This window comes from Hevea brasiliensis, chromosome 2 (assembly GCF_030052815.1).
Source record: "Hevea brasiliensis isolate MT/VB/25A 57/8 chromosome 2, ASM3005281v1, whole genome shotgun sequence".
NCBI classification, from domain to species: Eukaryota; Viridiplantae; Streptophyta; class Magnoliopsida; order Malpighiales; family Euphorbiaceae; genus Hevea; species Hevea brasiliensis.
Window position 1 is genome coordinate 125,124,241 of NC_079494.1, and position 72,089 is coordinate 125,196,329.

General features: G+C 33.6%; 3 protein-coding genes, 3 non-coding genes and 1 pseudogene across 6 annotated transcripts; 6 read left to right on the forward strand and 1 right to left on the reverse strand.

Annotated features, from left to right (window-relative positions):
• Positions 1-1,762: 1,762 nt before the first annotated feature.
• Positions 1,763-3,051, forward strand: LOC131177862 (cyclin-U2-2-like). The gene is made up of 2 exons (XM_058143005.1): positions 1,763-2,511; positions 2,609-3,051. The coding sequence occupies exons 1-2, from the start codon at positions 2,105-2,107 to the stop codon at positions 2,874-2,876; spliced, it is 675 nt and encodes a 224-aa protein (XP_057998988.1). The 5' UTR covers positions 1,763-2,104; the 3' UTR covers positions 2,877-3,051.
• Positions 3,052-9,001: 5,950 nt separating this feature from the next.
• On the forward strand, positions 9,002-10,432 carry LOC131171005 (putative expansin-B2; annotated as a pseudogene).
• Positions 10,433-16,738: 6,306 nt separating this feature from the next.
• Positions 16,739-16,845, reverse strand: LOC131178129 (small nucleolar RNA R71). Its single transcript, XR_009147262.1, has one exon. It is a non-coding gene; the product is annotated as a small nucleolar RNA R71 (small nucleolar RNA).
• Positions 16,846-40,434: 23,589 nt separating this feature from the next.
• LOC131178114 (small nucleolar RNA R71) lies at positions 40,435-40,541 on the forward strand. The gene has a single exon (XR_009147247.1). It is a non-coding gene; the product is annotated as a small nucleolar RNA R71 (small nucleolar RNA).
• Positions 40,542-50,575: 10,034 nt separating this feature from the next.
• On the forward strand, positions 50,576-50,682 carry LOC131178226 (small nucleolar RNA R71). The gene has a single exon (XR_009147359.1). It is a non-coding gene; the product is annotated as a small nucleolar RNA R71 (small nucleolar RNA).
• An 11,489-nt stretch (positions 50,683-62,171) lies between these two features.
• On the forward strand, positions 62,172-63,792 carry LOC131177863 (zinc finger protein ZAT1-like). Its single transcript, XM_058143006.1, has one exon. It carries the CDS (start codon positions 62,189-62,191, stop codon positions 63,650-63,652), a length of 1,464 nt encoding a protein of 487 aa, XP_057998989.1. The 5' UTR covers positions 62,172-62,188; the 3' UTR covers positions 63,653-63,792.
• Positions 63,793-68,949: 5,157 nt separating this feature from the next.
• On the forward strand, positions 68,950-70,388 carry LOC110663033 (zinc finger protein ZAT9-like). The gene has a single exon (XM_021822235.2). The coding sequence runs from the start codon at positions 69,146-69,148 to the stop codon at positions 70,199-70,201; it is 1,056 nt and encodes a 351-aa protein (XP_021677927.2). The 5' UTR covers positions 68,950-69,145; the 3' UTR covers positions 70,202-70,388.
• Positions 70,389-72,089: the final 1,701 nt, after the last annotated feature.

Consider the following 72,089-nt stretch of genomic DNA (forward strand, 5'->3'; position numbering starts at 1 on the left):
ATTTTCATTATCTCAAAATATCTTTAATTTCATATGTTATTAAATTAATAATCAGTGACTGACTGAGTGTATATCTAATGCAAAATGTCATGTAATTTCAACAGGGAAGTGGCGTAATAACCCAAGCAACTACTGTGGTTTTTCCACTGGTTAAATTGCTAGATATCATACATATGGTCATAAACCCAACATTTGGAAAAGTTAGGGACCAGGTCAATAGATAAATTTTGACCCAGAATTATGATGCGATTCACAGTCAAATGATCTCCACATTTCAAGATTTTCTTGCGTGTGGGGTTTTGGAGTTTTGGGTTTTGTTTGGGTTGAGCTTGGGTAGGTGGATCATTTTCTCTTGGTCTTGGAGCAAGTCTGAGTCCTGAAGAGCCCCCAGGCTTCCAATGGAGATATTAATTGGGCTTGGTAGACCGTCATATTTGGGCCAAGTTTATTAATCCAGTAATTATGTTTGATTAACTTATTTTATAAAGTAATCTATTTTTTTAGTTCTTAAAGCATGCAGATAGAGAGTATTGCGCTTCCCCATGCTTTGAATAAATAATGTAAAATATCATTACTTCCAACCTTTTACGAGCATTGATGATATTTTGAACACATGTAAAAAAGAATAAAAAATAAAAACAACAAAAGAGATGAAGTAGAGATTTAAACTTAAACAGTCTGAAGTGGAACATGAAAATATCTAATGGGTTGGGAAGTGAAATTGGATTCCTACGAACTACGGATGATATTAAACTGGGCCACCCAACACTCCCTGTGGGTGTCTCAATTTAGATATTGGATCTCTGATATCAAACAGTTTTTTAATTTGGATCCACCAAATTTTGTTGCGGGCCAGGCAGGTTGTGCTCCACTTCTACTTGTCTGGGATTACAGCTCCGTTTAGTGAAAACTATAATTAAAAAACAATTTAAATTATTTTTAATATTTTAATTAACATTTTATTAAATTAACATCAGTTCTAATAATAATAATAATACTTGACATACTTTGTATTTTTGGGTGGACCTTTTAGTTCACTGATTTTTCATTAATATGAATGTTTTGCTTTTAAACTGAACCAGTATGCTCCCCATTGTCTAAAAAGATTCAAGTGAGCGCTTTGCCTTTTGCCCCTTCATAGATCTTCGTTTTACTATTGAAACCTGCCCGGATTTACCCTCAAAAATAAATTAAAAAAGGGCAAAAACTACAGTAATTCACATTTGAGCGATAAAGAAGGCTCCCTGGGGATGTGAGGGGGGAGGGGGGGCATGAGGAGATTTCTTGTAACTTAGAGAAGCAAACATGAGAAGATTTCTTTTAACTTAGAGAAGCAAGGGTATGGTACTTGCAGTTCTTACCCTCGGCCCTTGGTCCTGGATGACAAAATGAAAGATACGGCAGGTGCCTCAAATTGCAAGTCCAGATTTGATGATATAGATAGGTCAAGCAGGCAATGCACGTGTGATTAGTATTGGACCCACTTTGGACTTCTCATGCACAAATCTCTATGCAAACTCATCTTTAAATGCCGTCTTGTTTTGTGGGTCCGTAGCCTCAATCCGAAGACTTACCCGCTGTCAAAGTCTCACCTCTTTCATGCCCATTTCTTACCCTTCAAACCGCACTGTCGGCGAGCTCGAGAAAGAGTGATGAGTCTAGAGATTTTCCATTTTATATAATATACAATGCAACGGAACGGAGTAAAGCTTAGCTGTTTTGTCTGTACTTTGGCTTTACACCCACAGGCACTCGAATCTTAATAATTTGATATTATCTTTGCTTCCAACCACCTTCCAAATGGCCCAAGCCAATGTCTACTACTTTTATTTATTCACTTTCACAGCTAAACTATCCCTAGTCTCCTTCTCTATTTGCTATTAGCTACCTTCCAAACTCCCCAAGTATAAATCCTCCTAAAACCTCAGCATTCGTGGCAAATACCCTACAACTCTCTCTCTCTCTCTCTCTCTCGCTTTCTGGAGCCTAGCGTATCAAATTCAACCTTTGATATCTTTCTGGTATAAATCATTTTCAAGACATCCATTTTCCACAACAAAACCCGATCTCCCTCCCTTCCTTTCTCTCAATACTAGGTTCTCAAATGGCTACAGCTTCGCTTACAATTTCTCCAAGAAAGCTCCGATCAGATCTATATTCCTATTCATACAAAAATGACTCCAATACCCCACTAGTAATATCTGTTCTTGCTTCATTGATCGAGAGAACCATGGCAAGAAATGAGAGAATCGCCAAGAACTGTATATGGGCATTATCAAAAGACATTAGAACTAGGGTCTTTAATTGCTACGAGACGCCGGACATGACAATCCAATCCTATCTTGAGAGAATTTTCCGATACACTCGAGCAGGGCCCTCCGTTTATGTTGTTGCTTATGTTTACATTGATAGGTTTTGCCAGGCCAATCCTGGATTTAGGATCAATGCAAGAAATGTGCATAGGCTTCTCATCACAACTATCATGGTGGCTTCCAAATATGTAGAGGACATGTAAGTTTCGTTCATTCTCCAATCTCTTTTACTTTCATGGTTTTCTTTTCAAAGGGAAAAAAAAAATTCTCAAGATTCTTGCCATTTTCTTGAACAGGAATTACAGGAATTCTTATTTTGCAAGAGTTGGGGGATTAACTACGGATGAGCTGAATAAGTTGGAACTTGAATTTCTGTTCTTGATGGGCTTCAAAATGCATGTGAACTTGAGTGTTTTTGAGAGCTATTGTTGCCATTTAGAAAGGGAAGTGAGCATTGGAGGAGGATATCACATAGAGAAGACTTTGAGATGTGCTGAGGAAATCAGATCAGGGCAAAACGAGGAGAAGAGATATATCAATCAAATTACTCGAATTATGCTGTAGATTAGATTTTTTATTAGGAAATTTTCTTCAGGCATCTTGTGTACATATTGAAATGTATAAATATGTAATGCTTTATTGGGATTTTGGGCTTCGCTAAAAACCAGTGAAGCCCATACAGAGTGATGTGTAACAGTGTAAGGAATGGGTTTTTACGCGAGGAAATGCTTGCTTATAATCCATATCTCGCTTCTTGTACTATTTCGCATATAAAATTGAATCTATGTTAAATATATATAAGAATATATTATAATTAATAATAATAATTTATTAATCAAATTAATTTCATAAATTTGATGATATTTTTTTTTATTTAATTAAAAATTATTGTCTCACATTAATTTAAAATGAAATATCTATATTTTATGTAAAATTTTGATAAATCTCTTCTTTTTTAGTTAATATTTAGAGTGGAGTTAAGTTCATATTATTTTATTTATATAATATTAAAATCTATTCTATTTCAATATTGAATCACTTACCCTATTTTAATATTGAACTACTTACATATGTGTTTGTTTATAAATTTCTTATTATGCTAATGCCTACACGTGAGGTAAGAGATGTGTTTATAAATTTCATAATTAGCAATTTTGATTAAAATTCATGAGAAAGTTATTGGCCACTTCTATAATTGAGGAAAATAATTAAGAAGAATATTTGAGAACCTAATGAATAGATTGGGGACCGAATCACTGAAGATTTGTTTTGTAACCTTTGCTGGAAAACCTTTTAAAGCTGATCTCTGTGCTAAACAAATTGTTAATGACGCCATAACCAACTTTGAGAAAGACTCTTCTGTAAAATAAATAATTAATTGTTGTAGTCTACTTAAAGATTAATAAGTAAAATGAATTTTTGATGGACAAACTTACTTAAAAGTGTATTAAAAAACTAAGATATTATTTTATAGGTTATTAAAGTTAAAACATTTACATTTAATTTAAAATTAATATTTAATACCCTCTATCTAATATAATTTAAAAATATATTTTTAATAATATCTTCATTAATAATATCAAATAAACTCTAAAAAATTTATTTACGATGGTCATTAACGCTACTTTTTAGAAAAATAATAGTTTAGAAGTTAAAAAATAATTTACTTATTTTAAAATTTTATAATTAAAATATATTGAATTTAATTTAATAATATGAAATTAAATTTTAATTAATATATTTTTAAAAATATTTTTTAATAATAATAACAATTCCACTAAATACTAAAATTAGCCAAAAAAGAGACCTCCTTTGGATTCTAACTTTTGTTTGATATGACAGATGCAGCAATATATAATATGAACCCATTACTAGGTTACGTTAAATTAGAATATAATGTATCACCAACAGAAGACAGCTCAAGCCGGGGAAGGAGGAAAGAAACAGGACGTTGAAAACGACAAGAGACAAGTTGTTGACTAAAGAACCACCCTTGGGCTTACTAGATTGGAATAGATAATTAGAAGCAATCCATCGTCATCAACATTATTCTTTTGAAAGAGGGTTTAGCGTTTTAACATGTTCTCCTTCTGGTCATTTCAATATGTATTAGCTCTAGGACAAACACCTAATGCCAAGCTTAATTATGCCTCTGGCATTTAATTAAAAGAAGTGGCTCCATTACCTACCGACGAACTTGATTCTGTAGATATGGTACATTGGACAAAGAACTATATATATATATATGGTTTATATTGGTCCTCAATTATCATATGCTTCCAAGTGCGTAAAATCTAAACCAAGTGATCTAAATACGTTTAAGAAGATTATCATTTTAAACCTATATCAATTATGTTTTTATTTAAAAAAAAAAGAGCTATTTAGATATGATGGTCATTATATATAGGTTTCAAAGTATCGAAAATGGATATAATTAGAGTCGATTAATATTCTCATGTAAATTGAAAAAATTTTTAATTATCATGTTGATATGAGAAATCAAACTTAAATTAAAACCCTTTGACATCAAATGCTTATTATTAGGCTACTGATATCAATTATGTACTTGGCTATATACATATTTATCCTTTGCATGGGAGGTTAAAAACAAGGGAAAGGAGGGAATTAATCAAATTGCACAAGTTTGGCAAGCGGTCCCCATGAGCGATCTAATCAATTCTTATGAGAGAAGCACTTTACTCCTTTATGCATTATTTAGAGCTAAATCCAACCGCTTTCAAATTAGAATAAGTTGCTGTGATTAAGGAAAGGGAGCAGCTCTCTCCAACTTTAGTTGATGATTTGATGTACGGATTACCCAAAGATAAGGAAATGGAAAATGATTGATGTTGGAGGGAGCCCTTAATATTATTTTTTAACTTCAACAAAGCACAGTTTCAAATTCAACCTCTAAGCCTTTTGCTCCTTTCTTTATTCATAATACAATAAAGCCTGCCCTCTAGCAACCTGTCTTTATTACTTATTAACATAAGAAAAGTGAAAAATGAAATTTTATTTTACATATTATAGAAGAAACTAAAGATCATGCAACTAGCGCAATATGTTGGCCCTATTAATTTTCCCCTGGTGAGTGGATCTGGGCTTGGGATATTGAGCCTGAGCTATCTCACAGGTTTGAATCCTGCATATGAAACGACTTGAGTCGAGTCCAATGTTCCCATAAAGCATTGACAAGAAAACTAGAAAAATATTCGATATAAACTTGGGAATCGGAAACAAGTAGTGAGCATAATCAATGCCAATAATCATGATTCCGGTGCTCTTTGTTTTTTTTTGTATGGAAGAGGTAAAAAGCTTACGTACCCCACTGCCAAGAAACAATTAATTTTCAGCTTCTTTCATTCTTGTTATTTTTAAGATTTATTTGAAATTGTTGTTGGGAAAAAAAGAAAAGTAAATTTTTAAAATATATTAATTAAAAAATATTAAAATAAATTTAATATATTATAATTATAAAAAATTTAAATAACTAATATTTTTTGAACTAAAATTTATTTGTAAATATCAATCTCAATTGTCTTCATCCATCCAAGTTGTTGAATAAGAAAAAGGAAGTAGCATGAACATTTTGATGCTTGTGTGCTTATTATTTTATCTCAATTACGAATGTATAGTCTATAAAAAGTTAAAAAATTAAGAGTTAAATATTACTCTTATAAATTTTAATTTTTTAAAAAATAATTATTAATTTAGTTTTTAAAAATTAATATTTAACTTAATATAAAGCAATAAATATTAATGAATAAAAAATTAACTTAATTTTTTAAATATTTAAATAATATTAATAAAAAATTTAAAACTACTTGATAATAATTACTCCTTGTTTATTTCATACTAAATAAAATTTTAAAATATTTTTGATACACATAAAAATAATAAATTTTCTCTCATTAAAAAATAAAATCAATATAATTATGAGATGTAATACCTAACTGTATGTCCCTAATAAAACTATATCCTACCAAACCCCTTTAGAGTTGGCAGGAAGTTGCATTCTGGGAAGTTCTGTACAGGTCAGAGCTCTCGTTTTTTCTCAGATAAATTGGCATTAAACCACTTCCGAAGATGGGCTAGGTGTCTGAATAGCTGGGCTGAAACGTGTTTATCGACCCAATAATATGTGGATGGAAGGCTTGAAGCTAGGGCGGCCATGGTCCGATTTAAAATCTAAATTAGAATTAATTTGACATTAAAATTAAATCAAAATTAATTTAAAATCAATCTGAAATCAATTGAATTTTATTTATTTAAAAATGTCGTTAGATTATAATTCTATTAATTTGAATCGAAAAAGAAAAACTGTCTTTTCATTGTTTTCATTAACTGCATATTACTAATGTGAGAAACTTTCTTCCTTACTGGTTAGATGAATTTTTTGATATTCTATTGTTTGAGGCCTCATTTTCAACATCAATTCGCTAAACATGTCACGTTACTCCAATCCTAACCTATTGCATCATTATGACAAGAACAAGAAAATCAATAACCATTTTGAAATGTTTTGGCTTCCAAGTTGAAATAATATAAACATATTGCGGGAGATGAAGTCTTGAATTTGGTATTTACGTGAAAGGAAGCATATTTCCCTGTAACGTTTAATAAAATATTCAGAAAGTTCTTCCGCAGAATCATTGAAGAATCATCGTGTCCTTCATTCTTCTTAATGCAAGAGATTCAACTACTTACATGTGAATGAGTTCATCCAATTATTTCACATTATCTTTGCCAATTTCAATGCTTACCCATTGCTCCAAGCGTTCCTATATTTGTAAAAAATACAAACCTTTGTATCTTTTCCCCGTCCAAAGTAGTTTTTCTTTCATTAAATTTTTATAAGCAAAATATATTAAATTTTATTATAATTAACTTCATTAATTTATTTTTTTTATGAGTAGTTTGAAAAGGGTTTTACTTTTTCTAATTATTTAAATGATATATTACATATCTTTCTCTTATGCTTTTCTTTTCAATGTATAGTATTTATTTTTGGTCCATTTTCATTTCTTCAACTAGGAATTTGTCTGTTAGGGAAATTTTCTTGCCACTTTGAATACTTCATTTTCCCTTTTCTTTTTTGTGACTCCATCTTATTTCGCCTGTGAAAATGATAGCCATGTGGCTTATGCTCTCTTTGATGAGAAAAAATATACTCAATTCCTAATTAATTCTCCCTTTGATTGTGATAACCATGTGGACATCTTCCTTAATTTCTCTCTTTTTATTTGTTTTTTACTGAAAACACCCATAATTCTTTCTCTATATTATTTCACATTTTTTTATAAAGATTCAAAAATAGGTATTATTTTTACATTTATTTTAGAATTAATTTTTATATATTAAAATTAATAAAAAAAATGATTTATATCTTTATTCACTAAAATAATAATGTCGAAAATTTAAAATAAGAAATATATAAATTATTCCACACATTTAATAATAAATACCACATTACACATTGATTATTAATATAAACATTATATTAGACATAATAAATAAACAAGAGATATAAAAAGTCAAATATAATAGATAAATCATTGCTCACTGCCATATATTTGAAAAGAAAATCATTAACGCATTGCCTCATCTTCGCGAAAATGATAATTACAAGTAAGAAAAAAAATATATTATATAAATAAATTACCCCAATCCCCGCCAAATATTACGTGCCGTAGATATTGAATGATGTGGACTCGCACGTGGAAAATGGAATTATTATGGACCGTCAGATCAAGTAGCAAGGCAAGTATTTCAACGGCCAAAAACCGCCATTAACGGCAACATTAACGAACAGTTTCGCTTTCAATTACGAAACGCGAATCTTCTACGTGTCAATACCGTATCCCCCTGAAAACGGAATGCGGTCTGAGTTTGGATGGGAAAAAGGCAAGACGATACGAACGTTTGGTAGGTCCCGGTATTAACACCCTGATCGAGTGGGCCCTACCATGGTAAAGACATAACCGTCTGACTAGCTAAGGCACCCCTTCACGGTTGAATATGCAACCTTCATGCAGAAACACACAAACTAGAGGCCAGCTAAATTATTAATATTAATAATTTTAGAGCGATTTTAATAATTTAAAGAAATTGATCAAGAAACTAAACTTGTTGGGTTTTTTAGAAGGATCTACGACGTTAGGCCAGTATGTAGTATCAGAATCAATAGTTTCAAGAGGGAATATGAGTAAGATTTAATTCAAAAATGAGTAGAGAGAAAATCCATGTTATAACAATAATAGTTATATTTAATTAAGAACCAGTTATTATTTCCTGAAAGAAAAAAAAAAAAGAAAAAGAAAACTAAAAGTGAATGGAAGGAATTGAAACAAATTGCCATGGGTGGGTGAAGTTTCCTTGTACTAATCTGCGTAATTAGTTGATTGTTGCATCCTAAAAAATTATGGAGGTAAATGCATTGACCAGGAAGGGCATAGCTACGTTAAAACAATTTACAGTGAAATTTAAAATTAAAACCTTGCAATTTTAAAAATAATTGTGAAAACGACTCAATCTATCACTAAAAATTCACACAAATTCCGTATATCTCAAAAATCTTACTATTTGGCTTGTTCCTGAAGAAAAGCTTACTCGAATGCTGACACATAGCATTATCCATAAGCGTACCCCATCTCCATGCACTCTCCCCCCTTCCTTCTATATATAGATATCCTCTTAAACCCATTACATACCATCCAACCCAAAACAACACATAGCAGTTTTTTGATAATTCATTACTCATTATGGCTATTGTATGTTTCCTTCAAAAGCCATTCCTTCTTTCCATTCTTTTACTTGTCTTTCTGTTCAACTTCTGCCACTGCTTCCACCCCAAGTCCCTCAATTTTTCAAAGACACAATCTGATTCTGATTGGGCACCCGCTGGGGCAACATGGTATGGTAGTCCCACCGGTGCTGGAAGTGACGGTATGCAATTCCAAAGGCAATAAACATACATATATGTTTTTGAAAATTAATTAAGCTAATAAAAAAAATTCCATTCTTTCTTTCCTTGCAGGTGGAGCTTGTGGGTATCAAAATGCTGTAGACCAACCACCATTCTCTTCAATGATAGCAGCTGGAGGGCCTTCTCTATACAAATCTGGAAAAGGATGTGGAGCCTGTTATCAGGTGAAATGCACCTCTAATTCAGCTTGCTCGGGAATCCAGTAACAGTAGTTATCACAGATGAGTGTCCTGGAGGCCCTTGTACCTCAGAGTCCGTTCATTTCGATTTGAGCGGCACTGCTTTTGGAGCCATGGCGATTTCTGGCCAGGCTGATCAACTGCGTAATGCCGGAGTTTTGCAGATTCAATATAAAAGGTAACTCAACTATTCATGGAGAATAAAGATTGACTAAATTGTTGTCGTCTTCAAGCACAAGTATTTTTGTCAAATATAATTAATTTATATGATTAATTTCACTTTTTCTACTATGCACGTGACGATATTGCTTCATGTCAAGAACTTCTACCTGGCTACAATTTCGTAATTGTCGAATTCTTTATTTATACTATCAACTAATCAAGTACTTTAATCTGTGTTTAATGATGCTGTGGCAAGCAGGGTTCAGTGCAACTATCCTGGCAGGAATTTGGCCTTTCACGTTGATTCTGGATCAAACCCCTATTATTTTGCAACCTTAGTGGAGTACGAAGACGGAGACGGTGACCTTGCTTCAGTTGAATTAAAACAGGCGTTAGACACAGACTCATGGATTGAGATGCAACAATCCTGGGGTGCAGTTTGGAAACTCAACTACGGCTCTGTTCTTCGTGCCCCATTGTCTCTCCGGCTAACCTCGCTCAAGTCCGGGCAGGCCATTGTAGCAAGCGACGCAATTCCTGCAGGTTGGCAGCCGGGAAAAACCTATCGATCAGTCGTCAATTTCTAGTATTATCACATGATATGATATGATATAATTATTAGCATATGTATTTCCATGGAGCAGACTTGTTCAAATAAGAGTCCACATGGAAACTCTTGTTAAGGCTTTTTAATCCTTATGTCAGTTGTGGAATTGTTTTGCCTACTAGAAGGTTACTTGCAAATTGTCATTCCTTGAATGGAAGTACTAACTAGGTTTTTCCAATATTATTAATTGGGTCCAGATCTGACTTACTGTTGAATAAAGCATTAATGGGATTTGACAATCCCAAATGAAATGGTAATTAAATATGAATAAAATAACAAGTAATGAGATTTAATTAATAATAATAAAGTTATTTTAAAATTATAAAATTTTAAAATTAAGTATTAATTAGAATTAATTAATTTTGATTAATTTCCCTTGATTTAATAGGTGAACGTGTATTATTTATCTGATAAATTTAAATTTGAGTATTCAATCTCTCAATTTATTTATTAAATAAATAAATAAATTTAAAATATGAATAAATTAAAGTATTAAATTATAGATAATGATGACGAACCAGAATTTTTAATGAGTGGGCTAAAGTTTTTATATTTTTATATTTATAAAATATTTGTAAAAAATATTTTCTTTTATTTATAAAATATTAATTAGTTAGTAAATAAATAAATATACATTTTAATAAAATATAATTATATTAAAAATTCAATTTATTAAAATTTATCTTCATTTATTAAAATTTATCTTCAGATGAAATTTACAATATGATCAATTATATTATTTTATTATAGCCTCGTGAAAATTTGATAAAATATAGTTATATATTTACCTTATATTTGATCATTAATTATATATATTAAACACAAATATTAGTAATTACTGATATTCATATTAAATATGAATTTTTTTTTTTACATTAGCTCATATACTATAAATATTACAATTACTTATTAGATGATTTTACATTATTTCTTTAATAAATAATTAAATAATTATGAGACTTTTGATGTATTTTAAATCAAATTTTTAATAGTATCATGTTACAAAATTTATATAGACTAAGAAAAAATTTCAATGGAAACATTAAATAAAATTCAGTGAGATATCAAGAAAAAATATATATTTATAAAAAATTTTAATAAAAATTAAAAAACATTCAGTCAGATCAATTGACCCACTGATGATGCCTTAGTTCCGCCCGTTACTACAAGAAAATATCAGTACAGAAACCGAATTTAGAAACGGATTTAAGTCCGTTTGTAATTTGAAACAGCATTTAAAACAGAAACTAAGTCGAACGGGTTAAATGTATAAGAAACCGATTAGCAACAATTTTGAAACCGTTTTGCGGTAAATTTACCATTGGTTTCTAAATTGCGCGGTATATTTTTGCGGTAAATTTAGTATCGATTTAGAAACCATTTAAAAACTGACTTCTGAAACCGAATAACGTTCGGTTTCTAATTCAAAGGATCAAGATTAGTTCCATTATAATTGAGTCATATTAGAAACTGAATACCGTCGGTTCCAAATTTACTCAGGTTTAATTTAGAAACCGATTATATTCGATTGCAAAATTGATTTACTACGTATTTATATTTAGAAACCGAGTTATATCGGTTTTAAAATTAATATAATTTCTATTTTATTTACTAAATATTATGGTCAAACTAAATGTATGATCGATTTTATCAAGTCACATTAGGAACCGATTTATATCGGTTTCTAATTCCATTAGTTATTTAGAAACCGATTAATTTCAGTTTCAAAAATTAAAGTGAAATCTAATTATATTTAGAAACAGATTTATATCGGTTTCAAAATTTATATAATTTCTATTTTATTTACTAAAGCTTAAAGTTAAAATAGAAACCGATTATTTCGGTTTCAAAATTTATCTAATTATATATTTGATTTAATAAATTTTAAGTTTATGTTAGAAACCGATTTCTATCGGTTTCTATTTTTATGATTTTAGAAACTGATTTTTGTCGATTTCAAAAAAAATTTACAGATTAAATTTTAAAGTCAAATTAGGAACCGATTTATATCGGTTTCTAATTTTTTATGTATTTAAAAATCGATTACTTTTCGGTTTCAAAAATTAAAGTATTATCTAATTATTTTTATCTAATTTAATTTTAAATATATAAAATTATATTAATTTTATTTTCATAAAACTATAGGGGACAATTTAATTTCAAACATATATATTATATTAAATTTTTTGTCAACTATATTAATTTTTTTAAACTATTATAGAGAAATGTCTTGCATAAACCTACCCTATTAAAATAATTTAAATTAATAATTAATTGTATTATATAAAAAATTATAAAATATTTACAAATGAATATTAAATTCATACTAGCTCCATTCTATTTCAATAAATTTTTAAAATTTTTTATAAGAATTAAGAAAATTATTAGATAATATATTTTTATAAAAATAATATTCAAAATTAATTAAAATTTCTTTACAATATCATTGAAATGTAAAAATATGTGAAAAAAAATAAATATATTGAAAATAATAATAATAATAATAATTAATGTAAAGTTAAAAAATAATTAATATTTTTTTATTTTTTGAAATAACAAATAAAATAGGGAAAAAATTTTCTAAATCATCTGGGGAGAGTGCTAATGACATATCTTATTCAAAACTATGTCGTTTTAAGATTGGGTGAACTTAACAAACCTAGCTCCTTCAAGTTTCGATCCCTTTCCCATTTTACCTTTCTTCCCTTTGTTTCAGTTGGTCACCATTTCTCTCTCTCTCTCTAACTCTCTTATTCCCTTCTTTCAAATTCAATTTAGGGCAAACTCAAACTCGCTTGTTTTGACTCACAACCCAAAAAGATCTCTATATACACCATTGATCTGCCTCTCAGGTATTGTTTTCATATCTCTTCTCATGTCAGAATCGCTTCGGCTTTGATCCCCAATGATCTCCGACTTCATTAGTTTCTATTATGATGCCTTCCTGTTTCTGTTTGTTGGCTTTAGCTCACTATTTATTGTAAATCTGGGTTATTTATCTAGGGGATTTGGAAGGCAATTCTTTTTTTTTTTTGTTGGAGTTGGATTTTATGTTTTATGGATTTTAGTGTGAATAATGGAGGATATATTTTGCAATTTAGTTTTGGCATTTGTTTGGTTACTAAGAAACCGTTGGCATATAGAAGGAAACCGTTCGCATTTGTTTTGGCATAATTACAGCACTATCACACATCTCTCTCTCTTTCTCTCTCTCTCTCTCTCTCTCTCTCTCCCTACCTTTCTTTGTTTCTGCATTTATTTTCTATTCCTCATTTTATCTACACTCCCCTTACAACCTTGAATATCATGTCAGATTAGAGCCCTCCTATCTGTAATCTCCCTGCTTAAATTCAGCCATGGAATGTTTCTCTCTTTACTCCTTTGCAGGTCCCTTCTCCTCTCTCTCTTTCTGTGCTTTTAAATAATGATGTCATGTTATTCATAATACCTTTTCGTTTTCGCTTCCTAAGTATGAGTTTGATAGTTGGTTTGTCTTTTCCGTTCCTTGCAATTTCTTTTTTCTAATCATATAGTATATTTCCTTTATTTTGATGTGTTGGTTTTGTGTTTTGCTAATTTTTTCCTGTTTTTGCAGGTATTTTTTGAGCAGGGTGCCTGCCGATTCTAAATCAGAAAGCGGAAAAGGGAACTAAATTCCTCTCTGATTAAAAAGGTATGCCACTGTTAATATTTTATTTGCTTTCATAATTCTTTCTTTTTTGTTCGATGTTGAGGGTTGTCATGTTGGATCTGCTTTTGGATTTCTGATATTCCCTAATTTTGTTTTCTATTGATTTTTCTCTCCATATCGAGTTTAACTTTAAAACCTATCTGGGGTTTCTAGTGACGAGTTAGATCTGAACAAAAGCTACCAAACATAAATAAGTTGGTGCTGTCACAGATTGAGGGTCATATAGTTTCATTTATTTATGTTTAAAAATACAATTAAGTATATTTTTTTTGAAAGTTTAAGCAAGCTTTCGTAAAAGTTAGCACTTTTCTCTTGTCCTTTTGCATATATAGAGGACAGATTTAAGATTCCACATGGTTAGCTGAAAGTTTCTAGCTCTGAAGTCATTTTTTTGTAGCCATTATTTTTGAAATTTGTATTTCTTTCTTTTTAATTTTTTGGTGGTTAACTGTTTAAGCACTTTATATTCCAACATAAAAATGGTTTTGGGAGGGAATATGCTTATCCATATGTTGGGAGGACATGGTTTGTCCCGCTTGCATAATCTCCAACACTTTTTGGCATCCACTGGCCCAAGAAAACAGAACCTGCATTGCATTTTAGATCATCATTTAGGTGTAATTTTTGCACATAATTTACCCTTGTTCATAGCTATTATTATAGATATTAGCATGTATTTAGTCAATTTTATAATTTTCACACTTCTTAGTTTAATTTTTGGAATTTATTTGTTTTGTAGGTTAAATTTGGAGAAATTTGATGTATTTTGATCAGAGTAGCCATTTGGAGGAGATTAGAGTTGAATTGTAAAAATTCTTGAAGTTGAGTAAAAAAATGGCCGAGAATTACACAACCTGCAGCACAACCAATTTAGCTTATGTCGCAGGTTATGTCGAGCGTCAGATATACAGGCAGATTGTTACACAACCCGCGACACAACCCGCGACACAACCGATGCAGCTTATGTCACTTTTACTGGAAATGGCTGACGTGGCATTTCCGTTACTCTGATTTTATACCTCACTTTCTCTGGAATCTTCCACCTTTTTACCCATTCTAGGGCAGTCCCCTCACCTATATAAAGTCCCCTTTATCATTTTCTTTTCAGAAGGAGCAAGGGAGGCATTTTTGGGAAGAAAAGAAAGAGAGAAAGAGGGAGCACGGGAAGCATTTCTGCAGCAGGAGCTCGTTAAGCACTTTTCGCAGCGATTCTATTCGCATTTTTCTATTCCTTAACTTAGATTTCCATTATTTCTTCATTTATACATTTGGGTTTGTCTTGAAACTATGATTAGTGAGTAGTTGTTTGAGATTCTAGAGATGGGTTTGTAAATATTGATTTGTATTGTGGTTTTGAACTGATTTAGCCATTTAAATGAGGTTTGTTACATTTTGATTTATTGCTTGTGAGCTTGTTGCCTTGCTTGATGAATGGGCCCTCATTAAGTTAAGCTTTAATCCTTAATAGATGGACTGAAAAGTGAATATTAGGGATAGATAATCTTGCAATAAACTTAGTTTTTTTGGTGTTAGAAATAAGCTAAGAGGATTAAAGGGACTTTCCAAAAATCAATTAGAGATTTAATTGGGTTTTTGTTAGGTTTGAAATACCGTGAAAACAGGGTTTGATTTAATGAAAACCAACTTTGAAATGCTTGAAAAAGGTTTCAAAGATTTAAGAATTGATTTTCCTCAAAATTGCAATTCTCATGTGTTTGGCTAAATTAGGGATAAACCACATGCAAACAATATTGAAAATCCAATCTCTAGAATCACTTTAATTTTTATTGAATTTAGATTTAATCCCTCTCAATTTCATAAATAGAAATTTCAAATTAAATTTTGGTAATCTAGTTTAATTAATTTTAGTTAATTGTTTGATTTAGCTTAAATTCCTCAAATACCAATTTTAATTTTTAGATTTCATTTTTTTTATACCTTTAAATTTTGTCATTCTAATTAGCTTATACTTTTATTTCCAATTTAAGCACAATTCCCTGTGGGATCGGTATCATTTTTTTAAAACTATACTACTGTGACCCGTGCACTTGCGGAAATCACACACCAAGTTTTTGGTGTCGTTGCCGGGGAATTTTTTGTTTTTAAGTTGGATTTTAATCGTTTTAAGCTGATTAGAATTTTTTATTTTCTTTTATTTTCACTATTGTTCCTTGTGTTTTTCAGGTACTTTTCTTGTTTATGAGATGATCGAAAAGCACAAGTGATACTGAATTGTTGTTGAACCCTGAAATTGAAAAATTCTGTCAAGCCAACAAAAAGGAATACAAGAGAAGAAAAGAAGCAGAAAAAGAAGAACAACAAAGATTTGAGCAAGAGGAGACAATTGAAAATATGGAGAATCAAAATAGAGCTATTGGTGGAAACAATGGAGGAAATGAGCAAAATAGGCAAAATGAAGTGGTTAATCAAAATGATCCTCAGAGAAGATCCATGTTAGATTATGCTTTTCCTAGATGTGCAGATGTGAGAGATAACAGACCTATTATTGGAGCTAATCAATTTGAGTTAAAGACTGGTCTCATTCAAATGGTTCAGAATTCAAAATTTGGAGGTAGTGCACTTGAAAATCCTCATTCTCATTTGAAGAAATTTTTGATGATATGTGGTACACAAAGGCAACCTGGAGTTTCAGATGAAGTAATTCGGCTCACCTTATTTCCATTCTCTCTTTGGGATTCAGCATTGGAGTGGTATGACTCACTTCCACAAGCTACTATAGCTACTTGGGAGCAGCTATCTCAAGCTTTTCTATCTCAATTTTTCCCACCTGGGAAGACCACTCATTTGAGGAATTTGATGGTAGCTTTTAAGCCAAGAAATGATGAAACTTTGTATGAATCTTGGATGAGATTTAAGGAGCTTGAAAGGCAATGTCCTCATCATGAAATACCCAAATGGATGATTGTTCAGAATTTCTACACCAGAGTTACTCCAGCCATAAGAAACACAATTAATTCACAAGCAGGAGGAGATTTCATGAGAATGACAAGTGAAGAATGCTATGATCTATTAGAGAATATTGCTCATAATACCCATTTGTGGGGAAATCCTAGAGCACTTGAGCCAAAGAAGGCTGGGATTTATGAACTTGACTCAGTTAGCTACATGAATGCAAGATTTGATCAGTTGACTCAGCTTCTTAGTGATTTTTGCACAAAGGCAACAACCTCAACTTCTACAACTATGCAACAAGTTGCCTTCACAGATGGAACTCAAAGTTGTGGAGTTGATTACTCTTCTTATGGTGATGATTATTTGCAAGAACAAGCTGCTTATGCAGGAGGTTATCAACAGAAACCTATGGGAAATTCTTACTCTAATGTGAACAACTCAACATGGAGGCCACAAGCAACGTTTGCTCAACAAAGCCAAAGCTCAAATTATGCTCATAACCAGCAGTTTCTGCATCAGAATAGGCCTCAATTTCAGCCTCAATTTCAGCCCACAAGGCAGCCACCACCTGGATATCAAGCAAGAGCACAACAATCCTTTCCACCTCATGAACCGAAGCCAACCTTGGAAGGCATGATGGAGAAATTATTTGCTGAACAAAGTAAGATGAATAGCAAATTGGAAGAAGAAATGCAACACATGAGACAAACCATGGATCAATTACAAGTCCATAACTGCATGTTGGAAACTCAATTGGCTCAACAAGCAAGCTCATCAGGAAGCAACTCCTATGGGAAACTACCTAGCCAACCACAAAACCCTCATGAACAATGTAAGGTTGTGACCTTGAGAAGTGGTAAAAAAGTTGGTCAAGAGAGTGAAAACAAGAGAGAAGAAAAAGAGAGCACAAAAGAAGAAAATTCAGTTGAGAGCAAGAAAAATGAAAAAGAAGAAGAAAGCAAAAGTGAGCAAGATGAGGGAGAGAAACTATACATCCCACCTGAACCTTACAAGCCCACCCTTCCTTACCCTCAAAGATTTATCAAGCATAAGCTAGACAAACAATTTGGCAAATTCCTTGAAGTGCTAAAGAAGTTGTATATCAATGTGCCATTCACTGAGGCACTATCCCAAATGCCAAGTTATGCCAAGTTTTTGAAGGAGATTCTTACCAACAATAGAAGGTTAGAAGATTATGACACCATCAACTTGGGAGAGTATTGCAGTGCTATAATTCAGAAGAAGTTACCTCCCAAACTCAAAGATCCGGGTGTGTTTTCCATTCCTTGTCATATTGGTGATAATTGTGTGGCAAATGCCTTATATGACCTTGGAGCTAGTGTCAGCCTAATGCCACTTTCAATATATGAGAAGTTGAATATGGGAGAGTTGAAGCCCACAAACATGTATCTTTCATTGGCTGACCGTTCAATTAAGTATCCAGAAGGCATTCTAGAAAATGTGCCTATCAAGGTTGGGAAATTCTACATTCCGGTGGACTTTGTCATTTTAGATATGGAAGAAGACACAAAAGTTCCTATCTTATTGGGAAGACCCTTTTGGCAAAATTGGTGCATTAATTGATGTAAAGGGTGAGAAATTGACACTTAGAGTGGGAGATGATCAAATGATATTCAACATCAATCCTGCCATGAAAAGGAAACATGAAGAAGTTGAGTCTTGTTTGCAGGTAGACATTATTGATGAGATTGTTCAAGAGCATTTCAGAAAAAGCTATCCACAAGACCCATTTGAAAATTGCTTAGTCCATGGTGGGAGCATTGATGATGATAATCACAACATAGCTGCTTTTGCACAACACTTGGAGAGCTCTCCACCACATCCTGAAGCCACAATTTTTCAACTTGAATAAGTGCAAAATTTGGAGATCAAACAACCATCATTAAAGGTAGAGGATGCCCCAAAGGTAGATCTTAAACCTCTTCCTTCCAACCTCAGGTATGCTTTTCTTGGACCCAATGGAACATATCCTGTTATAATTAATGCATCTTTGACTGATATTGAGAATGAAAAATTGTTGAGAGTTTTGAGAGAATATAGAAGAGTTTTGGGTTATGCAATTGATGATATAAAGGGAATTAGTCCAACAGTTCGTATGCATAGGATTTTCCTAGAGCCAAATAGTAAACCTTCCATTGAACATCAAAGAAGATTAAATCCTACAATGAAGGATGTTGTGAAAAAGGAAATCCTAAAATTACTAGCTGCTGGAATTATTTACCCTATTTCTGACAGTGAGTGGGTGAGTCCTGTGCATGTTGTACCAAAAAAAGGTGGGGTGACAGTTGTTAAAAATAAGAATAATGAGTTGATACCCACTAGAACTGTTACAGGTTGGAGAATGTGCATAGACTATAAGAAGTTGAATAATGCTACAAGAAAAGACCATTTTCCCCTTCCTTTTATGGATCAAATGTTAGAAAGATTAGCCAAGCATTCATTCTTTTGTTACTTAGATGGATATTCTGCTTTCTTTCAAATTCCAATCCATCCTGATGACCAAGAAAAAACTACCTTTACCTGTCCCTATGGCACCTTTGCCTATCGAAGGATGCCATTCGGATTGTGTAATGCGCCTGGAACCTTTCAAAGGTGCATGATGGCCATTTTTTTTGATTTTATTGAAGAAATTATGGAGGTCTTCATGGATGACTTTTCAGTATATGGCACTAATTTTGATTCATGCTTGACTAATTTGTCTAAAATCTTGCAGAGATGTGCTGATAATGATTTGGTGTTGAATTGGGAGAAATGCCACTTTATGGTCCAAGAGGGGATCGTTTTAGGGCATTTGATCTCAAACCGGGGAATAGAAGTGGATAGAGCGGGGAAATTATTGAAAAAATGCCCCCTCCAACTACTGTCAAAGGAGTGCGGAGTTTTCTTGGACATGCCGGGTTTTACCGGCGATTTATTCAAGATTTTTCTAAACTTGCTAAACCCTTAACAAATCTCTTGAATCATGATGTTAAATTTGATTTTAATTAAGATTGTATGGTTGCTTTTTGCAGGTTAAAGACGGCATTAACAACAGCTCCTATCATGCAACCCCTGGATTGGACTTTGCCATTCGAAATCATGTGTGATGAAAGCGAGTTTGCTGTTGGAGCTGTCCTTGGCCAGCGAAAAGATAGAAAACCTTATGCCATTTACTATGCAAGTCGAACCCTTGATGAAGCTCAAGTTAATTATGCTACAACTGAAAAGGAGTTCCTTGCGGTAGTATTTGCACTCAATAAATTTCGTTCTTATTTGGTCAACTCAAAGGTAATAGTTTTCACTGATCATGCAGCAATAAGGTATTTAATGAGCAAGAAAGAAGCTAAATCTAGGTTGATTAGATGGATTTTATTACTTCAAGAATTTGATTTGGAAATAAGAGATAAAAAAGGTGTTGAAAATGTGGTGGCTGATCACCTTTCTAGGATAAAAACTGAAAATAAAGATGATGAAATTGTGCCAATTGATGAGTTTTTTATGAATGAGCAGTTGTATGTGTTGAAATCTGCACTTCCATGATTTGCTGATATTGTGAATTTCTTGTCTTGTGGTGTCTTGCCACCTGATTTATCTTGGCAGCAAAAGAAAAGATTTTTGCATGATGTTAAATTTTATTCTTGGGAAGAACCTCTTTTGTTTGGGAGATGTAATGATGGAATAATTAGGAGATGTATACCAGAGGAAGAAATACATGATGTTATTTACCATTGTCATTCCTCTGAATATGGTGGTCATTTTAGTGTCTCAAAAGATGTCGAAAAAGTCTTGACATCAGGTTTCTATTGGCCTAATATGTTTAAACATGTGAGAGACTTTGTAAGCAAATGTGATAGGTGCCAAAGGGTAGGCAACATTTCCAAGAGGGTTGAGATGCCCCAACAGTCCATATTAGAAGTTGAATTATTTGATGTGTGGGGAATTGATTTCATGGGGCCATTTCCATCTTCTTATGGGAATAAATATATCTTGGTAGGGGTGGATTATGTATCTAAATGGGTAGAAGCTATTGCTACACCTACCAATGATGCAAAAGTTGTGGTGAAATTTCTAAAAAAATTTGTTTTGACCAGGTTTGGTGCCCCACGTGCCATAATCAGTGATGGTGATAGCCATTTTTGCAACCACCAATTTGAAAAATTGATGAGAAAATATGGGGTAAAGCATAGGATTGCCACACCATATCACCCTCAAACAAATGGCCAAGTAGAAATCACAAATAGAGAGCTTAAGCAAATCTTGGAGAAAACTGTCAACAAGTCCAGAAAAGATTGGTCCCTTAAATTAGATGACACTCTTTGGGCATATAGAACAACATTTAAAACACCCATAGGAACTACACCTTATAGGTTAGTTTTTGGGAAATCATGCCATTTGCCCGTAGAGTTAGAACATAAAGCTTATTGGGCCATTAGAGCAATCAATTTTGATTTACAAGCTGCTGGACACAAAAGACTTTTGCAACTTGATGAGTTAGAAGAATTGAGACTTGATGCTTATGAAAATGCTAGGATCTATAAAGAAAGAACTAAAAAATGGCATGATAAGCATATCAAGAAAAAGGACTTTAAAGAAGGAGATTTGGTTCTCTTCTTCAATTCAAGGTTGAAATTTTTTTCAGGAAAATTAAAATCAAGGTGGTCCGGTCCATTTAAAATTGTGAAAGTTTTCCCTCATGGTGCTGTGGAAATTTTAGGTGAAAAATCAGGAAACTTCAAGGTAAATGGGCAAAGGTTGAGGCGCTATTCAGTTGGTGAGCCAATTGAGAAGATAGCAACTTGCTATCTTTCTCATTCTCCATAACATCTTGAGTGAGTATGGTCAAGCTAAAGACCTAAACTTAGCATTTTTGTGCATAACTCCCAAATTTTTCATTGATTCTTTATTTCTTTCATATATATATTTGTTTTAAGTGTTTCTATACTCCTTATTCAGAGTTTGACATTGTTCTACTTTTCTTGTGCAGATGGGATACACTTCATTGCAAGCAAATGAGCATAAAAAAAAAAAAATTTTTTTTTTAGCTTTAAATTTTAGCTTTAAATTTTAGATTTAAATGTGTTCACTTACCATTTTCATCTTTCTCTTGTTGAGTATTTGCTGGTACATATTGATGGATTCATTGCCCTTTTTGTTAATTTTAAGAGAAAATTTTTCCAAACCTTAACATCTTGGTTTAACAAGGAAAATTATTTGAATGTGGATGTGTGAATTGGTGCTTTGAAAAATTATTTTTTATGAGTATTTAATGAAAATAACAAGTTGAACAATTAGAATTCATGTTATGAAGGTTTAATCATTTGAAATCTAATTTGTTTCAATTTTTTAGGTGCTATGAAATCTGGTCAAATTTGGGCAGCAGGTTGCACAACCTGCGACATAACCGGGTTTGCTTGTGTCATCGCTTGTGTTCGCTGGGCACAATTTTGGGCAGATTGTTGCACAACCTACGACATAACCGGTTTTGCTTATGTCACCGCTTATGTTTGCTGGGCACAATTTTGGGCAGATTGTTGCACAACCTGCGACATAACCGGTTTTGCTTATGATCTAACTTGTGTCGCCTGTTTGTTTTGAAGGATAAAAACTTCCTTCACCAGAATGGGCCAACATACCCCACAAGCCCAAGCCCGAAACCAAGCCTAAACCCATAGCCCAACCAACTAAACCCCATACCCCAATCCCGCCTCCAATGCCTGCTGCACCTGTTGTCCGATGTGGCATCCCAAAGTCGACGGTCAAGCGTCCCGGTACATCTAAAGGTAACTTTGCAATTCCCTCCTCTTTGCCTACTGCTACACACTGGGTATTACCTACTGCCGACATGAAAAGAAATAAGGCAAGAGTCGTAGCTCGACAAATGGTCCAAACTCGGTATTTGGATGTGTCTACACTTAAATCCTTGAAGATATATGATGAAATGCAGACTCTGTTAGATGCTTTAGGTTGGGTGCGATTTGCACATAAACAGGAACTGGTCTACCCCATTTTAGTGCAGGAATTTATGGCCTCCCTGTCCACTAATGAGCATAAAATTGCATTGGATAATGACTTGACAATCAATTTTAGATGCCTTGGTCAAGATAGGGTGCTGTCTATGGATAATTTTCACCATATATTTGGATTTCCACCTGATTGTCTGTTCAAAATATCTACTAGCCAAAGGGACTATAATGGGTATGAATTTTGGCAGCAAATTGCACCTTCAGCAGGTACCTTCAAACCGGGGCACAGTAAGGCCTCTAAGATTGAGAATCATCCCTTGAGATTGCTTCAGCGACTAATTGCAAATACAATTTTAGGAAGAGGAACTAGTGTTGGCACAATGTCATAGTATGATTTATTCTTTTTGTGGTGTGCAAAAACTAGCAAAAAAGCTTCCCCTGGTTATTATTTTTGCCGTCATGTGATCCGCCAGACTACTAGGGGTACTGGTAACATTGTGTTTGGAGGTTTGGTCACACCCATTGCACATTATTTTTGCTTTAATCCTCAAATTCACAAGTGTCCTGCTCTTCCAACTGGTTTGCTATTTTTGGATGGACCTCATTTGGCCAACCAAAAATTTTATATAAAAAATGAGGTCACCAAGCTGTATGAGATTCCTGCACTAACAAAACCACCACCTGGTTCTCCCACTGCAATTAGCTCCTCCTCAGCATCTGAGCGACCATTTGAGCAGCCTTTTACACACCCTTCACGCCAGGCTCCACCAGCTGCCCAACCTGCTTCATCAACAACTTCTGGACCATCCATAGCAACTCTTCTGACATTCATGGAGAATCTCAGTGATGAGATCTATTCTTTTCGGCAAATGACGGATGTCTCTTTTCAGACATTACGAGATTTAGCTGACATATATTTGGATAGAAGTGCTGAAATGCAAGACAAGTTGAAAGTCATGCGAGCTAAGCTGGAGAAGATCGAAACAAACCAGGCACTGATTTTGAGCATCATCTCTCCACAGCAACCACCAAAAGCACCACCACCTCCACAAGATGGCAAGGGCAAAGGAGTTCTCATACCTGACTGACCAGCTTTTATTCTCCATTTACATTTCATGTCTTTAATTTCGTTACTTAATTAATTAGTATTTTGAACTTATTTAGTTAATATTTTGCTTGTGTTGTTTTTCCTTTACTTGAACCATTTACTTATTCAGTTTTTTTTAGTTCCTCATAACATACATTTTTCTTTTATATCTTTAGTACATTGCTCACTTGCTTTGATATGCTCATTCAAAATTTACACTTGATGATTATATTTTTGCGTTTAACTTCCCTATTCCAAATTTTTGAGTTTAATTGATTTAATGGATTCCATTGCACTATTTCTTTTGCAATGAGTGCAACAGCTGTCCAAAAACTTGATACGGTGTTGTTCGCAAGTGCACGAGTCACAGTAGTATAGTTTTAAAAAAAATGATATCGATCCCATAGGGAATTGTGCTTAAATTAAAAATAAAAGTATAAGCTAATTAGAATGACAAAATTTAAAGGTATAAAAAAAAATGAAATCTAAAAATTAAAATTGGTATTTGAGGAATTTAAGCTAAATTAAACAATTAACTAAAATTAATTAAACTAGATTACCAAAATTTAATTTGAAATTTCTATTTATGAAATTGAGAGGGATTAAATCTAAATTCAATAAAATTTAAAGTGATTCTAGAGATTGGATTTTCAATATTGTTTGCATGTGGTTTATCCCTAATTTAGCCAAACACATGAGAATTGCAATTTTGAGGGAAATCAATTCTTAAATCTTTGAAACCTTTTTCAAGCATTTCAAAGTTAGTTTTCATTAAATCAAACCCTGTTTTCACGGTATTTCAAACCTAACAAAAACCCAATTAAATCTCTAATTGATTTTTGGAAAGTCCCCTTAATCCTCTTAGCTTATTTCTAACACCAAGAAAACTAAGTTTATTGCAAGATTATCTATCCCTAATATTCACTTTTCAGTCCATCTATTAAGGATTAAAGCTTAACTTAATGAGGGCCCATTCATCAAGCAAGGCAACAAGCTCATAAGCAATAAATCAAAATATAACAACCCTCATTTAAATGGCTAAATCAGTTCAAAACCACAATACAAAGCAATATTTACAAACCCATCTCTAGAATCTCAAACAACTACTCACTAATCATAGTTTCTAAACAAACCCAAATGTATAAATGAAGAAATAATGGAAATCTAAGTTAAGGAATAGAAAAATCCAGAAGAGTGCTGCAGAATGAGCTCCTGCTGCTGCAGAAATGCCCTTCACGTGCTCCCTCTTTCTCACTTTCTTTTCTTGCCAAAAATGCCTCCCTTGCTCTCTATGGAAAGAAAATGATAAAGGGGACTTTATATAGGTGAGGGGACTGCCCTAGAATGGGTAAAAAGGGGGAAGGTTCCAGAGAAAGTGAGGTAAAAAGCCAGAGTAACGGAAATGCCACATCAGCCATTTCCAGTAAAAATGACATAAGCTGGATCGGTTATGTCGCGGGTTGTGTCGTGGGTTGTGTAGCTCTCGGCCTGAATATCTGATGATTCGACACAACCTGCGACATAAGCTAAATCGGTTGTGCTGCAGGTTGTGTCGCTCTCGGCCATTTTTTACTCAACTTCAAAAATTTTTGCAATTCAACTCTAATCTCCTCCAAATGGCTACTCTGATCAAAATACATCAAATTTCTCCAAATTTAACCTACAAAACAAATAAATTCCAAAAATTAAACTAAGAAGTGTAAAAATTATAAAATTGACTAAATATATGCTAATATCTATAATAATAGCTATGAACAAGGGTAAATTATGTGCAAAAATTATACCTAAATGATGATCTAAAATGCATGCATCAAATTCCCCCATACTCAAACTCTTGCTTGTCCCCAAGCAAAATTTCATTAAAACTCATTTGGAAGGGAATAAAATCAGTCTTTGAAAACACAAAAATCACAAATCCAAACCACCAACTTACCTTTAGCCACCAACATTCCAAATTCCCACCAGCGAAGCACAAAGAATGAAGCAATCACTCCCAACAATTACAAAATAGCTAAGAATTAACCAATCAACCCAAGCAACAAACACCAACTAGCTACAAGAGTCAATTGTGCTAAAACAAACCTAAATGAAATAGATAGCCAATGTGTCTCAATTAGATGGTGAGTAATGTATGGAAGATTATATTGCCAAACCCATATGCAAGCATAAAAGATCTAACTCTACTAATGTAACAAGCATTTTTCAAAGAATCATTAGGTCTTTTTAAGGGTTGTAATGGGGTCCAATAGGGTAAAATTATGGTTAACAAAGAAAGGGAATAAGGAAAACAAAATATGAGAATAATATTAATCATGAAACTCAAAGTGCATCCATTTTTTTTTTCACTTTTTTTTAATAGAATTTTTTTTTATCAAGAGGAAAGAAATTCACAATGAATCTCAAGTGCTATCACAATAAAGGGACTACTTTTATAATATATTTTTTTATTTTGTATGCGTCCCTATTTCACGTCACACCCAAAATTACCTTTGGAATATTTTGGTGACCATTTTTTATATCAACTTTTCACAATTACTCTAGCACTTTTCAAGATGTTTCAATCCTCCATTTTTTTTTATATCATTTTTTATTTATTATTTTTTTTATGCACTTAATTGCTAAAATATTATTCTCATAATAGGTGGTAGTGTTTAGGTTTAATGGCTAGGTAAATGATTTGGGTTCCAAAGAAATTAGGGAATTAAGGTTCAAGGGGGTTTGCAAGGGTTGAAATGAGATTAAGGTAGGTTAAGGCTGAATGTGAGGTTTAAAATAAGAAGGAATGCCTAAATCATATTCTTATCAAATGCAAGTTAAAAATTTTGCTTTGAAAGATCTAAGATGCTTGTTCTAGGAGTGGTGAGACGACAATGACCATTTTCTTCCTTAAAGGCTTATTCAGACACTCAAAACTCAAAATAACTAATCAGAATCTGCATACCTAGATAAATATATTAATTTTCAGCTATTAAGTAAGAGAAAGAATAATGCTTAAGACTTTGTACCCAGCTGGAACTTTCATTCCACTAACCATCTAAAGGCAAGTTGGATTGCTTGAATAAGCAACTTATGGAATTCAAAGACTGGTTTAAAAATTCAAAATTTTAAATGAATAAATGAAATGCATGAGTGTAAATGTATAGTCAACCTATATGTAACTAAGTATGCGTAACTAAGTATATGAGGCTATATGCAGTGTATATATGTGAATATGTACAAGTATGAAGTAATGAGTATGTCACTATATGCAACTGAAAAAGGAAAAATAATTTTTGCAAAAAATTTACCTTCTCCCCCATACTCAGAATGAACATTGTCCTCAATGTTAAAAGAGTGCAAGAAATGGGATAATTTGGCTATATGTGCAGAAAATGGGTGGCTCATATGTGCATAAAGAATTATTACCCTGTTGCATAAGCGATAGCACAACTTGTGTTGAAAGTGACACAAGCTGAGATGAGAATTGTTACCTCATTGAAGTGTAGCCAATTTAATTAAAATTTGACAATTTCTTTTTTTCGTTGCAAAAGAAACAGTGCAATGGAATCCATTAAATCAATTAAACTCAGAAATTTGGAATAGGGAAGTTAAGCGCAAAAATATAATCATCAAGTGTAAATTTCGAAGGAGCATATCAAAGCAAGTGAGCAATGTACTGAAGATATAAAAGAAAAATGTATGTTATGAGGAACTAAAAAAAACTGAATAAGTAAATGGTTCAAGTAAAGGAAAAACAACACAAGCAAAATATTAACTAAATAAGTTCAAAATACTAATTAATTAAGTAACGAAATTAAAGACATGAAATGTAAATGGAGAATAAAAGCTGGTCAGTCAGGTATGAGAACTCCTTTGCCCTTGCCATCTTGTGGAGGTGGTGGTGCTTTTGGTGGTTGCTGCGGAGAGATGATGCTCAAAATCAGTGCCTGGTTTGTTTCGATCTTCTCCAGCTTAGCTCGCATGACTTTCAACTCGTCTTGCATTTTAGCACTTCTATCCAAATATATGTCAGCTAAATCTCGTAATGTCTGAAAAGAGACATCCGTCATTTGCCGAAAAGAATAGATCTCATCACTGAGATTCTCCATGAATGTCAGAAGAGTTGCTATGGATGGTCCAAAAGCTGTTGATGAAGCAGGTTGGGCAGCTGGTGGAGCCTGGCGTGAAGGGTGTGTAAAAGGCTGCTCAAATGGTCGCTCAGATGCTGAGGAGGAGCTAATTGTAGTGGGAGAACCAGGTAGTGGTTTTGTTAGTGCAGGAATCTCATACAGCTTGGTAACCTCATTTTTTATACAAAATTTTTGGTTGGCCAAATGAGGTCCATCCAAAAATAGCAAACCAGTTGGAAGAGCAGGACACTTGTGAATTTGAGGATTAAAGCTAAAATAATGTGCAATGGGTGTGACCAAACCTCCAAACACAATGTTACCAGTACCCCTAGTAGTCTGGCGGATCACATGATGGCAAAAATAATAACCAGGGGAAGCTTTTTTGCCAGTTTTTGCACACCACAAAAAGAATAAATCATACTGTGATATTGTGCCAACACTAGTTCCTCTTCCTAAAATTGTATTTGCAATTAGTCGCTGAAGCAATCTCAAGGCATGATTCTCAATCTTGGAGGCCTTACTGTGCCCCGGTTTGAAGGTACATGCTGAAGGTGCAATTTGTTGTCAAAATTCATACCCATTATAGTCCCTTTGGCTAGCAGGTATTTTGAACAGACCATCAGGTGGAAATCCAAATATATGGTGAAAATTATCCATAGACAGCAACCTATCTTGACCAAGGCATCTAAAATTGATTGTCAAGTCATTATCCAATGCAATTTTATGCTCATTAGTGGACAGGGAGGCCATAAATTCCTGCACTAAAATGGGGTAGACCAGTTCCTGTTTATGTGCAAATCGCACCCAACCTAAAGCATCTAACAGAGTCTGTATTTCATCATATATCTTCAAGGATTTAAGTGTAGACACATCCAAATACCGAGTTTGGACCATTTGTGGAGCTACGACTCTTGCCTTATTTCTTTTCATGTCGGCAGTAGGTAATACCCAGTGTGTAGCAGTAGGCAAAGAGGAGGGAATTGCAAAGTTACCTTTAGATGTACCGAGACGCTTGACCACCGACTTTGGGATGCCACGTCGGACAGCAGGTGCAGCAGGCATTGGAGGCGAGATTGGGGGTTGCTGTGTGGTCGGTTCGGGTTGCTTCCTCTTGGCGCCGCTTGTTGATTTGTGCGGCTTTATGCTTTTTGCCTTTTTCTTCTTGAATGTAGCGATAGGGGTGTCACCAGAATGGGCCGGCGATGGGTCGGCATTCATGGGTGGAGTGGTTTGGGGTTGCGGCGGCTGTGAGGAGTGGGGAGGTGAGTTTTCGAAAGAGAGTGGGGAGTCAGGCATGGCAAAATTGAGGGAAGGGACTGAAATAGAAGAATAATGTGAAGAAGTAGAAGAGGAATGGTGGGTTGTGGAGGGGACTGTGAAGACGAAGGTTACAGTGAAGCGGGGGGTGTCGGGGCTTGTGTAGCTCTCGGCCTGAATATCTGATGATTCGACACAACCTGCGATATAAGCTAAATCGGTTGTGCTGCAGGTTGTGTCGCTCTCGGCCATTTTTTACTCAACTTCAAAAATTTTTGCAATTCAACTCTAATCTCCTCCAAATGGCTACTCTGATCAAAATACATCAAATTTCTCCAAATTTAACCTACAAAACAAATAAATTCCAAAAATTAAACTAAGAAGTGTGAAAATTATAAAATTGACTAAATATATGCTAACATCTATAATAATAGCTATGAACAAGGGTAAATTATGTGCAAAAATTATACCTAAATGATGATCTAAAATGCATGCATCAAATTCTAATTAGCTTAAAACAATTAAAATCCAACTTAAAAACAAACAATTCCCCGGCAACGGCGCCAAAAACTTGATATGTGATTTTCGCAAGTGCACGGGTCACAATAGTATAGTTTTAAAAATGATATCGATCCCACAGGGAATTGTGCTTAAATTGGAAATAAAAGTATAAGCTAATTAGAATGACAAAATTTAAAGATGTAAAATGAAATTTGGAATTAAAATTGGTATTTGAGGAATTAAAACTAAATCAAACAATTAACTAAAATTAATTAAACTAGATTACCAAAAATTAATTTGAAATTTCTATTTATGAAATTTGAGAGGAATTAAATCTAAATTCAATAAAAATTAAAATGATTCTAGAGATTGGATTTTCCATATTGTTTGCATGTGGTTTATCCCTAATTTAGCCAAACACATGTAAATTGCAATTTTAAGGGAAATCAATTCTTAAATTTTTGAAACATTTTTCAAGCATTTCAAAGTTGGTTTTCATTAAATCAAACCCTGTTTTCACGGTATTTCAAACCTAACAAAAACCCATTCAAAGCTCTAATTGATTTTGGAAAGTCCCCTTAATTCTCTTAGCTTATCTCTAACACCAAGAAAACCAAGTTTATTGCAAGATTATCTATCCCAAATATTCACTTTTTAGTCCATCTATTAAGGATTAAAGCTTAACTTAATGAGGGCCCATTCATCAAGCAAGGCAATAAGCACACAAGCAATAAATCAAAATGTAACAATCTTCATTTAAATGGCTAAATCAGTTCAAAACCACAATACAAATCAATATTTACAAACCCATCTCTAGAATCTCAAATAACTACTCACTAATCATAGTTTCAAGATAAACCCAAATGTATAAATGAAGAAATAATGGAAATCTAAGTTAAGGAATAGAAAAACTCAGAAATATGCAGCAGAATCTGCTGCAGAAAAGTGCAGAACGAGCTCCTGCTGCTGCTGCAGAAATGCCCTTCACGTGCTCCCTCTTTCTTTTCTTGCCAAAAATGCCTCCCTTCTTCCTTATGGAAAGAAAATGATAAAGGAGACTTTATATGGGTTAGGGGTCTGCCCTAGAATGGGTAAAAAGGGGGAAGGTTCCAGAGAAAGTGAGGTAAAAAGTCAGAGTAACGCTAATGCCACGTCAGCCATTTCCAGTAAAAACGACATAAGCTGGATCGGTTGTGTCGCGGGTTGTGTCGCGGGTTGTGTAGCTCTCGATCCGACACAACCTGCGACATAAGCTAATTCGGTTGTGCTGCAGATTGTGCAACAATCTGCCTGAATATCTGACGATTCGACACAACCTGCGACATAAGCCAAATCGGTTGTGCTGCAGGTTGTGTCGCTCTCGGCCATTTTTTTACTTAACTTCAAAATTTTTTGTAATTCAACTCTAATCTCCTCCAAATGGCTACTTTGATCAAAATACATCAAATTTCTCCAAATTTAACCTACAAAACAAATAAATTCCAAAAATTAAACTAAGAAGTGTGAAAATTGTAAAATTGACTAAATAAATACTAATATCTATAATAATAGCTATGAACAATGGTAAATTATGTGCAAAAATTACACTTAAATGATGGTCTAAAATGCATGCATCAAATTCCCCCATACTCAAACTCTTGCTTGTCCCCAAGCAAAATTTCATTTCAACTCATTTGGAAGGGAATAGAATCAGTCTTTGAAAACTCAAAAATCACTAATCCAAACCACCAACTTACCCCTAGCCACCAACATTCCAAGTTCCCACCAGCGAAGCACAAAGAATGAAGCAATCACTCTCAACAATTACAAAATAGCTAAGAATTAACCAATCAACCCAAGCAGCAAATACCAACCAACTACAAGAGTCAATTGTGCCAAAACAAACCTAAATGAAATAGATAGCCAATGTGTCTCAAATAGATGGTGAGTAATGTATGAAAGATTATATTGCCAAACCCATATGGAAGCATAAAAGATCTAACTCTACTAATGTAACAAGCATTTTTCAAAGAATCATTAGGTCTTTTTAAGGGTTGTAATGGGGTCAAATAGGGTAAAATTATGGTTAACAAAGAAAGGGAATAAGGTAAACAAAATATGAGAATAATATTAATCATGAAACTCAAAGTGCATCATTCATTTTTTTTTTTTTATCAAGAGGAAAGAAATTCGCAATGAATCTCAAGTGCTATCACAATAAAGGGACTACTTTTATAATATATTTTTTTATTTTGTATGCGTCCCTATTTCATGTCACACCCAAAATTACCTTTGGGATATTTTGGTGACCATTTTTTTTTATCAACTTTTCACAATTACTTTAGCACTATTCAAGATGTTTCAATCCTCCATTTTTTTTATATCATTATTTATTTTATTTTATTATTTTTTTTATGCACTTAATTGCTAAAATATTATTCTCATAATAGGTGGTAGTGTTTAGGTTTTATGGCTAGGTAAATGATTTGGGTTCCAAAGAAATTAGGGAATTGAGGTTCAAGGGGGTTTGCAAGGGTTGAAATGAAATTAAGGTAGGTTAAGGCTAAATGTGAGGTTTAAAATATGAAGGAATGCCTAAATCATATTCTTATCAAATGCAAGTTAAAAATTTCGCTTTGAAAGATCTAAAATGCTTGTTCTAGGAATGGTGAGATGACAAGGACCATTTTCTTCCTTAAAGGCTTATTCAGACACTCAAAACTCAAAATAACTAATCAGAATCTGCATACCTAGATAGACATATTAATTTTCAGCTATTAAGTAAGAGAAAGAATAATGCTTAAGACTTTGTACCCAACTGGATCTTTCATTCCACTAACCATCTAAAGATAAGTTGGATTGCTTGAATAAGCAACTTATGGAATTCAAAGACTGGTTTAAAAATTCAAAAATTTTAAATGAATAAATGAAATGCATGAGTGTAAATGTATAGTCAACCTCTATGTAACTAAGTATGCATAACTAAGTATATGAGGCTATATGCAAGTGTATATATGTGAATATGTACAAGTATGAAGTAATGAATATGTCACTATATGCAAGTGAAAAAGGAAAAAATAATTTTTGCAAAAAATTTACCCTCTCCCCCATACTCAGAATGAACATTGTCCTCAGTGTTAAAAGAGTGCAAGAAATGGGATAATTTGGCTATATGTGCAGAAAATGGGTGGCTCATATGTGCATAAAGAATTATTACCCTGTTGCATAAGCGATAGCACAACTTGTGTTGAAAGTGACACAAGCTGAGATGAGAATTGTTACCTCATTGAAGTGCAGCCAATTTAATTAAGTAAAATTTGGACAGCTGCTGCACTCATTGCAAAAGAAACAGTGCAATGGAATCCATTAAATCAATTAAACTCAAAAACTTGAAATAGGGAAGTTAAGCTAAAAAATATAGCCATTAAGTGTAAATCCGAAGTAGCAAATCAAAGCAAGTGAGCAATGTACTAAAGATATAAAAGAAAAATGTACTTCATGAGGAACTAAAAAAAATACTGAAGAAGTAAATGGTTCAAGTAAAATAAAAACAACACAAGCAAAATATTAACTAAATAAGTTAAAAACACTAATTAATTAAGCAACTAAAATAAAGACATGAAATGTTTTTTTTTTTTTTGGCTTAGTGGGCTTTTTGGGCTTTGGTTGGGGTAGCTGCTGGCCCATTCTGGTGAAGTGAGTTCTTATCCTGCAAAACAAACAGGCGACACAAGTTAGAACATAAGGATAGGGGGGTTGTGTCGCAGGTTGTGCAACAATCTGCCCAAAAGGGTGCCCAGCGAACACAAGCGACGACACAAGCAAACCCGGTTATGTCGCAGGTTGTGTAACAATCTGCCCAAATTTGACAGATTTAGAGAGTGCCTAAAAAAGTAAAACAAATTAGATTTCAAATGATTAAACCTTCATAACATGAATTCTAATTGTTCAACTTGTTATGTTCATCAAATACTCATACAAAATAATTTTTCAAAGCACAAATTCACACATCCACATTCAAAAAAATTTTCTTGTTAAACCAAGATGACAAGGTTTGGAAAAATTTTCTCTTAAAGTTAACAAAAAGGGCAATGAATCCAGCAAGAATTACCAGCAAATATTCAACCAAGGAAAGATGAAAATTATAAGTGAAGAAATTTGAAACTAAAATTTAAAGCTAAAAATTAAAAGCTAGACTAAAACAAAAATTTTTTTTATGCTCATTTGCTTGCAATGAAGTGTATCCCATCTGCACAAGAAAATTAGAACAATGTCAAACTCTGAATAAGGAGTATAGAAAAACTTAAAACAAATATATATGTGAAAGAAATAGAGAATCAATGAAAAATTGGGAGTTATGCACAAAAATGCTAAGTTTAGGTCTTTAGCTTGACCATACTCACTCAAGATTTTATGGAGAATGAGAGAGATAGCAAGTTGCTATCTTCTCAATTGGCTCACCAACTGAATAGTGCCTCAACCTTTGCCCATTTACCTTGAAATTACCCGAATTTTCACCAAAAATTTCCACAGCACCATGAGGGAAAACTTTCACAATTTTAAATGGACCTGACCACCTTGATTTTAATTTTCCTGAAAAAAATTTCAACCTCGAATTGAATAAGAGAACCAAATCTCCTTCTTTAAAGTCCTTTTTCTTGATATGCTTATCATGCCATTTTTTAGTTCTTTTTTTATAGATCCTAGCATTTTCATAAGCATCAAGTCTCAATTCTTCTAACTCATCTAGTTGCAAAAGTCTTTTGTGTCCAGCAGCTTGTAATTTCAAGATTTCCTTTTTCACAACATCCTTCATTGTAGGATTCAATCTTCTTTGATGTTCAATGGAAGGTTTACTATTTGGCTCTAGGAAAATCCTATGCATACAAACTGTTGGACTAATTCCCTTTATATCATCAATTGCATAACCCAAAACTCTTCGATATTCTCTCAAAACTCTCAACAATTTTTCATTCTCAATATCAGTCAAAGATCCATTAAATTTAACAGGATATGTTCCATTGGGTCCAAGAAAAGCATACCTAAGGTTGGAAGGAAGAGGTTTAAGATCTACCTTTGGGGCATCCTCTACCTTTAATGATGGTGGTATAATCTCCAAATTTTGCACTTCTTCAAGCTGAAAAATTGTGGCCTCAGGATGTGGTGGAGAGCTCTCTAAGTGTTGTGCAAAAGTAGCTATGTTGTGATTATCATCATCAATGCTCCCACCATGGACTAAGCAATTTTCAAGTGGGTCTTGTGGATAGCTTTTTTTGAAATGCTCTTGAACAATCTCATCAATGATGTCTACCCGCAAACAAGACTCAACTTCTTCATGTTTCCTTTTCATGGCAGGATTGATGTTGAATATCATTTGATCATCTCCCACTCTAAGTGTCAATTTCTCACCCTTTACATCAATTAATGCACCAGCTGTTGCCAAAAAGGGTCTTCCCAATAAGATAGGAACTTTTGTATCTTCTTCCATATCTAAAATGACAAAGTCCACCGGAATGTAGAATTAATTTCCCAACCTTGATAGGCACATTTTCTAGAATGCCTTCTGGATACTTAATTGAACGGTCAGCCAATGAAAGATACATATTTGTGGGCTTCAACTCTCCCATATTCAACTTCTCATATATTGAAAGTGGCATTAGGCTGACACTAGCTTCAAGGTCACATAAGGCATTTGCCACACAATTATCACCAATATGACAAGGAATGGAAAACACACCCGGATCTTTGAGTTTGGGAGGTAACTTCTTCTGAATTATAGCACTGCATTGCTCTCCCAAGTTGATGGTGTCATAATCTTCTAGCCTTCTCTTGTTGGAAAGAATCTCCTTCAAAAACTTGGCATAACTTGGCATTTGGGATAGTGCCTCAGTGAATGGCACATTGATATACAACTTCTTTAGCACTTCAAGGAATTTGCCAAATTGTTTGTCTAGCTTATGCTTGATGAATCTTTGAGGGTAGGGAAGGGTGGGCTTGTAAGGTTCAGGTGGGATGTATGGTTTCTCTCTGTCACACCTTACCCCTCCGTAAGGCATAACATGATCCCGTAGAATACTTAATGAACTACCGAACTTCACCTACCGATAACTCATTAAGTACCCTACAAGGGATTTTAAAACAATTTTCTTACATTTTGGAAGTGGTGAGCATTTTGGTAGGAATTAAAAACCATTTATTCAAAGCTTAAGGACTAGTAAAAATTTTTGTGCATTTAAATTTTGCCGCAAATTTTATAAAAATTTTGACAGAGTTCCCTCTGTATTTTGAGAAACCAGTTCTTCAAATACCTGTAAAAAGCACTTCCAAACATATTTCACAACTCCCAACCACCAATAATTCTCAAATCAACTCAATCAAGGCACTTCAAATAATTTCACAATACAGATCAAGATTTCTCATCTCAAAGTATTTAATATCTTCATTTACAAAACATAAAGTAGAAAATTCATGTTTACAAATATTAAATTTACAGAAACAAACCCAAAATAATATTATTACAATTTATTTACAATGCTCAATTTACATTGATACTTATGACATCACAAAGATTTACATCAAAATAACCATAAGGGTATAAAACAATACCCGCACAAAGCTTGATGTGATCTTCAACTCAGTAGCACTCACTCTGCTTTTTCCTTGCTCTTATCTCATGATAAGAAATTAAACTATCACTGAGTATAAACATACTCGATGGTGCACAATAAAACTTTAAAATGCGATACATAAACCATTTATTGATGAAACATAATTTGAATACTTCACAATCACATTTCACAAATATCAAAGCTCATAACAACTCATTTTGTCAAATAATATATTAAACAACAGTTTAGTCAAACAATTGCGTAAACACGGTTGCCAAAGTCGTACACAACTTAAGCCATGACACAAAATTTTTCGATCAATGCCGTGTTGTACACCACGACAAAGCAATCTCAACCCCATTAATCGAAACCAATGAGGGAGGTGGCTAGCTAGCTAATGAGTACTCATCCGATCTACAACCTCAACTGGCAAGCCAGAGAGGGAGGAAAATAAACGATCTCAACCCCATAAATGGAGGAGGAAATGTGATACTGTCATGCTAAGTGTGAACATAAAATCCATTTCAAACATTTCATTCAAATATTGCATACAAAAATCAAATCAATTTCCAAAGTTATAATTTGATCACAAGGTGGCAACACAAAAGTTCATATGTTCATAATGCATGCTAAATCAATTTTTCAAGAGTAAAATGCTTAAATAGGGTTTATTGTGCACAAACCTCAAGCGAGTCGTCCCTTAGCCTCGACTCGTTTCCTCGGGTTCCTTTCCGATATTCTTTTCAATTGAAACACAAAATTTTACAATGTTTCAGTACTAGAACTTAACATAAATCCCAAAATAAATTTTAACTTCGCATTTACTTAGCTCTAACGTGTTAAATTCGACGTTCTCAAATTTTGTGTTTGGTTACTATTCACTGCACTATTCAAGTCAAATAATTGACTTTCTAAGGATTAATAGGTATGGGAACTTCAACTTCACCCACATACCACATTTTGTTCATTAAACTTGTTGGTTTTGGTCACTTTTTCAAAGCATAGGTCATTTTGGCAAAATTGCCAATTTTCGCTTTGTGCTCAAGTTGCACTATTCCATTGGTCGATCTACTATTGGAATTTGACAAAACTTCCTTCATAGAAAATGTTCCTTATTGTCTAAAGTGTATTCTCATTTTTGGATCACCTCAATCGGAGTTTTGTAGCTCAAGTTATGGCCAAAATAAGTTTACTGTTCACGTGCACTGTTCATACTGCAATTTAGGTGCTGGCAGATTTTTGGTCCAACTTTGGTCAGTAATTTGATCAAGTTAAGTTCATAATTTGGTCTAACTTTCTTCAGATGAAATGTTCTACTATGTCTTAGGTTTCCATCGATTCAAGAATCGCCTAAATCCGAGTTTTCTAGAGAGAGTTATAGCCATCCAAACATTGCTGCTCCACTGAAAATTCTGCAGAGTTTCAGTACAGTAATTTTAACTTTTCTCAATGATTTGAATGAGTTAATGGCCTAATTTGGGTTGGTGTTCTTCATGAAAGTTTTAGGTCTATATCATATCTAATTGCTGGTAAAATTTCAGGTCAATTTGACCTACCTAACTCGAGTTATGACCAAATGAACAGTTACTGTTCATTTGGTCAGTTTGGTGCAGGGCAGCCTGCTATCAACTCACTTTGGTCAATTGTTTCACCAAGTTTTAGTCAGTTTTTGGTCATGGTTCCTTAATGAAAGTTGTGCTCTTTTATGTCTATTTTCATCTCCAATTGGTGGCATATCCATTAGGCTTGTAAAATTTGAGTTTTGGTCCTTCAGTGGTTTGGTCATGCTGCCAGCAGCATGACCATTGACCTACGAATTTAACTAAATTTTCCACCATTCCCATACAATTTATTTGGTCCTAATTGATCATTATTTCATTTCACAATAGGTCAAATATGCCATTTATGCATTTCTCCAATTTTTGATTCATAAACCCTTGCATTGAAACCCTAAACTCACTAACTCTTACATTTAACCATAACTAGTGCACTTAACCTTAACCATTCAACTAATCAAAGCTTTTAAACTCATTCTAATGCATCAATTTCATGTAAATCATACTCCTATCAAGCTGCCCAAATTTCAGTTTGGTCCCTCTCCCATATTTGTTTCATTTAAATCAAGTTCTAAGCTCACTTAATTAACTAAACATGCATTTAAATGGAAAAATAAAGGGTTTGATATGCTAACCTCACTTAAAGCTTCAAAACCCTAACCTTTGCTCTTCTTTCTTCTTGAAATCTCCTTCTTAAGTAGTAATAACAAGCTTTAAAGAAGTCCTTATGAGAGTTATTATGGTTGGTAAATAAAATTTCTAGGTTGGGATTTAGAGGATTTATGGAAAGGAACCAAGAATTCCAAGCTTTTCTTGCTTAAAAATGGTGGAACAACATAAGAAGAGAGGGAGAGGAGAGAGCTACGGGAAAAGCAAAAGAAGAAGCAAAAAAAATGTTTTTGAATTTTTATTTTTATCCATTTTTGAAGACCAAAATTCCCAAATTAATAAAATAACTTAATTAATCTTTTATGACATCATCTTTGACTTCCCTAACTTCTTTCTTTTCTTTTTCTTTTTTTTTTCTATTTATTTTTTTCTATTAGTTCTTTAATTTAATTCTCGATTCCGAAATTTTCTTTTCTCCGATTTTATTTGTGATTAGGTCGAGTCACTCGAGGTCAATTGACCAAATCGCCCCTCGCCGGTTCATCCCGGTTTGCAAATAATTCCATATTTCTTCCGGCTCCCTGACCTAATTATTTGACTGGCTTAACAGTTCTTTTTCATGATTTTCTCTTTTCCACTGTGTTCATAAGGGTCCCAAGGACCGCAGCGTCACTTTTTACGGTTTGAAATTTGAGTTTAAAACGACTTCGCAGTCGTTCCCGAGGAGGTCACTCATCGCTGTGACTCTCGGCACGTTTAACCTCTTATGTTCTGTTTTTCTTATTTATAGTTAACTAATTAAACATTACTAATTATTTGTGTTTATGGCTTCTCAAATTGTCTTAAGTGTGGCCCTAATCCCATTAATTGTCCGGACCGACACCGGTCACCGGAACAGTGAAATCTACCAGGCTATGCAACGGGGGTGTTACACTCTCCCTCATCTTGCTCACTTTTGCTTTCTTCTTCTTTTTCATTTTTCTTGCTCTCAACTGAATTTTCTTCTTTTGTGCTCTCTTTTTCTTCTCTCTTGTTTTCACTTTCTTGACCAACTTTTTTACCACTTCTCAAGGTCACAACCTTACATTGTTCATGAGGGTTTTGTGGTTGGCTAGGTAGTTTCCCATAGGAATTGCTTCCCGATGAGCTTGCTTGTTGAGCCAATTGAGTCTCTAACATACGGTTGTGGACTTGTAATTGATCCATGGTTTGTCTCATGTGTTGCATTTCTTCCTCCAATTTGCTATTTATCTTGCTTTGTTCAGCAAAAAATTTCTCCATCATGATTTCCAAGGTTGGCTTCGGTTCATGAGGTGGAAGGGATTGTTGTGCTCTTGCTTAATATCCAGGTTGTGGCTGCCTTGTGGGCTGAAATTGAGGCTGAAATTGAGGCATATTTTGCTGCATAAACTGCTGGTTAAGAGCATAATTTGAGCTTTGGCCTTGTTGAGCAAAAGTTGCTTGTGGTCTCCATGTTGAGTTGTTCACATTAGAGTAAGCATTTCCCATAGGTTTTTGTTGATAACCTCCTGCATAAGCAGCTTGTTCTTGCAAATAATCATCACCATAAGAAGAGTAATCAACTCCACAACTTTGAGTTCCATCTGTAAAGGCAACTTGTTGCATAGTTGTAGGAGTTGAGGTTGTTGCCTTTGTGCAAAAATCACTAAGAAGCTGAGTCAACTGATCAAATATTGCATTCATGTAGCTAACTGAGTCAAGTTCATAAATCCCAGCCTTCTTTGGCTCAAGTGCTCTAGGATTTCCCCACAAATGGGTATTATGAGCAATCTAATAAATCATAGCATTCTTCACTTGTCATTCTCATGAAATCTCCTCCTGCTTGTGAATCAATTGTGTTTCTTATGGCTGGAGTAACTCTGGTGTAGAAATTCTGAACAATCATCCATTTGGGTATTTCATGATGAGGACATTGCCTTTCAAGCTCCTTAAATCTCATCCAAGATTCATACAAAGTTTCATCATCCCTTGGTTTAAAAGCTACCATCAAATTCCTCAAATGAGTGGTCTTCCCAGGTGGGAAAAACAGAGATAGAAAAGCTTGAGATAGCTGCTCCCAAGTAGCTATAGTAGCTTGTGGAAGTGAGTCATACCACTCCAATGCTGAATCCCAAAGAGAGAATGGAAATAAGGTGAGCCGAATCACTTCATCTGAAACTCCAGGCTGCCTTTGTGTACCACATATCATCAAAAATTTCTTCAAATGAGAATGAGGATTTTCAAGTGGACTACCTCCAAATTGTGAATTCTGAACCATTTGAATGAGACCAGTCTTCAACTCAAATTGATTAGCTCCAATGATAGGTCTGTTATCTCTCACATCTGCACATCTAGGAAAAGCATAATCTAACATGGATCTTCTCTGAGGATCATTTTGATCAATAACTTCATTTTGGCTATTTTGCTCATTTCCTCCATTGTTTCCACCAATAGCTCTATTTTGATTCTCCATATTTTCAATTGTCTCCTCTTGCTCAAATCATTGTTGTTCTTCTTTTTCTGCTTCCTTTCTTCTCTTGTATTCCTTTTTGTTGGCTCGGCAGAATTTTTCAATTTCAGGATTGAACAACAATTCAGTATCACTTGTGCTTTTCGATCGTCTCATAAACAAGAAAAGTACCTGAAAAACACAAGGAACAATAGTGAAAATAAAAGAAAATAAAAATTCTAATTAGCTTAAAACAATTAAAATCCAACTTAAAAACAAACAATTCCCCGGCAACGGCGCCAAAAACTTGATATGTGATTTCCGCAAGTGCACGGGTCACAGTAGCATAGTTTTAAAAATGATATCGATCCCACAGGGAATTGTGCTTAAATTGGAAATAAAAGTATAAGCTAATTAGAATGACAAAATTTAAAGATGTAAAATGAAATTTGGAATTAAAATTGGTATTTGAGGAATTAAAACTAAATCAAACAATTAACTAAAATTAATTAAACTAGATTACCAAAAATTAATTTGAAATTTCTATTTATGAAATTTGAGAGGAATTAAATCTAAATTCAATAAAAATTAAAATGATTCTAGAGATTGGATTTTCCATATTGTTTGCATGTGGTTTATCCCTAATTTAGCCAAACACATGTAAATTGCAATTTTGAGGGAAATCAATTCTTAAATTTTTGAAACCTTTTTCAAGCATTTCAAAGTTGGTTTTCATTAAATCAAACCCTGTTTTCACGGTATTTCAAACCTAACAAAAACCCAATCAAAGCTCTAATTGATTTTGGAAAGTCCCCTTAATTCTCTTAGCTTATCTCTAACACCAAGAAAACCAAGTTTATTGCAAGATTATCTATCCCAAATATTCACTTTTCAGTCCATCTATTAAGGATTAAAGCTTAACTTAATGAGGGCCCATTCATCAAGCAAGGCAATAAGCACACAAGCAATAAATCAAAATGTAACAATCTTCATTTAAATGTCTAAATCAGTTCAAAACCACAATACAAATCAATATTTACAAACCCATCTCTAGAATCTCAAATAACTACTCACTAATCATAGTTTCAAGACAAACCCAAATGTATAAATGAAGAAATAATGGAAATCTAAGTTAAGGAATAGAAAAACCCAGAAATATGCAGCAGAATCTGCTGCAGAAAAGTGCAGAACGAGCTCCTGCTGCTGCTGCAGAAATGCCCTTCACGTGCTCCCTCTTTCTCTCTTTCTTTTCTTGCCAAAAATGCCTCCCTTCTTCCTTATGGAAAGAAAATGATAAAGGAGACTTTATATGGGTTAGGGGTCTGCCCTAGAATGGGTAAAAAGGGGGAAGGTTCCAGAGAAAGTGAGGTAAAAAGTCAGAGTAACGCTAATGCCACGTCAGTCATTTCCAGTAAAAACGACATAAGCTGGATCGGTTGTGTCGCGGGTTGTGTAGCTCTCGATCCGACACAACCTGCGACATAAGCTAATTCGGTTGTGCTGCAGATTGTGCAACAATCTGCCTGAATATCTGACGATTCGACACAACCTGCGACATAAGCCAAATCGGTTGTGCTGCAGGTTGTATCGCTCTCGGCCATTTTTTTACTCAACTTCAAAATTTTTTGCAATTCAACTCTAATCTCCTCCAAATGGCTACTTTGATCAAAATACATCAAATTTCTCCAAATTTAACCTACAAAACAAATAAATTCCAAAAATTAAACTAAGAAGTGTGAAAATTGTAAAATTGACTAAATAAATACTAATATCTATAATAATAGCTATGAACAAGGATAAATTATGTGCAAAAATTATACCTAAATGATGATCTAAAATGCATGCATCAAATTCCCCCATACTCAAACTCTTGCTTGTCCTCAAGCAAAATTTCATTAAAACTCATTTGGAAGGGAATAGAATCAGTCTTTGAAAACACAAAAATCACTAATCCAAACCACTAACTTACCCCTAGCCACCAACATTCCAAGTTCTCACCAGCGAAGCACAAAGAATGAAGCAATCACTCTCAACAATTACAAAATAGCTAAGAATTAACCAATCAACCCAAACAACAAACACCAACCAGTTACAAGAGTCAATTGTGCCAAAACAAACCTAAATGAAATAGATAGCCAATGTGTCTCAAATAGATGGTGAGTAATGTATGAAAGATTATATTGCCAAACCCATATGCAAGCATAAAAGATCTAACTCTACTAATGTAACAAGCATTTTTCAAAGAATCATTAGGAATTTTAAGGGTTGTAATGGGGTCAAATAGGGTAAAATTGTGGTTAACAAAGAAAGGGAATAAGGAAAACAAAATATGAGAATAATATTAATCATGAAACTCAAAGTGCATTTTTTTTTATTTTATTTTATCAAGAGGAAAGAAATTCACAATGAATCTCAAGTGCTATCACAATAAAGGGACTACTTTTATAATATATTTTTTTTATTTTGTATGCGTCCCTATTTCATGTCACACCCAAAATTACCTTTGGGATATTTTGGTGACCATTTTTTTTTATCAACTTTTCACAATTACTTTAGCATTATTCAAGAAGTTTCAATCCTCCAATTTTTTTTTTATATCATTATTTATTTTATTTTTTTTATGCACTTAATTGCTAAAATATTATTCTCATAATAGGTGGTAGTGTTTAGGTTTTATGGCTAGGTAAATGATTTGAGTTCCAAAGAAATTAGGGAATTAAGGTTCAAGGGGGTTTGTAAGGGTTGAAATGAAATTAAGGTAGGTTAAGGCTAAATGTGAGGTTTAAAATATGAAGGAATGCCTAAATCATATTCTTATCAAATGCAAGTTAAAAATTTCGCTTTGAAAGATCTAGGATGCTTGTTCTAGGAATGGTGAGACGACAATGACCATTTTCTTCCTTAAAGGCTTATTCAGACACTCAAAACTCAAAATAACTAATCAGAATCTGCATACCTAGATGAATGTATTAATTTTCAGCTATTAAGTAAGAGAAAGAATAATGCTTAAAACTTTGTACCCAGCTGGAACTTTCATTCCACTAACCATCTAAAGGCAAGTTGGATTGCTTGAATAAGTGGCTTATGGAATTCAAAGACTGGTTTAAAAATTCAAAAATTTTAAATGAATTAATGAAATGCATGAATGTATAAATGTATAGTCAACCTATATGTAACTAAGTATGCGTAACTAAGTGTATGAAGCTATATGCAAGTGTATGTATGTGAATATGTACAAGTATGAAGTAATGAATGAGTATGTCACTATATGCAAATGAAAAAGGAAAAAGTAATTTTTGCAAAAAATTTACCCTCTCCCCCATACTCAGAATGAACATTGTCCTCAATGTTAAAAGATTGCAAGAAATGGGATAATTTGGCTATATGTGCAGAAAATGGGTGGCTCATATGTGCATAAAGAATTATTACCCTGTTGCATAAGCGATAGCACAACTTATGTTGAAAGTGACACAAGCGGAGATGAGAATTGTTACCTTATTGAAGTGCAGCCAATTTAATTAAGTAAAATTTGGACAGCTGCTGCACTCATTGCAAAAGAAACAGTGCAATGGAATCCATTAAATCAATTAAATTCAAAAATTTGGAATAGGGAAGTTAAGCTCAAAAATATAACCATGAAGTGTAAATCCGAAATAGTAAATCAAAGCAAGTGAGCAAAATACTAAAGATTCAAAAGAAAAATATACTTTTGAGCAACTAAAAAATAAAAATGTTAAATAAGCAAATGTTTCAAATAAAAGAAAAGCAACACAAGCAAAATATTAACTAAACAAGTTACTAAAAACACTAATTAATGAAGCAACTAAAATAAAGACATGAAATGTTTTTTTTTTTTTTTTTATCATGGGTTAGTGGGCTTTTGGGCTTGGGGTAGCTGCTGGCCCATTCTGGTGAAGTGAGTCCTTATCCTGCAAAAAAAACAGGCGACACAAGTTAGAACATAAGGATAGGGGGGTTGTGTCGCAGGTTGTGCAACAATCTACCCAAAAGGGTGCCCAGCGAACACAAGCGACGACACAAGCGAACCCGGTTATGTCGCAGGTTGTGCTACAATCTGCCCAAAGTGTGCCCAGCAAACACAAGCGACGACACAAGCGAACCCAGTTATGTCACAGGTTGTGCAACAATCTGCCCAAAAGTGTGGCCAGCGAACACAAGCGACGACACAAGCAAACCCGGTTATGTCGCAGGTTGTGCAATCTGCTGCCCAAATTTGACAGATTTAGAGAGTGCCTAAAAAAGTAAAACAAATTAGATTTCAAATGATTAAACCTTCATAACATGAATTCTAATTGTTCAACTTGTTATGTTCATCAAACACTCATAAAAAAAATAATTTTTCAAAGCACCAATTCACACATCCACATTCAAATAATTTTCTTGTTAAACCAAGATGACAAGGTTTGGAAAAATTTTCTCTTAAAATTAACAAAAAGGGCAATGAATCCAGCAATATGCACCAGCAAATACTCAACACTAGAAAGATGAAAATGGTAAGTGAACAAATTTAAAACTAAAATTTAAAGCTAAAATTTAAAGCTAAAACTAAAATAAAATTTTTTATGCTCATTTGCTTGTAATGCATTGCATCCCATCTGCACAAGGAAATTAGAACAATGTCAAACTCTGAATAAGGAGTATAGAAAAACTTAGAAAAAATATATATATACAAGAAATAAAAAATCAATGAAAAATTGGGAGTTATGCACAAAAATGCTAAGTTTAGGTCTTTAGCTTGACCATACTCACTCAAGATTTTATGGAGAATGAGAGAGATAGCAAGTTGCTATCTTCTCAATTGGCTCACCAACTGAATAATGCCTCAACCTTTGTCCATTTACCTTGAAATTACCAGATTTTTCACCAAAAATTTCCACAGCACCATGAGGTAAAACTTTCACAATTTTGAATGGACCGGACCACCTTGATTTTAATTTTCCTGGAAAAAATTTTAACCTTGAATTGAATAAGAGAACCAAATCTCCTTCTTTAAAGTCCTTTTTCTTGATATGCTTATCATGCCATTTTTTAGTTCTTTCTTTATAGATCCTAGCATTTTCATAAGCATCAAGTCTCAATTCTTCTAATTCATCAAGTTGCAAAAGTCTTTTATGTCCAGCAGCTTGTAATTCAAAATTGATTGCTCTAATGGCCCAATAAGCTTTATGTTCTAACTCTACGGGCAAATGGCATGATTTCCCAAAAACTAACCTATAAGGTGTAGTTCCTATGGGGGTTTTAAATGTTGTTCTATATGCCCAAAGAGTGTCATCTAATTTAAGGGACCAATCTTTTCTGGACTTATTGACAGTTTTCTCCAAGATTTGCTTAAGCTCTCTATTTGTGATTTCTACTTGGCCATTTGTTTGAGGGTGATATGGTGTGGCAATCCTATGCTTTACCCCATACTTTCTCATCAATTTTTCAAATTGGTGGTTGCAAAAATGGCTACCACCATCACTGATTATGGCACGTGGGGCACCAAATCTGGTCAAAACAAATTTTTTCAGAAATTTCACCCCAACTTTTGCATCATTGGTAGGTGTAGCAATAGCTTCTACCCATTTAGATACATAGTCCACCCTTACCAAGATATATTTATTCCCATAAGAAGATGGAAATGGCCCCATGAAATCAATTCCCCACACATCAAATAATTCAACTTCTAATATAGACTGTTGGGGCATCTCATCCCTCTTGGAAATGCTGCCTATCCTTTGGCACCTATCACACTTGCTTACAAAGTCTCTCACGTGTTTAAACATATTAGGCCAATAGAAACCTGATGTCAAGATTTTTCAACAGTTTTTGAGACACTAAAATGACCACCATATTCAGAGGAATGACAATGGTAAATAACATCATGTATTTCTTCCTCTGGTATACATCTCCTAATTATTCCATCATTAGATCTCCTAAACAAAAGAGGTTCTTCCCAAGAATAAAATTTAACATCATGCAAGAATCTTTTCTTTTGTTGCCAAGACAAATCAGGTGGCAAGACACCACAAGACAAAAAATTCACAATATCAGCAAACCATGGAAGTGCAGAATTCAACACATACAACTGCTCATTCATGAAAAACTCATCAATTGGCACAATTTCATCATCTTTATTTTCAGTTTTTATCCTAGAAAGGTGATCAGCCACCACATTCTCAACACCTTTTTTATCTCTTATTTCCAAATCAAATTCTTGAAGTAACAAAATCCATCTAATCAACCTAGATTTAGCTTCTTTCTTGCTCATTAAATACCTTATTGCTGCATGATCAGTGAAAACTATTACCTTTGAGTTGACCAAATAAGAACGGAATTTATTGAGTGCAAATACTACCGCAAGGAACTCCTTTTCAGTTGTAGCATAATTGACTTGAGCTTCATCAAGGGTTCGGCTTGCATAGTAAATGGCATAAGGTTTTCTATCTTTTCGCTGGCCAAGGACAGCTCCAACAACAAACTCGCTTGCATCACACATGATTTCGAATGGCAAAGTCCAATCCGGGGGTTGCATGATAGGAGCTGTTGTTAATACCGTCTTTAACCTGCAAAAAGCAACCATACAATCTTGATTAAAATCAAATTTAACATCATGATTCAAAAGATTTGTTAAGGGTTTAGCAAGTTTAGAAAAATCCTGAATAAATCGCCGGTAAAACCCGACATGTCCAAGAAAACTCCGCACTCCTTTGACAGTGGTTGGAGGGGGCATTTTTTCAATAATTTCTATTTTAGCTCTATCCACTTCTATTCCCCTGTTTGAGATCAAATGCCCTAAAACGATCCCCTCTTGGACCATAAAGTGGCATTTCTCCCAATTTAACACCAGATCATTATCAGCACATCTCTGCATGATTTTAGACAAATTAGTCAAGCATGAATCAAAATTAGTGCCATATACTGAAAAGTCATCCATGAAGACCTCCATAATTTCTTCAATAAAATCAGAAAAAATGGCCATCATGCACCTTTGAAATGTGCCAGGCGCATTACACAATCCGAATGGCATCCTTTGATAGGCAAAGGTGCCATAAGGACAGGTAAAGGTAGTTTTTTCTTGGTCATCAGGATGGATTGGAATTTGAAAGAAACCAAAATATCCATCTAAGTAACAAAAGAATGAATGCTTGGCTAATCTCTCTAACATTTGATCCATAAAAGGAAGGGGAAAATGGTCTTTTCTTGTAGCATTGTTCAACTTCCTCTAGTCTATGCACATTCTCCAACCTGTAACAGTTCTAGTGGGTATCAATTCATTATTCTCATTTTTAACAACTGTCACCCCACCTTTTTTTGGTACAACATGCACAGGACTCACCCACTCACTGTCAGAAATGGGGTAAATAATTCCAGCAGCTAGTAATTTTAGGATTTCCTTTTTCACAACATCCTTCATTGTAGGATTTAATCTTCTTTGATGTTCAATGGAAGGTTTACTATTTGGCTCTAGGAAAATCCTATGCATACAAACTGTTGGACTAATTCCCTTCATATCATCAATTGCATAACCCAAAACTCTCCTATATTCTCTCAAAACTCTCAACAATTTTTCATTCTCAATATCAGTCAAAGATGCATTAATTATAACAGGATATGTTCCATTGGGTCCAAGAAAAGCATACCTGAGGTTGTAAGGAAGAGGTTTAAGATCTACCTTTGGGGCATCCTCTACCTTTAATGATGGTTGTTTGATCTCCAAATTTTGCACTTCTTCAAGTTGAAAAATTGTGGCCTCAGGATGTGGTGGAGAGCTCTCTAAGTGTTGTGCAAAAGTAGCTATGTTGTGATTGTCATCATCAATGCTCCCACCATGGACTAAACAATTTTCAAGTGGGTCTTGTGGATAGCTTTTTCTGAAATGCTCTTGAACAATCTCATCAATAATGTCTACCCGCAAACAAGACTCAACTTCTTCATGTTTCCTTTTTATGGCTGGATTGATGTTGAATATCATTTGATCATCTCCCACTCTAAGTGTCAATTTCTCACCCTTTACATCAATTAGTGCACCAGCTGTTGCCAAAAAGGGTCTTCCCAATAAGATAGGAACTTTTGTGTCTTCTTCCATATCTAAAATGACAAAGTCCACCGGAATGTAGAATTTCCCAACCTTGATAGGCACATTTTCTAGAATGCCTTCTGGATACTTAATTGAACGGTCAGCCAATGAAAGATACATGTTTGTGGGCTTCAACTCTCCCATATTCAACTTCTCATATATTGAAAGTGGCATTAGGCTGACACTAGCTCCAAGGTCACATAAGGCATTTGCCACACAATTATCACCAATATGACAAGGAATGGAAAACACACTCGGATCTTTAAGTTTGGGAGGTAACTTCTTTTGAATTATAGCACTGCATTGCTCTCCCAAGTTGATGGTGTCATAATCTTCTAGCCTTCTCTTGTTGGAAAGAATCTCCTTCAAAAACTTGGCATAACTTGGCATTTGGGATAGTGCCTCAGTGAATGGCACATTGATATACAACTTCTTTAGCACTTCAAGGAATTTGCCAAATTGTTTGTCTAGCTTATGCTTGATGAATCTTTGAGGGTAGGGAAGGGTGGGCTTGTAAGGTTCAGGTGGGATGTATGGTTTCTCTCCCTCATCTTGCTCACTTTTGCTTTCTTCTTCTTTTTCATTTTTCTTGCTCTCAACTGAATTTTCTTCTTTTGTGCTCTCTTTTTCTTCTCTCTTGTTTTCACTTTCTTGACCAACTTTTTTACCACTTCTCAAGGTCACAACCTTACATTGTTCATGAGGGTTTTGTGGTTGGCTAGGTAGTTTCCCATAGGATTTTCTTCCTGATGAGCTTGCTTGTTGAGCCAATTGAGTCTCCAACATGCAGTTGTGGACTTGTAATTGATCCATGGTTTGTCTCATTTGTTGCATTTCTTCCTCCAATTTGCTATTCATCTTGCTTTGTTCAGCAAAAAATTTCTCCATCATGCTTTCCAAGGTTGGTTTCGGTTCATGAGGTGGAAGGGATTGTTGTGCTCTTGCTTGATATCCAGGTTATGGCTGCCTTGTGGGTTGAAATTGAGGCTGAAATTGAGGCCTATTCCGCTGCATATACTGCTGGTTATGAGCATAATTTGAGCTTTGGCCTTGTTGAGCAAAAGTTGCTTGTGGTCTCCATGTTGAGTTATTCACATTAGAGTAAGAATTTCCCATAGGTTTTTGTTGATAACCTCCTATATAAGCAGCATGTTCTTGCAAATAATCATCACCATAAGAAGAGTAATCAACTCCACAACTTTGGGTTCCATCTGTGAAGGCAACTTGTTGCATAATTGTAGGAGTTGAGGTTGTTGCCTTTGTGCAAAAATCACTAAGAAGCTGAGTCAACTGATCAAATCTTGCATTCATGTAGCTAACTGAGTCAATTTCATAAATCCCAGCCTTCTTTGGCTCAAGTGCTCTAGGATTTCCCCACAAATGGGTATTATGAGCAATCTTCTCTAATAAATCATAGCATTCTTCACTTGTCATTCTCATGAAATCTCCTCCTGCTTGTGAATCAATTGTGTTTCTTATGGCTGGAGTAACTCTGGTGTAGAAATTCTGAACAATCATCCATTTGGGTATTTCATGATGAGGACATTGCCTTTCAAGCTCCTTAAATCTCATCCAAGATTCATTCAAAGTTTCATCATCTCTTGGCTTAAAAGCTACCATCAAATTCCTCAAATGAGTAGTCTTCCCAGGTGGGAAAAAGTGAGATAGAAAAGCTTGAGATAACTGCTCCCAAGTAGCTATAGTAGCTTGTGGAAGTGAGTCATACCACTCCAATGCTCCAAATTGTGAATTCTGAACCATTTGAATGAGACTAGTCTTTAACTCAAATTGATTAGCTCCAATGATAGGTCTGTTATCTCTCACATCTGCACATCTAGGAAAAGCATAATCCAATATGGATCTTCTTTGAGGATTATTTTGATTAACCACTTCATTTTGCCTATTTTGCTCATTTCCTCCATTGTTTTCACAAATAGCTCTATTTTGATTCTCCATATTTTTAATCGTCTCCTCTTGCTCAAATCTTTGTTGTTCTTCTTTTTCTGCTTCCTTTCTTCTCTTGTATTCCTTTTTGTTGGCTCGGCAGAATTTTTCAATTTCAGGATTGAACAACAATTCAGTATCACTTGTGCTTTTCGATCGTCTCATAAACAAGAAAAGTACCTGAAAAACACAAGGAGTAGTAGTGAAAATAAAAGAAAATAAAAATTCTAATTAGCTTAAAACAATTAAAATCCAACTTAAAAACAAATAATTCCCCGGCAACGGCGCCAAAAACTTAATACAGTGTGGTTCGCAAGTGCATGGGTCACAGTAGTATAGTTTTAAAAAAATGATATCGATCCCACAGGGAATTGTGCTTAAATTGGAAATAAAAGTATAAGCTAATTAGAATGAGAAAATTTAAAGATGTAAAATGAAATTTGGAATTAAAATTGGTATTTGAGGAATTAAAACTAAATCAAACAATTAACTAAAATTAATTAAACTAGATTACCAAAAATTAATTTGAAATTTCTATTTATGAAATTTGAGAGGAATTAAATCTAAATTCAATAAAAATTAAAGTGATTCTAGAGATTGGATTTTCAATATTGTTTGTATTTGGTTCATCCCTAATTTAGCCAAACACATGTGAATTGCAATTTTGAGGGAAATCAATTCTTAAATTTTTGAAACCTTTTTCAAGCATTTCAAAGTTGGTTTTTATTAAATCAAACCCTGTTTTCACGGTATTTTAAACCTAACAAAAACCCAATTAATGCTTTAATTGATTTTGGAGAGTCCCCTTAATTCTCTTAGCTTATCTCTAACACCAAGAAAACTAAGTTTATTGCAAGATTATCTATCCCTAATATTCACTTTTCAGTCCATCTATTAAGGATTAAAGCTTAACTTAATGAGGGCCCATTCATCTAGCAAGGCAACAAGCTCACAAGCAATAAATCAAAATATAACAATCTTCATTTAAATGGCTAAATCAGTTCAAAACCATAATCCAAAACAATATTTACAAACCCATCTCTAGAATCTCAAACAACTACTCACTAATCATAGTTTCAAGACAAATCCAAATGTATAAATGAAAAAATAATGGAAATCTAAGTTAAGGAATAGAAAAACCCAGAAAATTGCAGAAGATTCTGCTGCAGAAAAGTGCAGAACGAGCTCCTGCTGCTGCTGCAGAAATGCCCTTCCGTGCTCCCTCTTTCTCTCTTTCTTTTCTTCCCAAAAATGCCTCCCTTGCTCCTTATGGAAAGAAAATGATAAAGGGGACTTTATATAGGTGAGGGGACTGCCCTAGAATGGGTAAAAAGGGGGAAGGTTCCAGAGAAAGTGAGGTAAAAAGTCAGAGTAACGCAAATGCCACGTCATCCATTTCCAGTAAAAACGACATAAGCTGGATCGGTTGTGTCGCGGGTTGTGTAGCTCTCGGCCTGAATATCTGACGATCCGACACAACCTGCGACATAAGCTAATTCGGTTGTGCTGCAGGTTATGTCGCAGGTTGTGCAACAATCTGCCTGAATATCTGACGATTCGACACAACCTGCGACATAAGCTAAATCGGTTGTGCTGCAGGTTGTGTCGCTCTTGGCCATTTTTTACTCAACTTCAAAAATTTTTGCAATTCAATTCTAATCTCTTCCAAATGGCTACTCTGATCAAAATACACCAAATTTCTCCAGATTTAACCTACAAAACAAGTAAATTCCAAAAATTAAACTAAGAAGTGTGAAAATTATAAAATTGACTAAATATATGTTAATATCTATAATAATAGCTATGAACAAGGGTAAATTGTGTGCAAAAATTACACCTAAATGATGATCTAAAATGCATGCATCAGCAATCATCAATGTTTTAATTTTTAATTTGTTTGTTTTATTATGCTTGATTGTACCTATACGGCTTGGTTTTATTTTCCCTCTTTTCTGCAAGGGCTTCAAATGTGTTGGAGCATAGACTTTAGGACTGAACCAAAGCATAAAACTGAGAAGATAAATAAGTTTCCATTGCCTGATACCATTGATTTTCATCATAACTTCAATAAAAATATAATGACATGTCTCACATTTATATTTTTGACTTAAATAATATATATGATAGAAATTTCTTTTTATCTTTAAGAAGTATAATCTGACAATTTAACCATGCACTTTAATTAGATATTGTGCAATTCTATTACAGTTTAATTATGGTATTGCGGTTTCTTGCATCTACAGTTCTATATGTGAAGTGTGAACAACTATTTTTAGTCACGGGTTACAATTTAACAATTGAACTGACAGTGGAAGGTCAATTTTGAATAATATGGTTCAGAGAATAGGGAAACAAGATTTTGAGAAGAAATTTGCTCCCATTATGATAGGGATAAGCAGTATTCAATTTAAACCAAAAAACTGAACTCCACTGCCTCAATTCAATTTTTTTGGCTCGGATTTTAAAAATATCCTGTAATATCTAGGGCATGTCACTTGCTTGAATCTAAATAGTCACAGTAGAAAGTTCTATAAAGCAAAAAATGAAGAAATTTAGGCCAATCCCAGTAAGCAGCACCCGTATTACTTGATAATTAACAGGAAAGGATGATAACAAATACAGGTGTCTGTCTCACTTCATGCAACTTTACTAATGCCATAAAAAAAAACTATAAATTCATAAAAAAAACTATAAATTCTATGTTGAAATGACCCAAAACTCAACTCCGTTACCAGGGAAAAAATATGCTTACATTGAAGGGAAAATGAAGTTTGGGGGGAAAAATATTATCTTGCAACAACAGTTACAAGATCTAAAAAGGCCACTATTGAGGTAGAAATTGATGGTCATAATAGAATCAAACACATTAATAGCAGTGATGAAAAGTACAAGAAAATAATAGAATTCAGTATATAAACAGCACCGTAGGACCATACCTGCATTCTTAATAAAACTCTCCCACTTTTCTGAATCTTTTACATTAACAATCAGGTGCTCAGGTGCATATAAGTTTCAAAAGGAGATGGCCTGCAGAACCCAATACAGCAATTTCACAGTTAGACAACTACAAAAGCAGAATTAATCAAAGCTTTGAGGTGGCAATCACCAAAGAGACTGTCATCCATAAAATTAATTTGAGGGTAATAGATATGGGCAGGGTTTGTGACAGACATTTTTCATTTTTAATAGCGTGCCAACATCAGCAACTGAAAGCGCAAACTATTATGGCTGCAGTAACTACCATCAATCCTATTCTACAAAAATTTGGATTCTAATAATGCAACTATAGGTAGGTTTTGAAGCATATTCTCCTCTTTAGTTTTCATTCCCACCCAATTTAAGATGATTCACTTGTCACTAATATAATTTCTTTTTCTTTTTTCCAATTATGTAAACAATTAATATACATTAGTTAAATTGTGCTCTCTTTATTTTTAATTGAATGAAATGACACATTTTTTGGAAGTTTCATATGCTAATAGTTAAATATGCATTTAATATTTTTTCCATGCATCTTTACTCGAGATTAAGTCCCTAATATTTACAGTGAAATTATTCTATTGATTTCTATCGCAGTTCATTGTAAACTGGAGTTGCAGAAGCGTCTTCTTGGCTCTTGTATGTGTATAAGAAAGAGACATGCATTCTAAGCCAATTTCTTTTTGGGATTTGGCATATTGGAGTACTAATATGCTTTGGCACAACCTGGATTTCACGCGTATAGAGAAAAATATTTTTGAAAATATTTTTAACACTGTAATGAATGTTGAAGGGAAGACAAAGGATAATGCAAAATCAAGACAAGATTTAAAAGAGTTCTGTCATCGACCTGAGTTAGAGAGGAATATGGCAACAGGAAAGTACCCTAAAACATGTTACACATTAGACAAATAATCAAAAGTAGTGTTGTGTGAATAGCTTAAAAATCTTAGATTCCCAGATGGTTATGTGTCAAACATGGGTAGGTGTATAGACATGCGAAACTGAAGTTGTTCAGGATGAAAAGTCATGATTGTCATGTCTTTATGCAGAGATTACTCCCAATAGCATTCAGAGAATTGCTTCCACAAAATGTGTGGCAAGCATTGACCAAATTGAGCAATTTCTTTAAAGAGTTAACTTTAACAACACTCAGAGAAGAAGACATGTTACAGCTCAATGAAGAGATTCCTATAATATTATGCAAACTAGAGCGTATATTCCCTCCATATTTCTTTGACTCTATGGAACATCTCCCAGTACATTTGGCTTATGAATCATGGATTGCAGGTCCAGTGCAATATAGGTGGAGTATCCATTTGAGAGGTAACTAGTTTAATATATTATTGCATTATTTCATTATATGGATAATTAAAAACCTTGTTGTGACTAAATAGTAAGTGGTACAGGTACCTCAGGAAGTTAAAAAATAACGTGAAAAATAAAGCTAAAGTGGAAGGTTCCATATGCAATGCATACTTAGTTGAAGAAGCATCGTTGTTCTGCGCTTATTATTTTGAACCGCATGTCAATACAAGGCATCGAAAAGTTCCACACAATGATGATGTAGTTAAACATATGGATGAACATCCAGGGAATTTATCAGTTTTCACTCATTCTGGTAGGCCACTAGGAAAAGGAAAGGTTAGATATCTCACAGAAGAAGAATTTCAAGCAGCACAAATGTACATCTTGTTGAATTATATAGAAGTAAAATCGTACATTGAGTAAGTTTTTCTAATATTCAATTATTATAATTGTTGCAATGCCATCATTGATTCGAAACATGTAATTGAGTGCTTTCATTGCATGCAGCATTTTTGTTAATGAGTTGCCCACGGCTAATCCAAATATCAATGATAAACAAGTTGATGAGAAACTGGAGCATGAATTTGATAAGTGGTTCAATAAATATGTTCATAATGCCTCCAACAATATATCAAGCCAGTTCTTAAAGGATCTATCAAAGGATCCATTAAGAAGTGTCATGTCCCACAATGGTTGTGTAGTTAATGGTTATAAATTTCACACTAAAAGCTATGGTTCGCATAAGGCAATGATGAACAGTGAGGTATGCATCAAGGGGACTAATTACAGTACTGACGAGAGTGACTACTATGGACAGTTAATTGAAGTGTTACGATTGGAGTACCCTGGATTACCAATCAAAAGAACTGTACTGTTTAAATGTGATTGGTTTGATCCAACACCAAATGTGGGAACAAAGATTCATACAAAATATAAACTTGTGGATATTAATCATAAACGATCATTCAATAAATATGAAACATTTGTTCTCGCTATCCAAGCTGCTTAAGTCAATTATTCCATATATCCAAGCTTAAAGCATGACAAGGATGATTGGTGGGTTGTGTTCAAAATCAAAGCGAGATCTGTTATTGATCTTCCTAATCAAGTGAATGTGACAACCCCCCCCCCTGCACGGGAAGAACCCTTTCAAGAAGATGAAATGGAAGTCCCTTTGATAGAAATTGATGATGATGATGATCAAGAACAATATTTGAATGATCTAAGCGGTGTGCTAGTTGAAATTGATGAAGAGGATGTTAAGGATGAAGAGGAGATTGAATTAGAATCAGAAAGCAATGAGGAAGATGATGATGAATATGATAGTGATACTAATTAAATTCAAGTATTTCTCTTAATGAATTTATATTCCTAAACTTGAAGTATAAATTCTAAAAAAACTTCATCTATATTATGTATAATAAGTTGAATAAAGCTAACCAATTAATATAATTTTTTATGCAGGATGCGAGGCAACGGTCGCAGGGGAGGTTTACTGGGCTGTTCATAGTCAAGGCAGCTAAGTCTACAGGATGAGCCCAATGATCAGCTAGACCAGTCTGCACAAGGTCAGCCTCAAGTTCCTTCATCGTCCATTGGGAGGTCGATGCCAGATCCAGAGGGGTCTACTGCTTCAACACAGCATCGAGCTACACCTCCACCTCCACCTCCACCTCCACCACCACCGCCTACTACCCCATCTTCTGAGCCTGCAGTTGGATCGACCTCTGGTCATGGAGGTCATTTAGTTGGGACAGTACCGATATCATCAATGGATGGCCTATCACTCACTACCTTTGGAAGAAAGAAACGAATAAAGCTCGTTAATGGCATGTAAGTATTAAAATTTAATTAACTTTATGTATGATTTGGTATTACTTATCATTGGCAATTGAAGTACCATGTTTCTACATTTGCATAAAATCAACATGTTTGTTGTCTTCCTTGTGTTCAGGTTACATCCATCTGAGGAATGTGCTAAGAAGATGAAGAATATCTTCAAGGAGAGGATGGACTCAGAGGGGCATTATTGGAAGACTGTCACGCTTGAGACAAAGGAGTTTTAGTGGGATGAATTTCAGGTAATAAAATAAATATTTAAATATAATTAGCTATCAAATAATTGATTTGCATAGTTTATGAAGCCTCCAAAAGGAATGTTGCAAACAAATATTGTTCAAGTGATGAGAATTTGTGAATTAATGTAAAAGAACACAATTAAAGTATTTTAATTAATGTAAAAGAACACAATTAAAGTATTTTAATTCTTAAAAGTTATGTACAGCTTGTGTGCTGAGGATGTTAAAAATATATATTATCGTTAGTTGCTGTAGTTGGGTTGGATGTTATTTGTTGTTGAGAATATATGAAATGTTTTTAACAGGTGTAATTAATGCCTAATAACTAGGCTGGACTGTCCAAAATTAAGGAGAAATGCTGTCAAATTTTTTTTAAAAATATTATCATACTAATACAATTGTGTTAATTTTTATTTGTTTTGCTACAGAAATACTTTGACTGGTAGGAGGTGACTCCACTCATAAAGCTTGGAGGCGTAAGGCTGCAGAGCGTTATAAGGCACTAATGTGCAATGTCAGGAAAGGAAAATCGAAGGTCATTATGCCTAATAGTACAATGCAAAAATGGAAGGAGGCATGGAGCAGCCCAGAGTTCAAAGCTAAGAGCCACCAGTTTACTGCTAACCGTTGTAGTGAGATAGGGGGAGTTGGGGTAGGCATTTCTAGACATATAGGGGGTTCAGTTTCACATGCTACTCATGCAGATAGAATGGTAATGATTTCATATTTACTGGTTTTGTTAGTGTCTGTCTACATATTAGTAGTGATTAATCAAACATTATTATAAACATCATTAAAATCATTATATCTTTTCAGGAAGCCCAACTTGGCCGAAGACCTTTTCCCTATGAGCTTTCTATAAGACTCATACTAGGAAGGGTACTTCTGATATGGTTGATGCACGAACGCAATCAATTAAGGTAAGTGAATAAGTATTTTATTTGTCTTTCAATTGTAGGAAAATAATGAATAAATGAGTTTGTTTATCCAATTGCCGAAACAAATGTATTTAAAACATGCATTTTGACTTTATGCAGGATGCATTTTTGGCGCTTAAGGAGCAGTCATCTCAACCACAAGAGGGGTGCAACGACCCTCCTACTGTGGATGAGGTGGCACTATATTATCAAGTTGTAGGGGGAGAGAAGAAGAACAGGGTTTATGGCATTGGATCTCAAGCATCAATTTTCTACCCTAGCTCATCGTATGGATCATCTTCTACTGCATCCCATCACGCTCAGTCGGAGGCAATGAAGGAAGAGATTAAACAATTGCATCAGACTGTCGCAACACTAAAATATAGTTTGGCTGCAATGGAGGAGAGAGATCGACAGCGCGAGTTGATGTTTGAGGAGAGATATCGACAACGCGAGTAAACACTAGAGGAGCGCATACAACAAATGATGCAAAACATGATGGCACAAATGATGAAGGGTACGCAGTTTACAGCCCCAACTCTAAATGCAACTCATCATGATGATGGTAGAGAGGTCGATAGCGGTGATGAGTGATGATATGACAAATAGCTTGTTTTTTTGTTATTATGATATTTTATTTTTTTCATATAGTACATTATTTTTATAACACATCACTGTCATATCTATATATAATATTGATTGATATTTTGATATTTGGTAGCCTGATATTGTAAATATTGTGATATTTAGCATTTAAAATTAATATTATATTATATACTTCAATGCAGGAAATAATGTATTAAATAAAAAAATAAAAACTTTTTTAGTAATCTGAAACGGATTAGAAACGGAATTAAACGGATTTGAAACGGAATTTTCGTTTCTATTTAAAAACTGAATGAGTTTCGATTTTAAAAAGTGTTTTATTTGTGTTTATAATTTAAAAACCGATTGAAAACAGAAATCTATTTCAGATAAATTGAAACTGAAAGTATCAGTTTCTAAATGGAAATGGATTTTGAAACTGAAACAATTTAGTTTGTAAATTTTGAAACGGAATATCGCTTTCAAAACAGTTTCAGAATTTGAAACAAACTTCATATTCCGTTTCTAATTTATTTAGAAGCATGCGGATTTGAAACCGAATATTTCGATTTGAAATCGGTTTCTAAATTCATTTAGAAACTGATTTTCCTTAATTTGAAACCGAATATTCAGTTTTAAATCTCCTTTTTTCTTGTAGTGCTTGGTAGGTAACCCTCAAAGTTGTTTCTGAACTCCGGACTAATACTCCATCAAGCTCTGGAAGGTCTTTGAATGTTGATTCTCATGCATGTTGGCTTTCTTTTTCTGGGCTATTCTCATGTTGGTTTCTTTTTTTAAGTAGATAAAAATACACACATGGATCAAGAATAGGACTGAATTACTGTTAATTAAATTCTTAATTAGGTAATTTGTTTAGTAAAAGAATGATATTACTGTGGGGAAACGTCTTCTCAAAAATCAAAACATATTAACTCCTAATTATGACGAAATTAACCTACTTTTTGAACTCCTTATAATTCTTCATTAATTGAAAGACTCATTTCTTACTTGAAGTATGTGCAGGATTGGATGGATGAATATATATTCAGAAACAATTATATTTAAATTTAAAACATAAATTGGATGTTTGATTACATTAATTAAAATAAATAAATAAATTTGTATTTATTTAATTTACATATGAATTTAAAGTTTAATCAAATTTTAATAAAAAGTTATAGAGTATTATTGAGCAAAATTTAAGCATGCAGAGGGTTCCACCCTATTTGATTCAACTTTATTTCAGTTTTCATCCAATTTAGCTTTGACTCAACTCAATTTTGATTTTGAGTTTTGATTTGATTTGATACAATCTAATTTTGATTCTGATTCAATCTAATTTTGATTTTGATTCAACTCAAATTTAGTTTTTATCTGATTCGATTATAGTTTAACTCGATTTTAATCCAGTTCCGGTTAAACTCAATTTAGGTTTCAATGTTTGGTTCTAATTCTAATTTTGGATTTTTTCTTTTTTTTTTTTTTTTTCTTTTGGTTCAATCTAGTTTTAGTTTTTAGTTCCATATTTGAGCTCAAATTTTGATTCAACGTGATTTCTGTTCTCAATTAGTAGAATGAATCAAAAGTTTTGGCTTGATTTCATTCTGAATTTGAGGGGAGTAGCCGACAGTTCAAAGGCAATTATGATTTTGATTCGATTTGAGGGAGATTCAGAATTAGTGTTAGGTCAATTCAGTCATATTCCGAATTGGCCAATTAAATATTTTTAAAAGAAAATAAATTTAATATAGTTAATTATTTAGAAAAATTAAATAAAAAATGTAAATTTAATTATTAAAAATTAAATGTTTTTTTTAATAAAAAGAAAAAAGGTTTGTATTCGAATTGATGAAATTTTATTTTAAGGCATACGTTATGAAAAATCAATATAGATTTTAGATATTCTTAATTAGTATAAGATTTATATCCTTAATTCAATAGAGTAATTATAAGCAATATATATATATATATTATTTTTTTCTCTATTTTTTAAACCAAATAAAATCTAATAAATTTCATGATAAAGAGGCACTGAAGTGGTTGCTACACCAATAGAATGCAACACTGCACCTCAACTAAAGCTTGCAAAGGGTTATGGCAGTAATCATATTATTCATAAGTTAACACCCTCATTCAGTGAAGTAGTAGGTAGCAGATATCATCAAAATTAACAAAAAAAAAAATATATATATATATATATTAACTTCTTTAGTAAACAGTCCCAATCATATTTAAAAGTGCTATGGGCCTATGGCAACAGAGATGTGTACGTAATAAGAATAGACAGGTTGCTTAAAGGCCTAGACTAAACTACAAGTGAGCTATTTACTAGTTACTATCACTACTTAAGTAACTAGTTGGCTTTGTGAATGCTTTAAATTCAAGCGAAAATTATGATATAATTGATTGCTTACAGACTAAATTCCTACTGTGCTGCTCATGGAAGCAGTAATTAGCCTTTGCTTGGCCAACAAATGGAAATTCTCCAGCTTTCATTTAATGGAAAATATTGTTATTCTCCAGCTTTAACAAATAGGCGCGCGGAGAACCTGTAAATTTTCTTATTTTTGAAAAAGGGCATCTATATCATCTACGTTATTGATATCTTTATGGCCCATGCTTATATGAAGCCCGCAGTTCATTCTACTTTAGTATGTCATGTAATTTTCCAAAATTAAGAATCTGTGTTTGGACTTAGGTGGAGTGGACTAAACATAGGCAGCAAATAAAGAGGGAAAGAAGAAGAAAAATTAAAGGGAGAAATAATTAAGGTTAATGACAATAATAGTTAAGTAACATAAATATGTATAATATTTGTGTGGAAAAGCAGATTGAACCAACCGACAGACAAGGAGAAGCATGAGTTAGTTTTCTTGGCTTGGAATTGAAGGGATATGAATAGGTATGGCAGTTAGAACCACTCTCTTTCCTTTCACTCCCTCACTCACTCTATCTCTCACACAAAAAACACACAGAGTTAAACACACAGACACACACACATATTAAACTGGACGTACGGACCTCCGTTGGTTTCTTCGACCGGCGGCGCCACCACCACAAAGTCGTAGAAAAAGTCTCTAACCCTCTTACCCTCCCACCACTTGTCACCACACTCATTTAGCTCTTTTTCACTCTCTCCCTCGTCCGCACAAACAACCATTACTATATCTAAAAACTAGGACTCCTACTCCTCTTCACCATACAACCCTACAACAACTTTCACTACAAGAACATTAACTCCATCCCTTTTCTTTTCCATTCTTGATTCACCCACTTCCTTTACTTTCTTTCTTTCTTTTTCCTTTTCCTCTTTAATTTTTAACCCCTTGTATGGCTTTGATTGTCGATCAACAATCAAACTTCAAGCACTTTTGTAAAATTTGCAAGAAAGGTTTCGGCTGCGGTAGAGCTCTAGGAGGCCACATGAGGGCTCATGGAATTGGCGACGAGAATGGTCATATGGACGATGAAGATCCTGCCAGCGATTGGGAAGATAAATTAGGAGGGAATGTGCCACCTAGCAACAAGCGGATGTATGCATTAAGAGCCAATCCCAATCGATTTAAGAGTTGTCGTGCTTGTGAAAATTGTGGCAAGGAATTTTTATCATGGAAATCCTTTCTTGAACACGGTAAATGCAGCTCCGAAGATGCCGAGTCGCTTGTTTCCTCTCCAGGATCCGATGGCGAGGACGGGACACCAAGGAGAGGATGCGGTTGGTCTAAAAGAAAAAGATCATTGAGAGCTAAAGTGGGCAATTTTAACTCAAATTGCCCTTCCAGCGAAGAGGAAGATCTCGCAAATTGCCTTATGATGTTATCTAATGCAGCTTTTGACCCTCTAGCAGCCGAACCAGAGGAGTCATGTGCCTCGGCTAGCAAAGAAGAGGAGAGAAGAAATCCGATGAATTTTATAGCTCCGATGGCTTATAGGGCACCCATAGACAAGGCCAAAGGAGTTGCTAAAGGAATGTTCGAATGCAAAGCATGCAAGAAAGTTTTCAATTCCCATCAAGCATTAGGCGGACATAGAGCTAGTCACAAGAAGGTTAAAGGGTGTTTCGCAGCCCGGCTTGATCAAGGACTAGATGAGAGTCTAGCTGATGAAGACGTTATTACACATGAAGAATTCTTTCCAACAAAACCAACATCAACTTTCCAGTTTGATCATGGTTCGAATGCTCCACTGGCTTCTACTTCAAAAAGAAAATCAAAGGTCCATGAATGCTCCATATGTCATCGTGTATTTTCATCGGGACAAGCTTTAGGTGGACATAAAAGGTGTCACTGGATCACTTCAAATTCACCAGATGCATCTTCTTTGGCTAAGTTGCATCAGTTCCAAGATCACATTGAGCAAATTCAACAAAGACCCAAGTTTATCAAGAATACTGAGACGCTTGATCTTACGCTTGATCTGAATCTTCCAGCTCCGGCAGCTGATGAGCAAAACGGAGTCCGGCGGGAACTCCCTGCAAAACCACCTAACGCTGAAGTTTCTACAGAGATTTATTTACAAACTTGGATAGGGGTTGAAGCAAAAGTAAAGGATGAAAATCACCACGACCACCACCATCAAAACGAGGATGACAACGACAAGAATAACACCCCCACCAACAACAATAACATTAATTGTAATGGTTCAATGCAGAATGTTGATGAAGAAGCAGACAGTAAGGTGAAGTTAGCAAAGCTCAGCGAATTAAAAGATATGAACATGAATGGAAGCTCATCTCCATGGTTGCAGGTAGGGCTTGGTTCAGCCACTGATGTCAACGTGGGTGCTAACCCATAAAATTTTTTTTTTTGAAGCGATATGAAGGTATTCTCACTTTTCCTTTTTGTGCATTTTTGTATTTAAAAACTGTAATTACAGACTCTACAGCTTCATAATTATATATAATTCTACACCATTTACTGTAATTTTTTTTGTGGAGATGGTAGATCATTAAATTGAATTTTATTCACTAATAAAATAATCAAAAATTTTTGTTGTATATGAAAAAAATGCTAATAACGTTTTTTTTTATGCACTCTCTTTATACTTTCTTTATTGTTGATCTAAATCTATATAACTTGAAACCTATTCTATAGGTTAATTAATAAAATATTCAATTTTAGGTTTTGATAATATTAAATTTATTTATGATTATATTTATTTTTTTATTTAATTTGCTATATTAATTTAAGTTTTTTTTTTTATACACTTTCTTTGTTATGAGTCTAAATTTTAACCCATATGTAATATAAAATTCTATTCTAAATGTTAATAAAATATTTAGGTTTTGCTAATTTTAAATTTCTTTTACTTTTAAATTTTTATTGTATGCTTTTACATTTTAAGTTATTTATACAAATTTATTTCTTAACATGTAAGTCTATAGCCCAATCCTTTTCTCAATTCTTTTCCCTCTTTCTTCTCCCAAATAGTACTCATTGGATTTGAGTAGATTATTAATTTATTTTTAGATTAAAATTTTAAAATTAAAAAATAAAATAATTTGAAGAACTACCAAAAAAAAATGATTAATCTTTTCAGAAAATAAATCCATTGGCTAATTCAAATATAGTAAAATCAGAATGGCAAATTTAAACTCGTCCAGCCACCAAAATAATAATACTAATAATAATAACAATAAGATATAGCAATAAAAAGGAGAAGCTTTCTTTGGGTTTGGACGCGGAATGACGGTAGAAACTAGAAAAGCCGGTGTTCATTGGGCTCGCATGTGGCCCCTCTTTGTTATCTCCTTCTTCTTCTTCTTCGGCTGCTAGCACCGGCGAAGATTTCTTGTTAATCAAATTCAAATGACCCACAATTCAATCTTGTTGGCAAGTTTGAAAAAAGGTGATTTACGTGATAACAGGAGACTTTGCTTAACTCGATCGAAAGAGAAAAAGAGCAAGGGTTAATATGGGTATTGTGCCTTTTTTATGCTTTGCTTAACTGCAGGAAAAGCTTCATAGTCTCATAGCCCTCTCTTTATCTTCGAGTAAAGTGCTTGCCACTCAGCCACTACAAGTTTGACTATGGAACTTAAATTTCTTGTGTGTGATATACTGAATCAATGGAAGTGGAGATTTGAGGTAAAGCAAATTAAGCTTATTTCCTACTGGTGGTTGGCAGCACGTCGATGTTCTCTCAATTTAGCATTGACTGTGGTTTGATATAATTGATAATATTAGAACATAAATTATATATATGATACTCAATTTAGAGTTATATAATAATAAATAATATGTGAAGTCTAATTTATAATACAAAATTTTTTAATATTTAATTTAAATAATATAAAATTCCTTGTAAATTCTAGTAACTAATTTTAAGTTATTTTTGTTGATGTAATACTTATCATATTAAAATTTATATATTTATTTTTAATTTGACACTTATCAAAAAAAATTTTAATTTTATTTTCTATCTACCCATAATTTTGACGATTTAAATTGTACAAATTACTAATAATATAAACTCTATTCACCCAATACTATCAATTCATAAAAATATAAATTTTCAATATGTTAGCATAAATAACTTTAAAATTAACTATAAAGGTTACTAATTAAAGAAAATAAGTTTTATATTATAAATTGAAATTTAAGTATTTTATCATTATAACCGTAATTTTAAATACTTTTTGTATAATTTTTTCTAATCTTAAATGAGAAAATAAGTATATATATATAACGTGTGCCCTGCAGTTAAAGATTTATTGAATACATTGTTATATGCAAAATGGATATACCTTAGTAATTAATTATAAAATTTAATCTAATTAATAGTCACAATACAATTAAAATATTTTTTTCCTTTAGGTTGGGGTTGGCTTGTCAACTTGGAAATGCAATATTCCAACCCGCTGGGAGGGCCCAATTCCATCGTCATAAAATCCCCCACAACCCAGAACTTCAGTTCAAATTCCAAAGTGACAGTGGTCTTTTTTTTTTCAAATTTACCATTTTCCATATGTGTAGTAATGACTACATTATTTGGTCTTAATAACCTCAATAGGACTATGGCGCGGAAGGAGACGGTTTGCTTTTCTCTTGGGCAGCATTCACATTACATAATTAAAAAAAAGCTATTATTTGGCACATTATAATCTGATTTTGGAGCAACACCTGTGTAAGTTTAGTCTATCACGTATCCATAAACCAATTTAATGATAATTTTTATATTATTTATTATAAATAAGTGAGGCATGTATTCGGATATATACATCTGTTCAATTTATAAATAATATATTATCTAATATCATAATAAATTATATCTAAAATTATAATATATCATAAATATGACATGTGGTATATGTGTGTGTGTGGGGAAGTTGTTAATTTTGAAATTTTTTAAATTCAAGTATTTTTGGCTTGGAATATTGAATTTTTAATTAAAACTGTACAAAACATGGAGATGAATCCTTAACTGGAGCGTGCAGATACATGTCATGTACTGGTTCTAGCATGATTTAACGACACGTTGAGGATCAATTGTTTAACTATATATTTGCTTCAAGCATGCATATATATATATATCATCAGCAAAATTGGCCTCTCTGTGGTACATGGGAGAAAAAAGCGTGGAGACGGCCACATATAATAAAGGGTGGTGCAGGGAACCCCATGATGAAATGCTTTATCCTTTCCAATAGGGAGAACTTAATTGGTCTTTGCATCGGCTGCTCTATGCACGCATTCACTTGAAGCCAATTCTCAAAGGAAGCTGAGTCACGTTCTTGGTGCATGCTTTGACATTTCGGATTATATATAGAAGAGCAGAAAAGTTTTAACGCAGCAAATCCTTACTTTCCTTTCATATATTTGCATTTTCCAACTAGCTAGAATTCACAGATCACAGAAGCAGAAGCAGAAGCAGCATGGGAAAATTTGCTCACCAGACTATATATGTTCTTGAGTTAATGGGGGGTGAAGGTTGATGATCATGACGGGATTATTATGTCACCAGTTTGTGGGTCCATCTCACTTATCCATATTTGTACTAAAATCACCATGATCATCATGTCATGTAATAATGGAGATACTTTGAAGGATTGCTCCAGTGGGTACATAATCCAATATGGTATCCCAGCAGATGTGCATTTTGGGAGCTTTGGTCACGCAACAATAGGCTAGGTGGATTTGATTGCTTCAAGCAACTTAATTAAAAGAGAGGCAAGAGCTACTTTTTGTCAAACCTGGAGCAAATTGTACCAATAAGGTGGCTGGACCATAACCCAAAAGTCATTACATGCCGACGAATAAAGTAATTAAAACCAAGTGATTGAACTGTGAGCGATGCCATCGGCTTTTTCTTTTTTACATGCTTTGACCAAAATGAAATGTAATGCCTTCATGAGAATATGAAGAATGCTAAAAGAAACGTGTTTTAGCAATTAAACACATATAATTATTATTATTGATACTATAGTTATATGTCTCAGTCTCTGAATTTATCAGTTTATTGCTATTATATATGGAATTAAGAAAACTTAGTAGGCTCAATTTGACATAGTTATCAGATTCAGTATGGAGCTTCATCTGGATGAGGTAAGCTTGGCCAACGGATTGATCAAATGTGTGGTTTTAGTTTAAAGTTTAGAAATTGTAATAGCAAGATCTTAAGGTTTCAATTTCAGTATCATCAAATCTAATTGTTGAAAATTTTTATATATATATTTTTACTCTTATTAAAAAAAAATAATCTGAAACTGAACTAACTTCTAACTTTGAGTTGAGGATTCAATCGATATGTTATTAACAAATTTATTAAATATTACATTAATTAATATAAATAAAATGATTTTAATGAACTAATTGTCATTTTGAAAATCAAAATTTCATTATTTATTTATTATGCAACATTTATATATATCTTAATAATATATTTAATTTTTACACAAAAATATTAAAAATAGAAAATATTCTCAGATTTTTTTTTCATTTTCAGCATTTATTAAAATAAAATAAAAATATTTATATAAATGAATATTTATTTTGGACGCAGGTATTATAAGTTTTATCTATATATAAGAATTAGTTTAATAATTATTTATCACATTAAGATTTATATATTTATTATTTTAATTATATGTACATATTAATTGATGATATACAAATTTAATTTAAAAATGATTATTTTTTTTATATAAAATTAAATATATATTAATTTCAGCCTTCTAATTTGAAGAATGAGGGTAATTGGGTAATAATATAATCAGATTGTTAGAAAGGGAAATCAGTGGATGGAAGTACCCAAGGACCTTGGACTGGGTCTACCAACCCCCAACAAAACGGCATTTACTGAGGCTTCATAGAAAACTCCTTTTTCTCAAAGCAAGGAAGGAAGAGGTTACTTTCCGACTCATTTCTCACCCTTCATTTCCCATCAGACATTTCAACAAAAAGATCCAATTTTAAAGGAGAGACTTACCCTAAAAATAAGTTAAAAGACCTCTTTTCATTATTATTATTTTTTTTTATTTAAAATTAAATCAATTCTTGGAAGAAATTTTTTAAAAAAGCTGTAGCCGGTCCAGCCGGCGTGCTAAAGTTGACAGAATCACAGAATCTCCCTCTTTTTTTTTATTTTTTATTATTGTTAGGGTGGATCAGAAAATCAATAGAAATACCGGAAAACTGGGATGTGTTGCATGACACGTGGACAACTTGGAGATGTGGATTGATTTGATTTGGCTGTCTATGGTTATATGTCACAGCCAGGGGATATTAAACCTGTGAGGTCATTTTCTGAATGGAGGACAGACACCCTTGGTGGTTTTATTTTTGTGCTTCGTCGTTACAACAAACACTGACAGTTTTCTTGACTTGTACAAGTAAGCCAGCGCCCAGCGGTTTGTTCTGGTAATCTCCAATTTATTTCCTAAAATATCCTTTATGGTTTTGCCAAATTAATAAAAGAAAACGGACAGGGAGTTAGGGGTAATATGGGAAAGAGGAGAGTGGTTAAAGATAAAAAAAAAGGATGGCTAGGAATAAATACAGAAACGGGCAAGCCTCGCATGTTACATGTCGTTCTTTCTCACTTCGTGCACACGCTTTTATTAAGTTTTTATTAATTGTATTTATTGCCGTTTTAAAGAAAATAAATTACTCTCCAACCAAAAAATTGCATTGTATATGTCTCTTGGTGGAGGAATGCTTGTCACCAACTCCTTTTTTTTCTACTCTCTCTCACAGCTTCTTTAAAACTCTTTATCAGAGTAAAAAGAGAAATCCAGAGCTTGTAACCTCAAGGAGTGAGAAAGAGATAGCTCTGTTTCTTTCTGGGTAAATGGACATGCACAGATGTAAGCTCTGCTTCAAGAGCTTCTCTAATGGAAGAGCTTTGGGTGGTCACATGAGGTCTCATATGTTGAATCTGCCATTTCCTCCAAAACCAGAAAAAGAAAAAGAACAACACCCACCCATTCAACCCAGTGAAGACACTAGGTCAGCTTCTTTTTCGGAGGAAGAAGCAGAAGAAGAGGAAGAAGATAAGAGTCTTTGTTATGGGTTGAGAGAGAATCCCAAGAGAAGTATTCGATTGGTAGATCCTGAGTTCTCTTTTGCTGCCGATGCTGCCTCTGTTCTTCAAGATAGAGAAAGCGAGACTGAGTCCTCCAAGAACCCAACTCGAAGACGATCTAAACGGACTCGAAAACTTTTAGAACACCCATATCAACAGCATAGACAAGAGCAAGAGAGCAATATAAAGAAGATTAATTTTAGCAAATTTAGTAAGACCGAATCATGGGCTGAGGCTGAACCAGTGAGTTCAATCTCTGATACAACAGCAGAGGAAGATGTAGCTTTCTGTCTTATGATGCTTTCAAGGGACAAATGGAAGAAAATGGAACAAAAAGAACAAGATGAGGAAGCAGAAGATGAGAAGTCCATTGAGGAAACAGATGAATCAGATGAGTTCAAATCTTGCAAGACAAGAACTCGCGGAAAGTACAGGTGTGACACATGCAAGAAAGTATTTAAATCTTATCAAGCTTTGGGTGGACACAGGGCAAGTCACAAGAAGCTCAAAGTTTATACACCATCTAAAGAATCAAACTTGGAGTCATCTAATGTAGGAACTTCAAGTTCTATGGCAGAGAAAAAAATTCATGAATGTCCATATTGTTTCAGAGTATTTTCATCTGGACAAGCTCTGGGCGGTCACAAGAGATCGCATTTAACTGGTGTAGCTGCAACTCCTGCTAGAAGTTCTTCAAAGATCGAAGACAACTTGAATTTAATAGATCTTAATCTCCCAGCTCCAATTGATGATGATGATCTTAGCCAAATCGAGCTATCTGCGGTATCCGATGCAGAATTTGTCAACCACATCAAGAGGTGAGTGTTTCCTTAATCTGCAAAGATATTCGAAAAAGAAGGTTGGATCCAAAAGTAAAAATCTTTTGGCTACTTTTGCGTTTTGGGATCTAAAATCATGCGAATTTGTTAGTTTTAATTGAGTTTTATGGTTCCTGTTAATTTATCTAGACTATTTATCGGTTCAAATTCTAACAGTAATTCATTTCTTAGTCCTGTCTCCTGTCGTGTTTCTGTAACAAGCCGAGTTAGAACATCCATGAATATATTTACTTAAAAGCATGCTTTTTTTTAAAACAGAATTAACAGTAAGAATTCTGGGTTTTTGTTTTCAAAAAGAACAAACAAATTATGAAGCTTGGATCGTTAATGAAGTGCTAAGAATTCTTGGTAATGGGTAAGCTGTTATAGCTTGTTGCTTCACCGATTGTTTTCTGCATTTAAAAAATAGTCATTCTCTTCGAAGGAAGGAATATCAAAACCTTGTATTTTTATTAATAAGAAAAATAAATTCCAACACCTGTCACTAGTGGCATTGTACAGAGTTGACGAAGAAGAAGCCAATTCCACCTTATCTGCAACTGCTTCGTTTCCAATCTCTTTTCCTACTTTCTCGCTCTCATCTCAGCATTTTCTTGCTTCTCTGAGTCTAAGCTTTACTTGAACAGTACAGATCTGCTACAAAAGCAGAGATCAGAGATAGAAATGGCATTTAATGACACCAACAGACTTGAGGCTGCATGATCTGTTGCACATTTAATATTTTTCAATATGTTGGAAATCTGAAAAGCTGAGCCTGAATGACAGAGAGAAAAAATGCAAAATCCTCTGTTTTCTTTACCTTTTTACTGAGACATACTATAGCATGTTTAGTTTGGCGTGATCAAAGCATTCTCTCCAAATCAGGCTCAGCCTCGGCATCAGTACAAATGTATGGAAACTTCGATCACATTCATTAAATTTCTAGTTATTAATCTTGATGGGTTATTAAATTAATAATACAAATTTGTCCATTTAAGTGACAGAAAAAGTGAATTCCAATCTCTCTTGAAAATAAGTGTTTTTAAAGTATTAATTATATGAGTATTTATTCGAAATTAATTTTTTTTAAAAGTTTAAATTTTTAAAATCTTTGAAACTCTGATTTCGCGATGTTTTGATATTATCTTTCGGATGTTTTTATTTTATCTTAATTTTTTTTAAAATTCATTTTATACTCTTTCAAACATAGTATTAATAATTTGGTTTATATTTTGACTTAATTTAATATCAATTATTCTAAAATATCCAATTGTGTAAAAAAAAAGGGGCAAATGAGCCTTAACTTCATGTGCTTATATATTTCTTGGAACTACATAATTATACTCATTGATAATTGTGAATATAAGAGACAAAATTAATAAAGTGTATATCTAGAGTTAAAAGCAAACTTTTTTTTTAATACATTTTCGATTTAATTTATTGGATAATCTGTGTTGTCTTTCACTGTACTTTTAAATAAGAATAATATTTAATTATTATATTGATGTAAAAATCGAATTGACATTAGATAAGGTCATCTTATCAAGTTAATCACTAAATTATCATGTTCAGTGACATTAAAAGTAAATTTATGTATTATGGAAAGGAGAGTTTATATATAATTGAAATTTACCATATTATAAAATTTAAAATTTTGAATAGGGAGATCTCATTTGTAAATTTTAGGTTCAGATGCCTTTAATTTCAATTGACGAAAAGGGAAAGTTCATTATTTTTATTTTCTGGAAAATAGTATTGATGATTTGGTCAGATTTAGTCATTTAACTATGAGCATATATATATATATATATATATATTTTGCTATATAACTATTTTCAAGTGATAACTAGATTTTATAATTTGATCACATGAGGAATCCGACCTTCCATGAT

Bases quoted from the DNA above. Each gene is read 5' to 3' on its own strand.
- LOC131177863 (XM_058143006.1), top strand. From the start codon at position 62,189: ATGGCTTTGATTGTCGATCAACAATCAAACTTCAAGCACTTTTGTAAA.
- LOC110663033 (XM_021822235.2), top strand. From the start codon at position 69,146: ATGGACATGCACAGATGTAAGCTCTGCTTCAAGAGCTTCTCTAATGGA.
- LOC131177862 (XM_058143005.1), top strand. From the start codon at position 2,105: ATGGCTACAGCTTCGCTTACAATTTCTCCAAGAAAGCTCCGATCAGAT. The intron at 2,512-2,608 runs GTAAGTTTCGTT...TTTCTTGAACAG, and splicing joins TCCAAATATGTAGAGGACAT to GAATTACAGGAATTCTTATT.